Source organism: Chelonia mydas, chromosome 8, assembly GCF_015237465.2.
Source record: "Chelonia mydas isolate rCheMyd1 chromosome 8, rCheMyd1.pri.v2, whole genome shotgun sequence".
NCBI lineage: Eukaryota > Metazoa > Chordata > Testudines > Cheloniidae > Chelonia > Chelonia mydas.
Genome location: NC_057854.1, coordinates 59,787,800 through 59,859,888, shown reverse-complemented (window position 1 = coordinate 59,859,888; position 72,089 = coordinate 59,787,800). Strand labels below are relative to the sequence as shown.

At 43.5% G+C, this 72,089-nt stretch overlaps 1 protein-coding gene and 2 long non-coding RNA genes across 3 annotated transcripts; 1 reads left to right on the top strand and 2 right to left on the bottom strand.

The window, feature by feature from the left end:
• Nucleotides 1–40,887: 40,887 nt before the first annotated feature.
• On the bottom strand, nucleotides 40,888–65,051 carry LOC122461416. Its single transcript, XR_006283284.1, has 3 exons — nucleotides 64,930–65,051; nucleotides 55,569–55,572; nucleotides 40,888–40,898 (listed from the first exon to the last, which is right to left on the bottom strand). It is a non-coding gene; the product is annotated as an uncharacterized LOC122461416 (long non-coding RNA).
• Nucleotides 42,187–65,001, top strand: LOC122461415. Its single transcript, XR_006283283.1, has 4 exons — nucleotides 42,187–42,196; nucleotides 59,722–59,725; nucleotides 64,570–64,576; nucleotides 64,923–65,001. It is a non-coding gene; the product is annotated as an uncharacterized LOC122461415 (long non-coding RNA).
• RGS2 (regulator of G protein signaling 2) lies at nucleotides 56,350–60,948 on the bottom strand. Its single transcript, XM_007062989.4, has 5 exons — nucleotides 60,618–60,948; nucleotides 59,212–59,313; nucleotides 59,041–59,102; nucleotides 57,980–58,146; nucleotides 56,350–57,405 (listed from the first exon to the last, which is right to left on the bottom strand). Exons 1-5 carry the CDS (start codon nucleotides 60,722–60,724, stop codon nucleotides 57,211–57,213), a joined length of 633 nt encoding a protein of 210 aa, XP_007063051.2. The 5' UTR covers nucleotides 60,725–60,948; the 3' UTR covers nucleotides 56,350–57,210.
• Nucleotides 65,052–72,089: the final 7,038 nt, after the last annotated feature.

Sequence of the window (72,089 nt, the reverse complement as noted above, 5' to 3'; positions counted from 1 at the left end):
GCAGGGGCTGGAGCAGCATGCAGCTGTGCAGGGCACCAGAAAATTTGGTACCCCAAATTTCCTGGTGCCCTACGCAGCTGCATACTTTTCGTATGGGTAAGGATGGCCCTGGACAGAGCAGAAGATGTGGATTTGGAAGATTCTGTTTCTAATCCTGCCTTTAACAGTGACTCTCCTTGAATAAATTATTAACCTCTCTGTGCATCGGTTGCCTCATCATTAAAAAGGGGACAATCTGAATATATGTGTCTGAAAAGTGTTTTGAGCCTCTCCCATGGAAAATGCTGTGTAAATACATAGTTTGTTTTTCTCTATTTCCCCAAAGCTATTGCGTTTTTCATTCTCGTCATGAAAGAGCCCCACTTCCCTTTTTTTCTCCCCATGTTCCTTTTTCACTTGGCTCAGGAGCTGAAACTGTGATATGATTGTGAAATTATCTGTCTCCCACACTTTCAACATCTCATGAACATCATGAACAACAGCAATACATTCTAACCATGCCCCCTTATGTGTGGTAAGGAATACACTGGAAAGCAAACACACTGGATCACAAGGGTAGCTTGTTCTTTGCCTTTGTATGGTAGCTCTGTTTAGGGATGTAAATTCATCTTGTTTACTGTTTCCTTTCTTTGTTTTAAAGCTTAAACTTTTTTTTGATTAATTAAATAATGATCAGTCAGAAACAAACTTCCTCATTAGCCTGAGATGCATGAATAATCAGTTTAACAAACATTTTCCAGTGTGCATGAATAAATATCTCTTTCCGGATCCTTGTAAAGGTTTGCTCCAGCAATTTGATTCAGTTATTTTTGGTCCCTCTGTAATTGTTCCTTATCCTTCTGAAACCACGAGTGATGATTATATAAAGGAAATTCACCAGTGAGGATGGCTTTCCAGGGTGAGGACATAGCCTCCTATGCAGAAGTGATGCTGGTGACTTGGGGTGATCTGTGCTCTGAGTCAGCCCTGAACGTATGTCCCTGCATGATGGTGAGGGAACAGCACTATTCTGCAGGAGGTACTATCTTTTGATGCTAGACATAAAATGGAGGTCCACTTAATCCCTTTTGGTCAATGACATCCCATAGCCCTATTTATAAGGGTAGGGGATTTAATGTCCTGGCTAACCTCCATTCTGGTCATTCTCACTACCAAAATTCCTCTAATAATTTCAGTTGGAAAAGTTATTCCTCCTTTTCCTTAAGACACTGCAGTGTTTATTGCCAGCCAAGAGCTGATTTATGTTTGAGTGAAATTCTCCTTCTGGACAGAACTAATAATTAAAGAGGTTTAAGAGATACAGAGCATTAACTATTTCATTTTGACAAACCAAGCAGGTTCTTATATGTTCCACTATACTCAGAAGAATATGGGTCTACAAAAAAAATAAATGCAGCATTTTTAAGAGGAGGAGTTATTGGTGATACAATAGGTGGAAACACTACAATAGTAATGGAAACCTTGAGTGTGCATCAGCTGAGGTGTTAGGTTTTCTTTGTGATAATAAGTTAGCCTACAGAAGAAGTCTGAGGGTCACAACAGGAAGCATCTGCCTTGCTGGAAGTTAGACCAATATGCAGTGATTTCCATCTTATTTCAGCAACGATTCTGCAATGAAATCCCAGCTGCTCCCCCATTAGAGCATAAAACGATACTAAAAATGCCCCAGCTAGTCAATCTGAACATGGCTTTGGAAAATCTCAGTGTGGATAAAAAATATAGACGCATAGCTGCCTCTCACCATCAGAGGAATATTGTTATGTGCTTGCTCGTTGCACCAGGTATTGATTCAGGTGCTGACAGCATGCTCTGGGCTGTACAAACAAACAAACTACAGACTTTGCTTCAAATGCTTATGGTACAGTTGCTGGGTGAGCAAGTCCCAGGTTCTAAATTAGCCTTGTTCCCTCATTTCTACATCTGCTATGAACTCTGATACCTATATCAATAGCAGTTTTAAAATCTATGTTGCTTCATTTCAAATGAGCACAGTATGAATTCTGAAAGAAAACAATGATAAAAGCAGTACCAGTTGTTGGAGGTAATAAAGGTCTAGTTCTGTTTGTATGTATTGTTTGGTTGTGTGTCCGTTAGAGCCTGCACTCTCTCTGACCTTCCTGTGTACGTTCCTGTAGCCCTGGGATCGTACACGCAGTTCCATTTTGGGCAGCCACGGATTAGATAGGGAATCACCTTAATATCTGTACCTTAATAAATATGTTCCTTTCATCACCTGATCTGCTGTGTGTCAACAGTGCTGGTGATGAAATGGAGAGTTCCCATGATGCAAAAGTAGCTAGGCTTTCCTTTTTCCTTTCTTCTTCTCACTGCAGACTGCACACTGAACAAGTTGGCTGGAGAAAGGTGAGGCTTTTGACTTTGTGTGTGTGGAAGGTTATGAGCCGTTCAGCAACTACAAGGCAAGATTCAAGCAGGAACAGCTGGCAAAAATAATAAAGAGGGGCTGAAGAAACATGCCTTCTTTCTTGTAGGTGAAATGCCTATGCCCTGCTTTGGGTTGTCTAGCGGATGAGCCAGACATACTCTACATACTCGGGGACAGTCAACTGTCAAAAAGGAATCCTTTGTTGGAATAGTTCCGTGGGTGTTATTTCCTGGAAGACAATGTGGACTTTCTGCTGGAATCTGTGGCCTCACTAGGAAAGGGTGTTAGCAGCCTTCTTGAAACGCTTTCCCATGAAACTCATGACTTCCAGGCTGCTACAGGCATTATAGGTCAAGTGAGCTGGTAATCCCAGAAGCCAGGTGTAGATATCAATAGTTATTATAGTCCCCTGGTAAAAATGGTGCATAATAATTATCTCAACTTCCAGAAGACTAAAGAGCCCTTTTTTACAGGGGGCCTGATTTGGCCATCCTTATTCACAACTGAGTAAAAAACAATTATAGTTGTCAGAAGAAAATGGAGAAGGGACAGTGGATTTGGTTGATGAGGGAGAACCGGGGCAGTGTCTGAGGCTTAGGTGTACTTACCAGTCAACTATTGGTTGTAATGTTATATTAAATGCACAGACTGTGGGATGGAACTAGATGTGAGTTTATCCTTTAATCCTGTGGCATTAATGAGGACAGCAATGTGGATATACCACAAGATCATCCACTAAGAAGTGGTCAGCCCTTCACTTGGGGGCCTAACCCTTGACTTTGCAAAAGGAGAGGTGCCCCCACATGCATGTCCTTGTTATGGAGTGGCAGAGTTAGACAGATGTCTCCATCTAGTTCCAAAGGAGCAGTGAATGTAACCTTTATACTATACCTAGAGGCTTTCACAGAGGAGTTTAATAAAATATCAGTCAGGAACAAATGATAGCCAACAACTCGACAGTATTAGGAACTAAATGAGAGGGCATGTGGGGAGATATGCACAGCTCCCCCTCTGAGAAAAGGAGAAAGAAAGCTCCCCCTTCTTTCCCTTACTCAGGTAAATAGAGCTCCCCCACTGCTCCCTTACCCTTTAACCTGCACGGTCAGACATTCCTCATCCTGTTTCTACCTTAACTACTGCCTGCTAAAGCTGATGTCCTTCAAAGTGAGTGTCAGTAATGTAGATCAGATGTATAACAAAAAATTACACGAAGGCCTGCAACCCTCCATTGCCACAAAATCCCATGTGTAGGCCCTGATCAACCCCATCTGCCTATCTGGTGTTATTTTCTGGCATGGAGGACACCTAGCCTCCTAGTTTTGTGTAGAGACATTAGGAAATGGCAGGGCAGTTTTCCCTTCCCATGCTGCAACCCAAGAACCATTCGGAGCTTGTCTGACTACTGCATCCCACACAGACATGGGAAAGCAAGGCCTGGTCTACATGCAAATTTTGTACCAGCATAACTATTTCAGTTAGGGGAGTGATTTTTTACTGAAATAGCTACACAGGTATGACTTCTAGCATGGATGCTGCGATACCAGTATAAAAGTGTAAACACCAGTATAGCCAGTTACCTTCCCTGAATGGGAATAAACTATATTGGTATAAGCTCATTTAGAGCAATATAACTGCATCTACAGTAGGGTTTTGTATCGGTGTAACTATAGCTATAAAGCAGTACATCTTTTATGTATAGACAAGGCCCAAGTTATAATGGAATCTGTGGACCCTGCAGAGGACATGGTGGTAGCGACAGCCAGAGAGGTAACCTGAAGGAAAAATATTGGGTTTGATCACATGGTGGAAATTACATCAGATGGAAACTTAGAAGGGCCCCATACAGTCTGCACTTACGTTTGCACTGACCTCCAGCTAGAGAGAACCATATTGCATGCTGTGTTTCATTGTAACTTTCGCTACCATGACCTTGAAAAACAGAACTAGAAATATTGTACTTTCATGGTGAGCACCATGAATTTGAAAAGGGGGAAAAAGGAAAGTGCTTTCAGTTCTGTAACTGACATTTTATCAGTTGTAGGAATGAGGTCTTCTCAAGGGAGTTCAAATGGGCCTGGAGAGTCTGAATCTCTGGCCAGAAGATCTTACTCCAGCTCTTTATCAAAGCAATCCACATACCCTTCACAGTACTCTTAGCTCCTATGCATAGCTCTTAAGGCCAGAAGGGGCAACTAGATCATCTAGTGTGACCTCCTGCATAAAACAGGCTGCAGAATTTCACCCAGTTGCTCCAGTACTGAGCCCATTAACCAGTATTTTGGATAAAGCATATCTTCCAACAGGCGTACGGTCTTGATCTGAAGACATCAAGAGACACAGAAGCCCCCACTTCCCTTGTTCCAAGGTTAATCAACCTCATTCTTAAAAATTTGAGCCTTATTTCTAATTTGAATTTGTCTAATTTTTATATCTGGTCATCAGTTCTTACAGGGGGACTGATTCTGTCATACTTATTTAGGATTGAGTGGTACTTGTATATTGTACACTTGACACAAGGGGGCCCTCATTCTGACTGGGACCATAGGTATTACCCTAATGTAAATATTGTGATAGACCCAGGCCAGTTGGGTACAGCAGAGTAGCCCTATCACTGCTAAAGGATCCCCCCCCAGCCTAAGAGGGGGATCCATAGGACCTGGGAAACCAAATAATTAGGGGGACAACTAATGAACAACAGGGATGGGAGTGTGGTCAAAGGGTCAAACGAAGAGAACCGGATGGGGACACCGAGCAGAGAACCCCGGACAGCGCCCACCGCTCCTCAAAGGCGTCAAGGGAGTCAGTGGACGCCGCCCAGAGGAACTCTGCCCGGAGGCGTGAAAGGACAGAGGATCAGAAATAGGCCCCGCAGTCACAGGAGACTCCATCGGCCAACCTCCTCACCCTGGTTTTATAGATGGCCACTTTAGCCAGGCCCAGGAGGAGGCTGACCAGGAGGTCCCGCGACTTAGTGGGGCCACGGACAGGGAGTGCGTAGATAAGGAGGTGAGGAGAAAAGTGCAACCAAAACCTTAACAAAATATTCGTGAGGAGCCGGAATAGGGGCTGCAACCTGGCGCACTCCAGGTAGACGTGCACCAGGGTTTCCCTCAAGCCGCAAAAGGGGCAGGTGTCCGGCATTGGGGTGAACCGTGCCAAGTACACGCCCGTGCTCACGGCCCCGTGAAGGAGCCACCAACTGATATCCCCGGCGGGCCTCGGAACTAAGGTGGAATGGAGGCTGGCCCACTGGGGCTCCTCACCCTCTAGAGGTGGCAGGAGGTCCTGCCACTTTGTGTCAGGGTGGGACGCGAGGGTGAGGATGTGAAGGGTGTGGAGCACGAGCGTGTAGAGATGTTGTTTTGACGCGGTCTGGAACCGGACCGGCTGCAGCTCACGCAGCCGGCTCATGGTGAAGGGGCAGGGGGGTCGGTCGGGTCCACGGGGCAGGGGCCCGATGAAAAGGTCCGGAGGGCCTGGGGTGGAGGGTGGGCAGGGCGCGCGCTCTCGCAGGACCCGGTCAAGGTAAACCCGAGCAGCGGGCGGCAAAGCGGCCTTCACCTCCTGCCAGGACTAACCTCTGGTGCACCGAGGGGGACTCCGCCACCTGCACACGGAGCTGGGGGTTATGTAGCAGGGCGTCCGCGAGGAGATCTTCCCCCACAGTGGCCGCCACGGACCTGGTCACTGCAAACAGTTTCCAGGTCTGGAGGAGGTCCTGGTAGAAGACCGGCAGCCCAGAGAGGTCTCGCGGAAGACCCCTCGGATGGAGATAAAGGAGCTGCCGGTCATATCGGAGCCCTCGGAGGCGGCGCAGGAAGGCGTGCGCCAATATGCTCCACGCCGGACTACCTGCACCATAAAGGAGCCTTTGCAGGGCCTGGAGGTGGAAGACATGGACCTGAGTGCAGAGACACTTCAGGCCCTGCCCTCCCTCCTCCAGGGGTAGATGGAGAACCCCTGCAGTGCAGTCCTGACCAGAAGAACTCCGGAATCGACTTCCGGAGGTTGGCCAGGAAATCCAGGGCCGGAACCAGGGTGTTGAGCCGGTACCAGAGCATGGACAGGACTAGTTGATTAAGCACCAGTGCCCACCCTCGAAGGGACAGACACCAGAGTAGTCCTGTCCATTTCCGGAGCCGCTTTACCACCCTGCCCTCTAAACCGTGCCAGTTCTCCGGTGGAGACGGATGCGTGGCAGAAAGGTAAACACCGAGATAGAGCAGCGGACCTGTGCTCCACCAGATGGCTTGAAGCTCGGGTGGGAGGGAGCTCGCCTGCCGCCAGTCCCCTACCACCAAGCCAGAGCTCTTGACCCAGTTGACCCGAGCAGAGGAGGCTGCTGAGTACACAGCCTGGCAAGCCTCCACCCGCGCCAAGTCGCCCGGGTCCTGGATCACGAGGAGTACATCATCGGCGTATGTCAACAGGACCAGCTGCAGCTCCGGCTCCCGTAGCGCCAACCCTGTCAATCTCCTGCGGAGGAGACAGAGGAAGGGCTCGATCGCCAGAGCATACAGCTGGCCCGAGAGGGGGCACCCCTGCCGTACTCCTCGGCCGAAGCTGACCGGTTCGGTCAGGGTCCAGTTGAGCCTGACCAGACACTCGGCGGAGGCGTACAGCACCTGGAGAAAACCCACAAACTGGGGTCCAAAGCCAAACGCTCGCAGAGTGCTAAGGAGATACCCGTGATCCACCCTGTCGAACGCCTTCTCCTGATCCAGGGACAGGAGGGCGAACGACAAACCGTCCCTACATCCGAGTTCCAAGAGGTCCCGGACCAGATACAGATTGTCGAAGATGGTGCGGCCCGGGACGGTGTAGGTCTGGTCTGGGTGGATCACGTCCGCCAGCACGGACCCTAGTCGCAGCGAGATGGCTTTTGCTACAACCTTGTAGTCCGTGCTGAGGAGCCAGACGGGACGCCAATTTCGTAAATCGCGGAGGTCCCCCTTCTTTGGCAATAAGGCGAGCACGGCTCGCCTGCATGAAAGAGGGAGGACCCCGTTCTGCAAAGACTCGGCCCAGACGGTGACTAGGTCTGGGCCGAGGACGTCCCAGAACACGCGGTAGAACTCCACGGTCAGCCCGTCTATGCCCGGAGATTTATTGGTGGGCATGCGGTGGAGGGCTTCCGAGAACTCGGCCAGAGTGAGAGGCAGTTCTAGCCGGTCTCGGTCGCCCACGCTGACCATTGGGAGTTCGTCCCAGAGCACTCTGCAAGCATTAGGATAGGTCAGATCTGGGGAGAAAAGGCCTGCGTAGAAGACCCTGGTCCTCCCGCACATCTCCGCCGGGTCCGTGAGGGGGGTGCCGTCCTCTGCGAGGAGGCAGGTGACGTGCTTCTTGGCCCCCCCTCTTTTTCTCCAGGGCGTAGAAGAAGCGGGAGCCGCGATCCATCTCCCGAAGGAGGCGGATGCGGGATCAAACAAAAGCACCCCGGGCCTGATGTTCCTCGAGGGCCTGGAGCTCCTCCCGCTTCTCCCAGCATGCCCCTCAGAGGGATGGATCCTCGGGGCTGGCGGCCAGACGCCTCTTCAGCTCTAAGACCTCCCGTTCCAACTGCCCTATCGCCGCATCCCTCCGTCGGCTGGCGCCCCGGGTGTAGTCACGGCAGAAGAGCCGGGCGCGCACCTTCCCTAGGTCCCACCACCGCCGCGCTGAGGGAAAGGCATGCCGCTGCCCTCACCAGGCCAACCAGAACTCCCAGAAGGACGCCACGAAGCCCACGTCCTCCAAAAAGCTGTTATTAAAATGCCGATAGGCCGGCCCCCGCCTCTCTGCACAGAGAGAGACCGTCACGGAGGCCAGGTGATGATCGGAGAATGGGGCCGGCCGGATGCTGGAGGAGTGGGCCTGTGAAAGATAGAAACGCGATAAATAGATGCGGTCCAACCGGGAGTAGCGCGACCAACGGGCCTCCACCCGGACAAAAGTAAACGTCGAGACGTCGTCCGGGTGGTGGTCGCTTCAGACGTCCACCAGGGAGTGATGGTCGACTACCTCCCGGAGGACGTCCGCGGCGGCCGGGCACTGCTCGGTCCCTGAGCGGTCCCGCTCCTCAAGGGTCATATTAAAGTCCCCGCCCAGGACCAGGCACTCGTGAGGATCCAAAGTGCCGAGGAAGGTGGACGCCTGCTGAAAGAAACGCAGCCGCTCCGGGCCCGATGTCGGGGCATAGACATTGACAAGATTGACCACGAGCCCCTCCAAACGGACCCGGAGGTGCAGCAGGCGGCCCGGCACAGCCTCGGCAACCCCCAGCACCTCGGGCCGTAGGTTGAGGGAGAACAGGGTCGCCACTCCAGCCGTACGAACTGTGAGATGGCTAAAGTAGACCCTGTCCCCCCATTCCAGCCACCAGCTAGCTTTGGCGGCCGGATCCGTATGGGTCTCCTGCAGGAAAATCACAGAGTACCCCCCCTGCCGAAGGAAGGAGAGCACCTGGCACCTGCGGAGACCCATCCTACAGCCTCGGGTGTTTAAAGTGATGATGGTGAGAGGTGCCATGAGGAGGGTTGGGGGGGATACTCACCAGCAGGGACGCTCGTGGTTCCCAATGGGCAGCTCAACAATCCATGACCTACCCCGTAGGTAAGTAGGGAGTCACGGCAGCCTGCGGCCTGCTTCCCGGTCCTTTTATCCTCCCCCATAAGGGCCCTCGTGGCCCGGAGGATGAGACGGAAATCCCCCCATCGCTGCAGGGTGAGCTGCACCTTATTACGGGAGCCCCGGATGTCCTCAAGGAACTCCCGCAGCTCCTCTCGCAGCTGTCCTCCGGAGGAACTACTGACACAGCCCCGTGGCCCACCGAAACGGGCAGGCAAGGGGCAGACCCCCGACTTGGCGCCCGATGGGCTGGCGCCACGCAGCCCCCCTCAAACCCTGGCTCGATTGGGGGCGGCAGAGGGAAGGTAGCAGCCCCTAGTGAGTTGGGACTGGGAAATACAGAAGCCACTCCCGGGGGCTATCCTCTAGGAGCGAGGAGATGGCCCCAGGGGTGGCAATGATAGCACGGGAGGTGAGGGGGACAGGGGCGGGGTTGACATCAGGGGCAGGGCAGGGATCCAGAGTAGGGGCAAGGCAGGGGTTGGGTGCAGAGCCAGGGAGAGGGGCAAAGGCAGGATCCTGGGCCCCGGGAGCCAAGCCGTTGGAAAATGGCCCCTCTCGATCTGGCTCTGGGAGGTGGGGGTGGAGTAGGGGGCCCTCCATGATGCTGGGCTCTGGCACCACAGCTGGCATAGTAGTCACAGCACCGTCAGTGGGGTCCCCACCCGGGAAGGAGGTCAGTCGCCCCACGCCCTCGAGGGGCAACCCTTGGGGCTCGGGTCCCAGCCGCAGTGCACCAGCGGTCGCCTCGGTGGGCTCGGCGGCTAACAGCAGGGTGCCACCCACAGCCGGGCAGATGGAGGAGCCCTGGGAACCCTCGGAGGCGGGAGCAAAGGTAGTGGTTAGGGGAAGGGGACATGGGGAAGGCGGGGCCGGGGTGAGGTCGCTCAGATCGAGGCCCGCTAGCAGAGGGTTGTCCTCCACCTGGGTAACTGGGGTCAGACCCAGGGCCTCGATCTCCTCGTAAATGGAGGGGAGCTCCCTTTCCGCCACCCCGGAGGTCTCCCCGCTAGTGCCCGAAGTGACACTCGCCCCGAGGCTCACGGGGGTTCCGGATGGTAACGGGGCAGGTGGGGCTACATCGGGGTCCCTGGAGGAAAGGGACTCCAAGGGAGGGACGGTACTGCCCTCCCGTGCTGCCACGTTTTCCCCAGCCGGCACCAGGGGATGGTATGCGTCCGCGGGCAAGGCAGAGGGCTCAGCATCGGCACCCCCCCTTCCGGTCTTCCAGGGGGCTTCCGCATAGGTGGAAAGGAGCGGAGCTCGAGCCTTCCGTTTGCCCCGCTTCCCCTGGACTAGGGCCCAGCCCTCCATGGCATCATCGGGGGGCCGGCTAACAGGGGTCGGGTCAGGGGGCAAGGACGATGGCTCAGGGACCGTGGGAGGCAGCGGTGGGGCGGAATAAGGGAGGGAAGATTCCCTCTGGGGCGGGCCTTCTCCCACGCTTGGCGGTATCCCTGCTGCACCCTCCTCTAGGGGCCCCGCCGAATTGTAGGCAGCAGAGGCGGGGCTCTCCCGCTCATCTGGGCGTGCTGGGGGGAGTGTGGAAGGGGGCTCAGGGCAGGGGTTGGGGTGCAAGGTGCAGGAGGGGCTCAGGGCAGAGGGGTGGGGTGCAGGAGGGGTTTGGCAGGGAGTTTGGGGTGCAGGCTCCAGTGTGGCACCACTTACCTGGAGCGGCTCCGGGGTGGCAGTGGCACGCACCGGGGCCAGAGCAGGCTCCCTGCCTGCCCTGGCCCCGTGCCGTGCCAGTCCCGGAAGCAGCCAGCACCATGTCCCTGTGGCCCCTGGAGGATGGGGAGCAGAGGGCTCCATGTGCTGCCGTCACCTGTGGGTACCTCCCCCAAAGATCCCATTGGCTGCATTTCCCTAGCCAATGGGAGCTGCAGGGGGCGGTGCCTGTAGGTGGGGGCAGCACACCGAGCCCTCCCCCAGGGGCTGCAGAGACGTGGTGCCTGCCGCTTCTGGGAGTGGCACAGGGCCTGCGGCACCATGGGGGTGGCAATCCTGTGGGCTGGATCCAGCCCGCAGGCCGTAGTTTGCCCACCCCTGCCTTAGTGTGGTAGACTCAGGCCCTGAATTGGCAAGGTTCAAATGAGCAGAAAATAGATTATTTTAGATCTGCTTCTTAAATAAACCTGGAAAGTTAGTGGTGATTTCTATGCTAAAGGTCTCTTCTGGATGTTGGGCTAATTATTATGCAGCAAGTTTACCAGTGATTATAATAAGTATTGATATCTACACCTGGCTTCTGGGATTATCAGTTCACTTGACCTATAATGTGTTTAGCAGCCTTTCAGTTATGATTTTGGAAATGGAGGGCTCTGTTATTTTAAGAATTATCAACTAAAAGTAAATGTATTTCTTAAATCTGGGGTTGTTCTCTTCTCCTCTCTTTCTCTTTTCTTCTTCTTCTTCTCCTCCTTCTCTTCTCTTTCTCGCTGATATAAATATCATGAATTGAAATATACCACTCCTCCCCCTTTGCTCACATAACACACCATTTGATAATAATAAAACATTAAGAAAAAGTCTCAGTCAAAAAGCCTTACAGTTGTCAAACCTTGCATTATTAGCATTAAATCCAAATCGAGCCTGTGATCCATAGCACCGTAGAAGTATCATATTGCACACATCGCTACGCGAACAAAATTTTGTTTATTTTCCTCTCCTTGTGACGGGGACCTCTTAAGATCAGATAAAACAAGTTTCTTTCAGTCATTGGAGTCACAGTGGTGCAAAGAAGAGGGGAATCAGGCCCATTATCTGCAAATAGCTTTGTAAATATAGATTGGATTATTAATGCTTGGGTCTGGCTACACTGCAATCAGCGCAAGACCCAAGGGGACTACAGGAATGGCTATATGTCTCCTTTGCGCTCACCAGGGCTTAAAGTTGAACATGGCTTAAAATATTTCTGTAATTGTAAAAATCCAGAGGAGACTGATTGCCAGCTCTAGGTGAGCAAACGGATATGCATACCTTTGGCCAGATCTTCAGCTGGTGTTAATCTCCATATGGCTGGTGTACCTTGGTGATTCATTGCAATGGAGCTATGCTGATTTACACCAGCGAATGATCTGACTCCAAAAGATTCAGAAAGGATTGAAGAGCCTCAGTTCATGTGTTAGCTAAGCTATGTAACCATCTGATCTTGGTTTTGGTTACCTTCGTACTCCCCACCCGCCTTTTGTTCGTCACACTCATTTATTTGTGTCGTGCCCTTGTTTAGAATAGATTGCAAGCCCTATAGTGTGGCAATGTGCAGTACAGGAAGAGGCAGCTTAACGTTAGTGAGTACTGTGCCTATGATGATGGGGCCCTGATCCTAGTTTAGTGTAAGAGGTGCTGCTATAATGCAAAACATTAATAGGTATGATCATAAGAATGCTAATAATATCATTTGCTAGCAGAGTTTTAAGAAGCTAGATAAATAAATGTACACTTGATCATCAGCTTTTTTATTCTTTTGATTTCTTTTCAAGGCAGAGTATTTAAAGACCAGTTGATCATGTCCCTCAGGGGACAGGGTGGGGGGAGGGAAGAAGAGGCAGAGCTAGAGCAGGGCCTTGGGGGGAAGGGGTGGAGTGGGGGTGGGGCCTCAGGGCAGAGCGGGAGGTGGTGCGCCCCCAGGGAAAATAAAAGGCAGCATCTATGTGTGTGAGTTCTTGTGTCTTCTTTAATTCTCTGTAGTGCAAACTCTAAGAAATTCTGTTACACAGATATACATTACTTTTGAAAATCTGGCTTGACTTCACATGGGTTCTCACCTCTTATTTTTTGGTTTGTTTCAAGTTCAAATGGATCCAAAGCCCAAAGGCAGTCACATGTGCTGAGTTTCTCCTTGTTTGGCATTGAAAGTTATAGCCACATGAAACTAGAGTCTTGTATGTTTTTCACCTGGAACTCTAAGCCTGCCAGGTTTGCTCGAATGTGTCTGCAAACCTTTCAAAAAACCTAGTCCAAATTTTGGGTTTGAAAGTGAGATTTTAATAAAGTTTTGGCCATCAGAACTTTAAAGGGCCAGATTCTTAGTTGGTGTAAATTGGTGCAGCTCCATTGACTTCTGTATCTTGTGCCTTGTGTTTTAGTGTTTAAACCAATCTCTAACTATTAGAGATCAGGATGAGACTTATGTGGGGGGGGGGGGGGGCCTAGATTATCCCTCATATGTCTACTGTAGGGTTCTTACAACTTCCTCTGAAGCCACTGTCAGAGACAGGATGCTTGATCTACCTTGGATCTGATTAATTATGGCAATTCCTATTGTCCCTATTACTTTATTAGGTTACACCCATTTACAACAATTGTGGATATAGCTCTAAATAGTCAAAGCAAAACACAAAGAGAAAGGGCCAAAATCTCTACTGGTGTCAAATGACTGAGCACAATTAACTTCAATGTAGTTTCACCCATTTACTCTAGCAGAGTTTTGTCCTATGACTTTAGTTGGAAAGATAAACGCAAATGCAAATGTACATGCGCACCCAGAACATAAAGTAAATCAAGTTAGATAAGGAGAGGAGAAGTAAATATAATCTTGTAGGATAGGATACCAACTGACTTTGAGATTTGTGAGGTCATTTTCCATTATTTGCTCTGCTAAAAGGATGAGTTGGGTGTTTCTCATTTCTTTATGAAAATGTTTGGGAATGTATAATTAGTCATTATACATTCATGCCAAGGCACTCAGCTCTGGATAATGAATGATTAATGTATCGTGTAAGCAATGTGATCATTCTGTGTGACATGCCAGCAGCTCTAGCTGAAGCTCAGTGATGAATGTAAAAGGAGTAAGGTTTTTATTATATGTACAGTAAAATGATCTGCTGTGGAAAAAGGATGTTTACATAACGATAAAGAGAACAGGTGAGAGAGTGACTCAAAACAGAATCTGGCATCCTAGTTACCAAAGGAAATCTCTTGGCTTTTTATAGAATCTAGAAATCCTTATTTCACGTCTTTAAAAGAGGTAAATATGGAGTAATGGTAATAGGCCCCATTTCAGGAAGCTGCTTTGCCTGGATAGATATCTGAGAGGCTCTATTCAAGCATACACATCTGACTAAGCAGGTCAGCCTTTAGGATCAGGGATGCTGATGGAGCTCATTATTTTGATAGTTATGGTTGTAGGCTTGCTTCTGTTCCCACTGAAAGCAATGGCAAAACTCTCATTAGTCTACAGTAGGACCAGGAACTGGCCATGTTTTCTGACAATACTGGTATAGTTATGACATAAAAACTGTAATCTTACCAAGTCTTCTTTCCCCCTTTGGTAATTTCTTTTATAGCCTGAATTTGACATAACTGGTCCCACACTGGTTTTGAAACGTTACTCTTTTAACTAGAATTAATCTGGGGACACATGACATGCTGCCATCAGAATTTCTCAGAGATACTATACACCTGTATTTCAATTATAATGACAAAATTGGTACAATATCTATCAATGGAGGGCCAGATCTGCTACCCTTACTGACTTTCAGTAATATCTTGCTCTGCGAGTAGTCACACTGAAATCAATGTGGGTGAAATCCTCACCCCACTGAAGACATTGGGAGTTCTACCAATAACTTCAGTAGGGCCAGAATTTCATTCAGTGAGACATTGGAGTAAGAAAACTACTTTACATGAACAAAGTGGCAGAATCTGGTCCAGAATAAACACCAATTAATTAAAATTTTTACTGACCTACTCAATATTTTTCTTTTAAAAGATTCAAAATGGGAGGAGTTTATTGAAGGATGTTTAATGAAAAATAAAACTCCAAATGGCATACAAAGTAATCAATACATATTTTATCCTTTATAATCAAAACCTTTACAATTTATCCAAATGGACCTTGCTTTTCAGAGTACAGTGAACCTCATTAATCCACACTCCCCATGACCCATGCAAAAGACTAATAGATGTTCTGTCCCATTTCTCAACAAAGACTTCATAGCAAAATTATGCAAGGAAGGGCTTATATTACTGAAGTTCATAACTTTTGAAAAAAAAAGTCTGAAGATGGAAAGAACTCTGCAAAGTGACTGAAAAATGGCATTTGAGGTTCTATTTTTGTTACCGGTCAATGATTTCCAGATCAAATATGCTCAGTTTAAAACCAAAAAAAGATGTGAACTGCTTTTTAGAGAGATAGATTAGATGATGATGATAGAAGGCCAGCAAAATACCTGGACTCTGAGAGTTCTTTCCATCTTCTGCATAATCATCAACAATAAGGGTTATGAAGGCCCAATTCTGGCTTCAGCAAAAGCTGCATGCCCCCCCGAGACCCTCCCAATGTGTAGCCCACAGGTCAAGCTTTCCTCTTATATTCACTGTCTTGCCTTCATTATATTTAGCTGCTTTCATTATATTCAGCTGTTGTAATACAAGAAACCTACAGGCCTATATCCTGTCAGACATTAGCTGAAGCATAAGTAAGCCCTAAACCTTGGCATAGATAAATGGCCTAATGGTTACCTTGAGGGGGAGTATGTAAGTGTATTTTAGGGAACAATGCTGTTGATGCACAAGATAGGATAGAATCTACAACTACCTCTCTGACAGCTGTGTTCTCTCTACCAAACCAACAAAAGTAAAAGCAGCAAAGCCTTTTGTCACTGAAGTAAGAAGGTATGACTGGATACACAGCTAACAACTTTATTGTGTGGGAAGATGCCACTTTAACACGGCTGCTACTCTGAAACTTACAAGTCTGTATCCGCAAAAAGAAAAAAAGGACTTGTGGCATCTTAGAGACTAACAAATTTATTTGAGCATAAGCTTCCTTGAGCTACAGCTCACCTCATCAGATGCACTTTTCAGAGTGCGAAGCACACTTTAAAAGCATAGTATGAATTGTACAGCATTACCAAAACCAAACTATTAAACACATAAAGCATATTTATGATGCTTTATTCTTGATTTTATGGATACCTTGTTCACTTGCTAAGTGTCATTCTTTCACAATGGGTATTTTAGTCATTTGTGTAAGTTAGTGATTCTATTATATAGAAATTATAAAGGACATCATATTGCTATGATAAAGCACTAATTCATAATCCTATTAATTTACTACTGAGTTTTTGGTACTATTATTTTCAGCACATTATGGGCCTGGAAGAATGGATATAAAACTAAACTCCTCCAAATCTAAGGTATTTTTTAAAAATAAAATTTACCTATAGTTTAAAGCCACTTGAAGCCTATGTTAGCAAAATATAACTCCTGCCTGAACTCTGAAATCTCTGTTTGCAGTGAAAGTTTATTTTTATTTATTACAGAGCACTGACAAAAATAATTTATGTATTTCATGATATAGAAAATGCTAGAGGGCTTGTTATTTTTAGCCATGTAACCTTTAAGCATATCAGTGTGTATATATATAAATTATATTATATATATACCAGTAAATTAGTCTTTAACAGGTAAATGGCTTAATGGAACAAGAGAGATGACTTTCAGATGTGGATAACCTCTTTCCAATTGCTTTTTTCCCCTACCTTTGGACTTTTCAACTGGGATGGCTACAAGCCAGCTCTGGGGGCTATTGATAAAAATGAGTTAAGAATAGATTAAAACATTTCCCTGGTGATATATAATGTTTCTCTGTTGATAGTGTTACTTTTCCATCGTCCCTCTAAACCATCCAGACAGAATTTCTTAACCCAGTCAAAAAATTACTCATGCTCTTTTTTTATTATTATTATTTCATTTTATGTGTCTTGTGGCAGGTTTATTTATAGACAGTTTTTTTAGGGTCTGACGCTGGACTGGAAAGTGTAAGATTTTCTTATAAGGCTATGACTGTTACCTGAGATTTTAGCAACCAGCTAGCTAACTGGGATGCTCAATTTCCATTAATTTTAGGCAGCTTTAAAAATCTCAACCAGAGCCTGTCTAGATTAATTGCTGTGCAGTTTCAGACCAGATGTATTATTCATACAGTTTCTTTTTTTCTCATTTTGCCCCCCGCCCCCGCCTTCTTTATTCATCATAAATATTGATTTGATATAACCCAAAAGGTTTGGGATTTCCTGGAAAAATTAAACAACCTTTGACCTCTATGAGAAGAATTGTGTTGGGAGCTCATGGTCAAGAGGGCATGAATTTAGAAGTAATCTGCCATAAAGGGTAAAGCAATTGAGGCAATCATCCAAGTTATCATAGGAACCGTGTAATAACCATGGAAAAGAGAGGCATTTAAAGGTGCAAAATGACTCTCTCCCTATGAATATTATAAGGATTCCTCATTGCTACTATAATCCAAACAACAATAGTAATGCCTAGAGACCCTAATCAAGATTGGGATCTCATTGTGCTAGGCACTGTCCAAACACATAGTAAGAGACAGTCTCGGTCCTGAAGAGTCTGAAATTTGAATAGACAAGGCAGTTAAAAAATGTGTGAGAAAGGAAGGATTATTACTGCCATTTTACAGATAGGGAAATGGAGGATTAAGTGACTTGCCCAAGGTCACATGGGAAGTTTAAAGGGAGAGCTGGGACCTGAACCCAGATTTCCTGAGTCCTAGCTCACTTAAAATTTAGGTTGACATAGCTACAGAGCTCAGGATTGTGAAAAATCCCCACCCCGCCTACCATAGCTATGCCATCTTAAGCCCCAGCGTAGACATAGATAGGTCAATGGAAGAATGCTTTTGTCAAGCTGGCTACCATCACCTGGGGAGGTGGGGTTTCTACACCAATGGAAAAACCCCTTCTGGATCTAAACTACAGGGTTACAGCAGCATTGCCGTGGCACTATAGCTGTGCCGCTCTAACACCTGTAGCGTAGACCGGGCCTTACTGGTTTAACCACAAGAGCATCCTTCTTTTCTAATGTGTTACAATGAATATAGAGTGATAAAGTGACAGAATAAAAACTCAAATTCTATGAGTGACAACAGTGCAACTTTTTCTAACCCATACAATGGAAGAAAGGGAGGGAGTGCGAAAGGCATGAGTCAGGACTTCTGGATCCAGCTGTAAGCTCTGCCACTGCCTCCCTGTGTGACTTGCAGTCACGCACCCTGTCTGGACCTCAGTTTTTGCAACAGTACAATGAATATAGCTGTCTCCCAAGGGTATTATGGGCATTACTTAACTAATGTCTGTGAAAAAATTAGAGATCCTGAGATGTAAGGTCTATATCAATATGAAATATTTAAAATGTTCAGTGTCTCTCCCCTGTCGCTTGTCCAACCTATTTAACTCCCAATTCTTGTGTAGGATAACATCAGACTTAATTTGAAGGCTCATAAAAGTGTGAAATATGAGGGTGTCTCTCAATGAATGCCATTACCTTTGTGGAAACAACTGATGCCATGTCAGTGTACTGGCTGAATGTCAAAGGAAGCTGTTGTTTAAACATTCTAGCACTAGAAAATGAGGTTTGGTAAGAAATAAAATGAACTCTATAAGATTAAGTGCAGGATGAATATAGAAACCAGATAATGCTGGTAACACTTGTAAAGGCCAGGTAATAAATCACTGAAGATAACAAATATACAGTAATAGATATACAGGCGAAAATAGAAAATAGCTCCATATTACTGAGGGACTATACAGTGATTTACATCTAGCTTTGGCCTGTAAGGCCAAATGCCTTACAGAAGTCTGAGTGTATTACGTCAAGACTATTACCTTTATCAACCAAACTTGCAATCTGATAAAAAAAATATCAAGTTAGTCTGACACAATCTATTTTCCATAAACCCATGTTGATTGTCATTAATTATATTACTCTCCTTTAATTCTTTATCAATCAAGTCCCTTATCAGCTGTTCCATTATCTTGACCGCAATCAATGTCAAACTGACAGATCTTTAATTACTTTTTAAATATTGGCACAACATTAGTTTTCTTCCAGTCTTCTGGAACTTCCCTGGAGTTCCAAGACTTATGGAAATCACCATTAATAATCCAGTGAGTGCCTCTGCCAGCTCATTAAAAACTTTTGGATGCAAGTTATCTGAACCTGCTGATTTAAAAATGTCTAACTTTAGTAGCTGCTGTTTAACCCCCACAAGATACTAGTGAAGTGGAAAGAGTGTTATATGATATGACTACATCATCTGATTTTTCCCAAATACAGAACAGAAATATTAATTGGACAGTTCTGCATTTTCTGCATTATTATTGATGATTCTATCCTTTCCATCTAGTAATGGACCAGTGCCATCATTAGGATTCTTTTAATACTTATCATTAGGATTCTTTATACTTAAACTCTCTCTTACTGTCATTAACACAGCTGGACATAGATTTTGCCTTGTGTCCCTTTGCTTCCCTTATCATTTTTCTACAATTCCTCACTTCTGACTTATGTTCATTACTACTGATTTCTCCTTTCTTCCATTCATTATATATACATTTTATAGCTGCCTTCACTTTGTCTCTAAAGCAGATTTTTTTTAACCAGTATGACCTTCTCTCTCAATTCTAGGATTGTGGCTTTTTGGGCATTTAATAAAATGTTGTTAGACAATTCCCAATTATTATTCACATTTTTCTGATAAAATTCTTCGTCCCTGCTGATCTGACTCTTTTCAGTTTTGTGAAACTGGCCATTTTAAAGCACCAAGTATACATTACCAATTTTGGCTCCAGTCTTTCTCACATCCTTTTATGTCTTTAGATACCAATTAGGCTATATCTTCACTGTCAAATGAAGGTATATTTATTAGCGCAAGATAGCTAACTTGATGTGGGTGTCTTGCTGTAGAATCCTAATGTAGACAAAGCACAGGTAGTTTTTACTTCCAGCTAGTTGAAGTCAACACTATACCTATATCCACCGCCTGGGGTTTACCTCAGCTAGCTTACATGGAGATAAAAACTACCTGTCCCTTGTCTCCAGTAGGATTCTACAATGAGATAGCTAATTCGAGTTAGCTATCTGATTGTAATAAACAGATCTTATTTTGGCAGTGAAGACACAGCCTTAGTGCATCCCACTGGACTTGTATTATGATTTGTTAATGCTAGGTCTTTGTGAATCACTTCTTGCATTTATAATCTAAAATATTTCCTTTTGTGTGTTATCACTTTAAGTGTTTGCATTACAATTTTGCCAGGTCCTGTAGTAATGTATTATTATCATCATTGTATATTTTATTATTGTATTAATTATTTATATTACCATAGTGCATACAAGCCACAGTTATGGATCAGGACCCCATTGTGCTAGGGGCTGTACAAACACAAAACAAAAAGACTGTCCCTGTGCTGGTAAGCTCTTAGATCTAGATATGGATCTCAGAAAAATAGGGAAAGAAACTCTTTCTTGGTAGCTGGGGAGAGTGCCATTGCAGGGGAAGTGTTCTAATCTCTCTCTTTTCTCCCATACTCAAGGTTCATTTTCACTGAGGTGAGAAGGAGAAGTTAGTTCCCACTTTTGGTTGTGCTGCTGAATGGCTAGGAGATAATTTTCTGCACAGCTAGCTTGAAACGACAGCAGCATCAGCATCACATCTGTTCATACTTGTTTGGATTGTCTTCTGCTGATTGACTGTAATGGGAAGAATTTGGCCCAAATAAATTATTTTAATCAAAGTTTATAACATGGGGACTATATTTCAGAATGAATGCAGCCAGAATTGTGGAACGAACCCAAAATTATAGGATCGGCACTTATTCCCGCCCTTCCCGCCTCCACGATTTTCTGCTCTCCCATATTAAGGGACTTTTTTTGTGTGAACTTTGCTGTGGGTGTTTCATTTAGACATTAACAATCTTACTCATGTAAATTGTCCTAGAAGCAGCTCTATTCCCCGTATCAGACTGGGCAGAGAGAATGTGCAGTGACATCACAAAAAAGGGGAACTTTAGCCTCCGCTTAAAAAAAAAAATTAAAAAAAAACTTGACACGTAGCTGCACTCTTAGAAGTGATTGTTCACCAAGTACACAACTGCTTTAGGAGGACTAATTCTATGCAAAATTTCCAATTGAAATGATTTTGGGGTAGTGCTGTTTAAAGGTGATTAGAATTCTTGTTACATTGGAGAATTGTTCAGATTCACTAGAGGTGGGTGGGGCATACATATATTATGGCAATAGACCCAATAGAAAACCATAAAACAAAAGGGAAAATGAACTCATTTCTCTTTCCTTATCTCAGACAGCTGAACAGAAGGGAATTTTGTTCAAATTTCAAAAATACACTGACCTTCTATCAGAGACCAAGCTTTCCGCCAAAACTTTCAGCCAAAATGCGAATGGCTTGGAAAGTTCAGAGCAGGTGAAAGGAGGGTTACAGTGGAAACTCTTTTGCAGCTTTTGAATGTGGCTCTACTCTGAAAAGCGATTATGTAAAAATAACACCTTCTTACCAAACAGATCAGCTTCCTGTATGTATAAACTGAGTCTCAGCTTTGTCACTGTTTAACCTACTGAGCGCAGGCTGGTACAATCACTATAGACAACAGAAGTTTTAGAGGTCTTTTTAAACTTAGTCCTTCAGAGCCAAGATAGATAAAAGAATGAAGAAGTCTAATCCTCTTGGCCCATGAAAAGAATTGATCTGTTGGGAAGGGATGCCCATTTCCCACAGATCCAAGAGGGAGACCCAGATGGAGGTTGTGGTGGGGTGTACGCCCCTCACTAGCCTTGCAAGAGCTGAATTGAGCCAAGTAGGCCCAAGAATCAGACCATTTGGCTGTAATCTGGGAGAATTAAACCTGAGAGGAAAGCCCTAATTAGGGGAAGCTCACCTGTGTGTGACTAAGTGGGGCTTATATAAAGAGAGGAAACTGAAAGCAGAGGGGTGTGCAGGGAGGTGGTTTGCAGTCACTCCTCAGGAGAAGGGGGGCTATGTTTGAGGGCTATAGAGATAAGCAGCCCATAGTCAGTAGCCCACCCTCCCACGGGACCCTGGCCTGGTGGAGAGTCCATGACTCAGTGCCAGCTCCCCACAGCTGCCTGTGCAGCTCTCCCCGATCCAGCTCTGGCCAGACGCTGCTCTCAGCTGGCGCACCCCTCCCCCCACCCAAATGCAGGAGGAGGGTCTCCAGCAGTTCCCCACAGCTGCCCATGAGGCTCTTATTGTGGACAGCCTGCGGCTATGAGGTTTCCCCCTTCCCCCCCTCCCCAGATGGAGCTGGATTGGGGAGAGCCATGTGGGGAGCCTGGGTCCACTTGCCCTGGGACCCAGGCAGGGGGCTGCTTTTGGCCCCCACCCACCCTAAGCAGGGGTGGGCTCCCTGGCCCCGATCCGGCTTGGCCAAGGGCAGAGCCTCCGAGGGGTGAGGAGGAGCGGGGAAGGCTCTGGCGCCCCTGCTCACAGTTGCACCCCTGGGAGGAAGGAGTTGAGAGACTGGCAAATCCACAGGAGTCGGGAGGGTAAGGAAGAGGCTCGGGGGAAGGCAGCAAGGATCAGGAGGGAACCACATATTGGCTGCTGCTTGGAGGGTCTCTGAGCTGGAACCCAGACTAGAGAGCAGTCCTGTTCCCCTACCAGCCGCTGAAGGATGGCACCTGAGGCAGTGAAGATGAGGACTGCCTGAGGCTGCTCACGAGCAGGGACTTTGATATACATTCCCGGAAGGCGAAACCACACAGTGACTTGGCCGGAGGGCCAAATCATGAAGCACAGGCTGCAGTTCGTGGACTGAGAGAGGGGCAGCAGAGGGAGAAAGAGATCATGGAGCACAACTGCAGGAAGGGGCGTCAGCTGTGCACAGCTAATCCTCAGAATCGCCAGGAGGAGGCGCCATCCTGTGGTGAGTAGAGCCCTCTGTCACAGAAGTAATACAACTCTACTGCAATGGCTCTGGTCCAAAAATTTAGGCTCAGAGCAGGAGGCATCGCTGTAAAGACTGAATCTTCCCTGCTCTACCTTTTCTGCATTTGAGTGGCTTCAACCCCAAAGGAGTCCCAGTGGAGGGGCCGTTGCACAGGGCCAGTGAAAGGATCAGTGCTATGGAGTGTGCTGGTAGATCCTCTTTCTCTGTGGAAATTCATAGGTCCATTTGCAGTGAGTGCTCTCCATGCACGGAACTTGGGTGGATGGTTCAGGCCACTGTTCCCATTTGCTTTTTCCAATTAATCCTTTCATGCCTGTCATGCCATAACCTCCCCAAAAGGGGATACTCAAGCCGCAGTCCAGAAAAGTATCTGAGTAGCGCCACTGAAGTCAATAGGATTACTCACAGGCATGAAGATACAAACATGATGCAGCATTTTGCAGGATCAGGGACTTACAGCAAGATGAGGATCAGTGAGGAATGTCTGTCTTTTCAGAAATCTGTATAAATGTTGATACATTTACAGTTGAGCCTCTCAGAAGACTTCAGCCTAGTACACAAATCCCTGAGGCTGAAGAGGCAGGTGTGAACAACCAAAATTCTGCACAGCATTGGCCTAAAAGGGAAAGATAGTAACATCAGTGCTTGAGGGGAGTATAGCAGAAAACATAAACAGGAGCAGAACATTGTGTTCTCATTTTAACAAACTGGTTCAAACTAATTATAACACATGAAAGATCTCCCAGCACAAATAATGTTATCAGATCAGAAGCTCTAGTTGATAATAAATAATTTGTAGCTTGGAGCAAGGCTGTCTCTGTCCAATATGACCTTAGGTCAGGAAGGAACTTCACATTGTCTGATATGCCTGCCTTTAGTAAGCCACAATTGTACCCAATACTGTGGAGACATGTGATATAGGCTGAAAAACTGGCAGTGACCTGGAGAAGGTGTAGACTATTAGAAAATATGTATGTGCCCAGAACAACGGCAGACGCCAGTAAAATATTTACAAAACACACTAAAAGTGTGTGGATGGTTGCTCAGCAGCCAAAAAGGCCATAGTTTGGGACAAGATGTTATTGACTGCAACTGGTTCACTATTGGATTAATCTTGCAAGAGGTAACTGAGGCAAACGTCTGGAAACCAACATCTTAGGTAACAATACAGCTCGATAATGGAAACTGTCTCCAAAGCTACTGGCATTTATGTTCTCAAAGAAAATTCATTCAGTGCCTGACAAATACCCATTTGAGAATAACAATCTGCATAAGAATCCAAATACAGCCAATGAGCTTTGATTTCCCTTTTCCATAATGAATCTGAGTGGAAAAACAAGTGTAAGCAAGAGCAGTCCAATGTATAGTTATTCATAAGCATCGCTTTGATGGCATTGTATGATGTCAAGCACCTATGTGTGACCAACCTATAACCAACAGTTATGGCTGAGTCCAAAAACAGTAGCTTACAATCTTTCTAAGCTTCTCCCCTGCTTCTTCCAAACATTTGTAAACCATAATATGTAGGAAGCTGTGGCAGTCTCAGTGGGGGCTATAGTGCATAGTCAATAATATCAGCAAGAGAATGGTTATTTGCAGGAAGTACAGTCTCCATAAAAAGAGGCATAAAAATCATAATTATTAATTGGGGCCCAATCCTAGGCCGACTGAAGTTAATGGCAAAAATCCTATTGACTTCAGTGGGAGTCATATCAGTATAAAAGTGACAGTTGCCAAAGATTACAAAGTCAAGACCTAAAGAAGAGCTCTGTAAATGCTCAACAGTTTGTCTCTCTCACCAACAGAAGTTGGGTCAATAAAATATGACCTCACCCACCTTGTCTTGCTAGTATCCAAACTTGACTGTATTGTTTACAAATGCATTCAGAACAGCATGCTTAAAAGTAACAGGGTGTCTCAGAGCCAGAGACAAAATATTTGATCACACCTCTGTTTGTGTACCAAGGAAAAAAAGGGAGTATGGTATAACTGGAATACAATATTATAAACTAAACTCACAGGTCATAGATAAAGTAACTTCTGACTTTGAATGATGCTACGCTAGCCAGCTCCAGCTGAAGACTTATCTATTAGTGGGCAGTGCAGAATGAACTGAAATTTATACTGAAATAAATAACAAGAGACATGATACTGATTGTTCTGTAGTGGGATGTGGGAGGGAAGTGAGGTGTATGGAGGAGAGAGTTTGCAGGTCAGTGCTGCACCGTTCAGGGACCTCAGCTACATAATTTAACTGTGGTGTGCTACATGGACCATTGTGTGTGCACATTCATGAATATATGATCTATTTTTTTTAATATCTATCTATCTACACAAACGACATTAAAACAAAATTATGAAGATTACAAAGACAAGCACTCAGAAGTTAGGAAATGCCAGAATGAACATTGCTTGTGAAACCCTTGCAGGTATGCATTATACAGTCTTTAATTACATGACCACATGTATTTCTCCCCTCCCCCCACAGGAAACTTGCCTCATTCAGTGCTCAGGATGAACCTGAATGAGGCAAGAATCTTGTGGGGGGAAAAATTGTGGTGATGTGATTAAAGACTGTACCGTAATGCATCTGCACAAGGGAGCTGAATTAACATTGCACAGGCAACCTTAATTCTAGAAAATTCTTAATTTTCTGTCTTTTGATAACTTGATTTTGCAACCGTCATAATAATGTTCTTTTAACATAGTTTGTTGTGTATAATTTCCTAGGATTTTTTTAAAAAGCCATAAAAAACCCCAGAAAGTGGATCATGTGACATCATATTGCCATCCATATGGGTCATTAGCAGGGTTGGGACCTTTAGTTGCACTGCACAGACCTCTGTCTCTTGAGTTAATGGAGTAAGTGATAGCAGTAGTAAGTTGTCATCCTCTGTGTAGACCAGCAATAGAGGGAGATGGACACTCTGCCAGTATCACAGATATTTGCTGACAGCAGAGGGATGGTGAAACTCAGGAATGTTGGTTTTTAACATGAGCAAAACAGTCTCTTTCCCTCTAGCCTCATTTTTGGAAATGGCTACATTGTTTTGCCTGGGGTGCGGGGATCAACTTTCTGGCAGGGAAAGTTTCAGCCCAAAATGTTAGTTTGGCAAAGTTATAAGAAAATGGGTTTATAATGGGAAGTTTCAATCAATCTTAAGAGTTAGTGCTACAAGCCTCACCTATAATTTACATTATTTGTATACATACACCCTCCTAGGGTGACCAGGTGTCCAGTTTTTGACCGGAACACCTGGTCGAAAAGGGACCTCTGCCACACATGAGAATTTATATACAAGTGAGAGCTTGTTACATTTTTACAGTAACAAAGTAATACAAAGAAACAAGTATCCTTGAAACTCTGCTCCATCAATAATGATGAAATGAAATAAATAATTCTGCAGTTCTGAGAACACTCAGTTTCAAAAACCAGCCATGCACACTAAGGACAATTTAGAGATTGTGCCATATTAAAAATTCTGACCCCACATCTGTTCCCCTTCCTCCCTCTTCCCCAACACTTTACAGATCCAGAGTTTACCAAGAATTCTAGGGTGGTTTGGATTCAGGGATATGGCTTGGGGCCCATCTTTACTACAAATTATTAAAATAATTAATATGCCAATCACTGTTTCCTTTTTCCCAACTTCTTTTAAGTATCTAACTAAGCTATTTTTAAACTTCACTTTAAAAAAAGGAGAGGCCCTGATGGGACTGGGTTACTGGGTGGACAAGGATAGTTGAGCCATACTCAACCAGAATAAAGGAGCTGAGTTTTTGAAGAATATTAGTATCTAATTTCTAAAACTTTCTCTCCAGTTTTTCTTACCTCTACAAGTATTCTCAGGCTTGGCAAGAAGCACAGGGTCAACCATGACCAACTAAAAGATTTAAGAGTTTAAATGCCATTTATGCTAGTGTTTAAACAAGTTTTAATACACTTTCAAGTGTGACCTATTTTCCTAGTCTAGATGTGGCCTCAGTCTGTTAGTGGTACACCTGAGTCTCTGAGGATCAGTCAGAATAGGTGACATGAGATCTGCATGGAACTGGAATATTTCAGTGCCTTTCTTTCTGCACTACTTCACTGTTCTACAATACATCTTATAAACATAACCTGCAGTTACCTTTTGTACCTTCTCATTCTTCCCCAAACAAACATTCTCCAGGCTTTGGATTTTGCTGTAAACTCAGATGCTCAGGCAAATCTAACCCAACAGATTCAATAAGAGTTTTCCACTATGAAAGGAGTCACAACCAGCGGTACTGCAATCTCTGACTTCTACATTTGGGCCACATACCGAATACTGTGCTAAGCCAAAGTTAAACATGCTTTGCACAGATAAAGGGGATAGAATCCACCTCCCAAACCTCGAGCACCACCAGAGACACACTAGCTGTGACTGCAGCCTCAGGACCAAAGTAATGGAAGCAGCCCCTCTGCAGTGCTTCAAGTGGTGTGAAGAAAAGTGGGGGGAATCTACTATGACCCCTATATCTGCCTGTCTTCTACCTAGCAATTAATTCTGCTCTCAACCCCAAATCAATTCTGTACCCCCACCAACACATCATCTCCGCTCCTCATGTAGCTCCTGGGTTCCTTCACCTCCATTCCCAGGCCAGACTGGTGGCTGTAGCAGGGCCCCCTTTACCTATTCCAAGGCCGGGTGTTAAGGGGAGAGGGAGGAGCATTGCTTGGCGGTGGAGGGAGTGGAGTCACTCTGGGCTGCTCCTGCTCCTTCCTTCTTTCTTGTGAGAACAGTGTTGGCTCCTGAGAGGAGAGAGAGAGAGCTCCGCCTCTTCCTGTATCAGGTCTGATTGGCTTCTCTTTCCCAAAAGGTGGGTAAGTGGGGAGCAGCTGCCAATTAGAAGGGGTTTTCCCACAGGAGATTCTAAATATGTGCTCCCCTCAGTAATCTTACTTGCTGCTTAGAAATTTTCTCTACCAGGTCTGTGATGCATTGCAACCTGGAGCACTTTAAGCACTGCCCTTTATTTTCCTTTAGTGGGAGAAGGGAGGAAGTTGGTTCAGTAAATCAGAGTTGTCTTCCCACCCTCCTGAATTAATGCATGGAATAGAGTCTCCTTGTATGGCCTCTCCATGGCTAGGAACACCCATCCCTGTGCAATGGAACTTTGCCAGTTCTGCCCCTTAACACTTACCACACCCCTCCTGCAAGATTTGGTCGAAGAGAAGGCCCTGCTCCCACAATGGGTTCCGTGCAGGCAGGTCCCTGGGTGTTCACAGTCAATAGGGCTCCATGCAGGTGCAAGGGTTTGCTCATAACAGGATCTCTTCCTATATAAGAGAGATGTTCTGCGTTTAGTCTCTATACGTCAAGAAACAGACCATAAAAAGTAACTATAAAGGTGATTACTTTACAGCACTTTTTTAGGCTGTGTTTGTAGCACATAAATCATGTTAGCATTTATTTGAAAATAATTGAGTCCTCAAAATGTTTAAGGAAAATATGACAACAGTTTAAAACGTTTTGTTTGAAATGATGTTAATAGCTCTCCTCATAGGTTTTGCTTATAAATAACCTTGCCTTCAAGCGCCTTATGTTAAGTGGTGGGGATTTTTCATTTATGGTTATCCAATTGCTTAAAACATGTGGCTGTTGAAAGGCTTTTCTCACCTCCTGTGTTTTAAAGGGACACAGTCAGGTTTAAACTGCAAAGCTTAAAAACAAACAAACAAAACAACCCCCTGTGCTCTTGAGGTTCAATTGCAGAGATTTTTAGGTTGTGTTGGGTTTTTTCTGCTTGTATTTTACATTACACATCTTCAACATTTACTCCAACTGAAGATCAGAAGTAAAACGTTTTCAACAGCATATTAGAGTTCTGCAATATATTTGGGCTTTGATTTGCAAAAGTATACTAGAAACCCAACAATTTAGGGCTGCGGCCTCTCAAATGTATCTGTGTAGACAGGCCCCTGCATCCATATGGATCCAAGTGCAGGATCTGGGATTTTGACTTCATAAACTATTTTGGAGCATGACACTGTAGTCCCTTTTTGCTTGGGGTCAGATGCCCCTTATGCTGGGTAGTAGCTAATCCCCAAAATATCAATCAGTTAATGGAGAAATGGAATAAGTTGCTACCAAAGATGTGTGGTACCTCACTCTACAAATAGCTTTAGTGATGTCAATGGGGCCCACTTTGCTACCAAAGAAGTGTAAAAGCATCAGTATCCAGCCCTTTGTGACAAGAGAGAAGCTTAGGGCCATATTGTGCCACTGTAGCTCCTATAGGTCCAGATAAAATCCTTACTTATGCTGAGTAGTGCTTTACGTTATGAGTGATCTTAACTTCAGTGGGACTATTTGTGGAATAAGGTGCAGTAACTCCTCACTTAAAGTTATCCCGGTTTACGTTGTTTAGTTGTTACATTGCTGATCAATTAGAGAACATGCTCGTTTAAAGTTGAGCAATGCTCCCTTATAATGTTGTTTGACGCCTCCTGCTTTGTCCACTGCTTGCAGAAAGAGCAGCCTGTTGCAGCGAGCTGGTGAGGGCTTGGAACCAGGGTGGGCCGGCAGCCCCCCTATCAGCTCCCCTAAGTTCCCTGTGCGGCAGCCGCCCAGCAGGCTATCAATTGCCGGGCAGTTCAGCTGTCCCTCCCCCCTCTGCCTTGTGCTGCTCCTGCCCTCTGCCTTGGAGCTGCTCCTGGTAGCCTCCTGCTTGCTATGCAAAGGGGGTGGGTGCTAATGTCAGGGTGTCCCCCTCCCCCCACTCCTGCCCCCTGCTCCACAGAGCATGATTGGGGGACACACACGACAGGGCTCAGGAAGAAGGGAGCTTGCTGGCAGCAGCTGCTGTCTCAATTTGCTAATCTACTTAAAAAGGCAGTGTACTTAGAGTGCAGTCAGCGTACTTAAAGGGGCAATGTGCATCTCTCTCTCTCACACACACACATGGTGTTTGTTTCTGTCTCTCTCTGCCATGCTGTCTCCCCTCCCTCCATTTGTGTTGCCTTGTGGAATATGAGGCTTCATTAATAACAATGGGTTAACACTTGAGGGCTCAGCCCAGTGCTAGTTCATCATTTAGCAGCAAGGCATTCCGTGGGAAATATCCATCCCTCTTCCACCCTCTGACTTCACCACCTCACCCAAGCTTCACAATCATCATTACTGTGTACAGTATTAAATTGTTTGTTTAAAACTTATACTGTGTATATGTGTGTATACATATATTTAAAATATAGTCTTATGGGGAAGGTGGATTCACTTAACATCGTTTCGCTTAAAGTAGCATTTTTCAGGAACATAACTACAACGTTAAGCAAGGAGTTACTGTGCTACCCAATATGAGTAAGGATGCTGGAATACTCTGGCCCTTAATTATTTGATAGCATAACAATTGGAAACGTCTTTACCTCCCATGCACCGAAAACCTGACTGACATGCACTTGAATCCTTGCCTAAAATAATTAACTAACTGTGTATATTAAGCTACTGAGAGTACTCGCCTGTTTAGAAGTATTGGAGAGTGTGACAATTATCATCTTGACTGGATTATTTATTAAAATGAATATCATTTAGACTTCTCCACCTCATTTGAATTACAAATTTTTGGATTTTGGCTCAGGCTCTACTTGATGTAGTTGTCATATTGCAGTCTGATCCTGTGATTGTTTAGGCACATGAGTCAAGTTACTGCTGATTCTTCTTGCTAAAATCCTCAATTTCCCTGCTGTTTCCATTTGTTGCACTGGACAGTCCATATGATTTTATCGTACTGAGCTCACTGACATCACAAATTTTATGACCCAAATGCTAATCATAGAATCATAGAATATCAGGGTTGGAAGGGACCTCAGGAGGTCATCTAGTCCAACCCCCTGCTCAAAGCAGGACCGATCCCCAATTAAATCATCCCAGCCAGGGCTTTGTCAAGCCTGACCTTAAAAACTTCTAAGGAAGGAGATTCCACCACCTCCCTAGGTAACCCATTCCAGTGCTTCACCACCCTCCTAGTGAAAAAGTTTTTCCTAATATCCAACCTAAATCTCCCCTACTGCAACTTGAGACCATTACTCCTTGTTCTGTCATCTGCTACCACTGAGAACAGTCTAGAGCCATCCTCTTTGGAACCCCCTTTCAGGTAGTTGAAAGCAGCTATCAAATCCCCCCTCATTATTCTCTTCCGCAGACTAAACATCGCCAGTTCCCTCAGCCTCTCCTCATAAGTCATGTGTTTCAGTCCCCTAATCATTTTTGTTGCCCTCCGCTGGACTCTTTCCAATTTTTCCACATCCTTCTTGTAGTGTGGGACCCAAAACTGGACACAGTACTCCAGATGAGGCCTCACCAATGCCGAATAGATCACGTCCCTCGATCTGCTGGCTATGCCCCTACTTGTACATCCCAAAATGCCATTGGCCTTCTTGGCAACAAGGGCACACTGTTGACTCATATCCAGCTTCTCGTCCACTGTAACCCCTAGGTCCTTTTCTGCAGAACTGCTGCCAAGCCATTCGGTCCCTAGTCTGTAGCGGTGCATTGGATTCTTCCGTCCTAAGTGCAGGACTCTGCACTTGTCCTTGTTGAACCTCATCAGATTTCTTTTGGCCCAATCCTCCAATTTGTCTAGGTCCCTCTGTATCCTATCCCTACCCTCCAGCGTATCTACCTCTCCACCCAGTTTAGTGTCATCTGCAAACTTGCTGAGGGTGCAATCCATACCATCCTCCAGATCATTTATGAAGATACTGAACAAAACTGGCCCCAGGACCGACCCTTGGGGCACTCCACTTGATACCGGCTGCCAGCTAGACATGGAGTCATTGATCACTACCCGTTGAGCCCGACAATCTAGCCAGCTTTCTATCCACCTTATAGTCCATTCATCCAGCCCATACTTCTTTAACTTGCTGGCAAGAATACTGTGGGAGACCGTGTCAAAAGCTTTGCTAAAGTCAAGGAACAACACGTCCACTGCTTTCCCTTCATCCACAGAGCCAGTTATCTCGTCATAGAAGGCAATTAGATTAGTCAGGCATGACTTGCCCTTGGTGAATCCATGCTGACTGTTCCTGATCACTTTCCTCTCCTCTAAGTGCTTCAGAATTGATTCCCTGAGGACCTGCTCCATGATTTTTCCAGGGACTGAGGTGAGGCTGACTGGCTTGTAGTTCCCAGGATCCTCCTCCTTCCCTTTTTTAAAGATGGGCACTACATTAGCCTTTTTCCAGTCATCTGGGACTTCCCCCGATCACCATGAGTTTTCAAAGATAATGGCCAATGGCTCTGCAATCATAGCCGCCAACTCCTTTAGCACTCTCGGATGCAACACATCCAGCCCCATGGACTTGTGCATGTCCAGCTTTTCTAAATAGTCCCGAACCACTTCTTTGGAGAAAGAGGGCTGGTCACCTCCTCCCCATGCTGTGCTGCCCAGTGCAGTAGTCTGGGAGCTAACCTTATTCGTGAAGACAGAGGCAAAAAAAGCATTGAGTACATTAGCTTTTTCCACATCCTCTGTCACTAGGTTGCCTCCCTCATCCAGTAAGGGGCCCACACTTTCTTTGACTTTCTTCTTGTTGCTAACATACCTGAAGAAACCCTTCTTGTTACTCTTAACATCTCTTGCTAGCTGCAACTCCAGGTGTGATTTGGCCTTCCTGATTTCACTCCTGCATGCCCGAGAAATATTTTTATACTCATCCCTGGTCATTTGTCCACTAATGCAGTAGTGAGAAGCTCAAATGTTCAAAAATATGAGTCAACCCTCCAAAAAAACATGAGATTGCCTTAAAATTATGAAATCTAAAAAATAATAAATTGGGGATTCTTTTTATTTACGGTCTGTTTTTTGAGCCTTCATATATTCATGTTTATAAGCTTTTCCCTAAAACCATGAGAACTGGAGACTTACTTTATTAAAAAATCAAAGCAGAAATTTTCATATAATCCCATGACTCCAGGAGTTGGAGCCTTTACGAAAAAGGCCAGAACCCATCGGGGATGACAATGAATGCAATGAATCAGATAAACAGAGTAACATGGGTTGCGTGACCAGTAGTGGAAGCATATGAGTTCAATATTCTCTGTGATGCTGCAGCAATTTGGCAGTTTTGAAATGGCCTCTTTGACCTAATGAGTGCACGTCTAGATTTACATTTACCTTTCAAATATTATATTCTAGCCCATCTGTGTTACTTTCAAAGGTGCCTGTAACCATGGCATATCCTTGTCTACGCTTTGCTGCACAAGTGCTGCCCCCTATACCAATAGCTGGCCACCAACCGCTGAGTCAGGGCTGTTCCAGAGTGTTGTCAAGGAAAGGCATGTGGTTATTTTAATTGAGATGCTCATCTATTGGAGTTTGATAGAGATTTCCCTGGGGTGTGCCAACAAAATTGCAATCCTTATTTCTGGGTCTTCATATGTTATTCCAGGACTCTAAAATCTGCCTCTCGGCAGGAGTAGGACAAAAAGATAACAGTGCTTCACTAAAGAGCCTATCGGCCTTTCCATGATGAACCTTTTATTTTGGCAGTTTTAGTATTGTGGCCAGTTTAAATTATATTAGCCTTCAACACACAGTACATATTTCAAATGTGGATCTCTCCTCAGCCTCTGAAATTGCATCCATAAATGGTATTTGCATGTATAAGCTGGGTAGACAGTTGCTATTTTAAGAAGCCATGGATGAAATCTGAACTTAAATGTCCAGAAGCAAATCTGAACAATAATAATTAATAATAAAGTTTTAAATCAGTTAAAGCTGCTGCTATGCTCTAACAAACATATGCATTGCAGCATTAGGTGTATCTAAAAGAAGGTGAGATCACATTTTCTACATCAGTAGTGCTAATCGTAATTGTTCAAAACTGATGAGTCAAGCCCCAGAAAACCATGAGATTTTTTTTTTAAATGCCACTTTTGGGGTTCCTTTTATTTGCCTTCTACTCTTTGTACCTTGGCTTTAGGATTCACCTGTTCAAGCTTTGCTTTGCAAACCTGATGGCTAGAAACTTAAAAATGAAATCTGAGAGTCTCCCATAAACACAGGACTCTGTGTTGAGGCTTTAAGAAAAACACCAAATATTGCAAGAGTTAGCAACATTGTTTAAATCCCGCAATCCCTTTTTAATGCAGGTAGAGCCCTTGTGAAATGCCCTCTCCTCTAACACAGTTTATGGGCAGCACAGTGCCCCCAAAACTTGTTTACTTTCACTTTCCATTTCTCCCACGCCTCTCCTGTCAAACTTCACCCACCTAGGGATGGGATTGGATGAGAAATCCATTACAATATTCTACCAAATGCCCACCAGATTACTGTGGCATAGCTATTTCATCTCCCTGCTGCGTTTCAGGATATCACTACGCAAATAACTGTCTATTTCCTAATCACCCGCTCATGATGTCACAATGACATCAGTAGCAGTGGTGCTGGCTTTGCTGAATGAATCAAGTGGGAGGGGCAGGGCAATCAGTTACAGCAATGACTGATATGGGAAATACTAAAAGGACTTGACAAGATGGGGTGGGGGAGGAGGGCACTGTGTGTGTACATTTTAAAAAAAGTTTGATGGAGTATGACAATTGTTTTATATGACTTTTAAATCTACAGAATAAGGCAAAATGCAGCAATGAAGCTTTTCAGACTATCATAATTTTTAAAAATGAAACAATTTGAGCACATCTGATCTTTATTCTTGAACTATGTATTTCACTGGGCTTTGCACAGTTTGTCAATCAAATGGTTAAGGGTGCATATCTCACTGTGTACACATGGAATAACATGGAATCCATGTGAATTATTCCTGCAGGCTAGGTATGTGTCGGAACAAAGAAAGAGACAATGGATTGTTGCAACTGATGTTCCAGCTTGTATTTGTGCTTGCTTAGAGATGGAGAGAAGTAATGAAGAGCAGCTTGGGAGCTGGTGTCAGTGGGCTAGTTGGTGTTTGTATTGTGATAGCAGTCAAAGACTCCAGTTAGGATCAGGGCCCCATTGTTTTAGGTGTTGTTCAAACCTGCAGGCATACATGATATAGCCTATGAAGAGTTTACTTGTAGATTTTACATTGAGGGACCACTGTAATCAAGTCTGAACTTCTGCAGAACACAGGGTGAGGTGTGGTCTGTGTGAAATCATGCCAGTGAGGGCATGCCCTGCTGTTCCTGGAAGTACCTTAACATCCAGTATTCCGGCAATATGTGAGTTCGATGGCCACCCTACCAAACAATCCTGACAAGCAAGCTGCACCTCACACTCCAAAGGAAGATTGGGGAAAAAAAACCCAAAACCCCAGTCTGATTGGAGAGAAAATTCCTTCCAGACTGCACAGATGATCGGTTAACCCTCAGTATGTGAGACCAGCCAGCCAAGCACCAACACTTCTCAGTACAACCTGAGAGCACCAGTCTACCCTGTCCAGCCATGGCTACACTATTTAGTTCATCAAAGAAAAAGTTAAGTCTCTCACTACAGGGTGTGTTTTCCAGACTTCGAATCATTCTTGAATCTCTTCATATCATTCTTGCAGCTCAGTTTAGTTACTGCTGGTTTTATCTCTACTTAAACTGCCTCCCACTGTGCTATCTATGCCGCACTCATTGGGATAACTTTAGTTTCCTTGAACACACGAGTAACCATAATGTTAAGAAAATGCAAGTGCATGCTTTGATGCTTCAGAGCACCAATGTCTGTTACACAAAACGTGTTGTCAACCTCAGGACTATATGATAATGGTAGTGCATATCATCTATGTGTCTTATCTTTCTGATCTTTCCCATTAGCTTTCACATCGGGTGAATTACATCTTCCTTCTTTCTTTCTTTCTTCTCTGCTGCCATTTCACCTCCCCCTTTTTTCCTCTTTGCACTTGGACAATTGTAGTTAATAATTTGCCTGTAAATTCCACAAAACCATAAAAAAAGATTTTGTGCTTATATGTTAGTGTCTGTTAGGCTCTAACAACTATCTTGGTGACTTTTTAAATAGCTAAGATCTTTAACTTTCACAAACACCTGCCATTTGTGCATAGTAGATAAAAGGGCATTATTTGTGCATTGCAATTATATTGATTTATCAGCAGTGTCAAGATGAGAGAGAGAGAAGGACAGGAGTTTCAACTAGTTCAGATAAATGTAAAGCTTTATATCCCTAATTACAGCCCCACTGCGTGCTGTGGAAAGCTTGTCAGCTTTGCTGCAACCTGCTATTGGTTTCTATAGCTGCAGAACAATAGGTTGAAGATCCTGATTACTTGGGTCTTGTGCTCCTCCCCTCTCTTGTTGTGGGGCGGAACAGTTATGCAAGAAGGGTCTGAAAGGCTTCAAGCTGCAGGCATGGCAGGAAGCACGGCCAATATGACATGCTCCCACTCAGGGGCGTGCACAGGGGGGGTGTGCGCAGGGGAATGCCCCCCCCCCATAATTGTCAGACGCATGGAACTTTTCTGGCCCCCCAGGACCGTGGAAGCAGGGAACATTGAGCTCCTCCTGGGGGCAGGGTGGGGAGATGGGGCAGTGAGCTTCTGTGCCTCCCCCCCGCCCCGAAAAGGGGTCAAGTTTAAATTCCCTGCTTCCACCCTTGTGCCCTTTTTCTGCAGTCTCCCAGCAAGTACCTTTATATTCACCACATGGTTGGGGCTAGTCCCTACTGTATAGGTAATGGGAGACAGACAGCTGCTGTTTGGGAATGCTGCCTTGGGTGACCTGGCAGAAATAACACCAGAGAAGAGAGTGGAAATCATTCATGCTACATAAAATGCATGAACTTCTGTTCCTGCACCTTTTGTCTCTCGATAAGGTGGGGTAGTGTCAGGTGCAGCAAGAGCTCCATTGGTAACTATCACATAGGTGAGCTGTGCTTCCACTGGGAAAGGGGAGGTGAGAGAGAAAGATCAAGGGGGATGACTGTCCACGGGGATGCCCTGGGAGGCAGGTTCTAAGGCTGGATGTAGTTTGCAGACTGTATTCCCTGACCTTTCATGGGCATTTGGATTTCTCTCTCTCTCTCTCTCTCTCTCTCTCTCTCTCTCTCTCTCTCATAGAAAATGAGCACTGACTCTGAGTTCACCCTTCGGGTATGTCGACTCTGCAGCTGGGAGTGAGCGTTCCAGCCTGGGTAGACAGATTTGTGTTAGCGGGGCTCACGCTAGAGCACTAAAAATAGCTATATGGATGTTGAGGCACCAGTGGAGGCTCAGGCTAACCCCCCCAAGGTCAAGCCCACCCTGCCTTTTGGGTTTGTGCTCAGGTGGCTAGCCCGAGCATCTGCTAGTGCTGTGATGTCCACACAGCTATTTTTAGCATGCTAGCACTCAGCACTGGCCTAACTCTGCTCCCACACTGAAATCAGAAAAACGTGCACATATTCCAAATAAGAATGTCCTCAGGGGGTGCTATTGCAGAACAACTTATTCCTCTATAGCTGCTTCACTCAGTTCTCCCATGTAGACAAGCACAAATGTTTAACAGGAACATGGAATTAATTAAAACCTCTTTTTTTTTTTTTCTTCAGTAAACTGAAGCCTTAGGCCATGTCTACACTAGCAAGCTTCCAGTGGCCCAGCTGTAAGATCGCTTATGTAGCCGCATTATGCTGATGGGAGAGCGTCTCCTGCTGACAAATGTCTTATGTCTGGTTTCTTTTACATAACTGCCAACCTTTATGCAAACCATCCAGTTTAAAGAAATCTAAGAAAACCTGTGGGATCAGGATCAGAACTGTCATCAGGATTGATAGAGCTAATTTCCTGTTGAATTTGAGAAGCAAGGAAGGTTTTTGCAGAGTCATCATTATCGTAATAAAAGTTCTTTAATTAATCTAAGGTTAGCCACAAGATATTTTATTTATACTGTGCCATCAAAGTCCATGGCACTTTACAGAGAAATGCATTTGACAGATCCCTAATCCGAGGAAATCATTTGAAGGAGAGCTGAAAAGGAAAAAAGAAAGTTTCTGCCATGTATCATCTAAAAAGAGGATCTGAAAGTTATTAGACGCTGGGGACCTGTGCACCCCCTTCCCACTGCATTAGCCCCACATAGGCCAGTGTGGAAGGCTGTGAATAGGAGTGGCCTGGGGTAGAGGAGCAGTCTGTGCTTATACTGATCCCCAGTATCCCTGGAACTTGCCCCTTCATCGCTCCACTCGCTCCCCACTCTGTGCATGGACTTCCCCATTCCTGCATCTTCTTGTGAATAGAGCAGATTTCACCCTACCTGAACATCCACCTAATACTGACTTCTGATGGGGTGATTGTGCAGCGCGGAAGATAAACTGATGAAGTAGTAATTTATGAGGGAGAGTTGCCTCCTCTCAGAAGGCTACTATTAGAGCTTCCACCCTCTAATGCTGTACATAAGAATCCAAAAAAGAAAATGGGAGGATCTAATGATTGATTTGGTTGCACCAGAGTTATCACTAGAGCTGGTCAGGAATTTTAGGTCAACGTTTCTTTGTCAGAACATGCAGTTTCTACAAAATCAAGTTTTTAAGAAAATGGAAATTCTAATTTTCCACCAGTTCTAATGATTAGTGTTGGATGGTGCAAGGTGAAAAGGTTAGTAATAACCTGGAGGCATAATGGTTACAGAGCAAAAGAGGCGCTAATGAAGAGGCTGCCTCTGAAATCATGGTCCATGGGAAGCTGAGATAGTGCTATGGCCACAGTAGCCACAGTGTATGCTGTCCTATACATTCTTGGACTCTGCTTGTGACCATCTGATCATGGTAAACAGCCAGGCTCCCCTGAAACAAACAAGCAGACAGCCCCAATGCCCGCCCCCTGCAGGCTACCAGCCAATCAGGCACTCGCTCAGGCTCTCACACTGCCCTCCCAGCAAGTGTGCCCTTGTTGCCAAGAAGGCCAATGGCATTTTGGGATGTATAAGTAGGGGCATAGCGAGCAGATCGAGGGACGTGATCGTTCCCCTCTATTCGACATTGGTGAGGCCTCATCTGGAGTACTGTGTCCAGTTTTGGGCCCCACACTACAAGAAGGACGTGGATAAATTGGAGAGAGTCCAGCGAAGGGCAACAAAAATGATTAGGGGTCTGGAACACATGACTTATGAGGAGAGGCTGAGGGAACTGGGATTGTTTAGTCTGCAGAAGAGACGAATGAGGGGGGATTTGATAGCTGCTTTCAACTACCTGAGAGGTGGTTCCAGAGAGGATGGTTCTAGACTATTCTCAGTGGTAGAAGAGGACAGGACAAGGAGTAATGGTCTCAAGTTGCAGTGGGGGAAGTTTAGGTTGGATATTAGGAAAAACTTTTTCACTAGGAGGGTGGTGAAACACTGGAATGCGTTACCTAGGGAGGTGGTAGAATCTCCTTCCTTAGAAGTTTTTAAGATCAGGCTTGACAAAGCCCTGGCTGGGATGATTTGATTGGGGATTGGTCCTGCTTTGAGCAGGGGGTTGGAGTAGATGACCTCCTGAGGTCCCTTCCAACCCTGATATTCTATGATTCTATGGGAGAGACTGGGACCTCCTGTCCCTCAAAAATTTTCAGCCATAGGAACACTCACAACCGTTCCCATTAGGGTGACCAGATATCCCAATTTTATAGGGACAGTCCCGATATTTGGGGCTTTTTCTTATATAGACTCCTATTACCCCCCACCTCCTGTCCTGACTTTTCACACTTGCTATCTGGTCACCCTAGTTCCCACATAGGGGAAGATGCCCTCGTCCCCTGTCTCCAACTGCAGAGTCCAACTGTGATAGCAGCAGAACTCTGGGTTATCAAATTTAGAATTTTTGAAGGCAGTGTCAGGGGTACCGAAAGGAGGAATATCCACAAGTATGTATTCCAAGCAGTCTGAAAGGGAAATTAACTTAATTCAGGGATGATTGATTGATAGTAATGCACATCATGTTGTGGCTTATTTCAGCTGTTAACCAGCAATAAGCCTGGAGCAGTAACAATTTAGCTTGTTAAAATAAGCAAAAATAAGGCTAAACGTTGGGAAGTGGGAAATTCAAGGGGAGTTCCAGCACTTTTGAGGATCTGGCCCATAATTCTAGAAGTCGGGATCACTGTGCTACCAAAGGTGGCACTGAACCATGCACAGCTGTTTCCCTAACAGCTGGACCCTTCATGGATGCTTGGACTGGGAGCATAAGATTCCCCAGAAAGTAAAACTCCCAGACTAGTAACAAAATTCATATGCATTCATATGCATACGGCCACTACAACAGGATTAATGAAAGAAAAGCCAGGCCAGTATTATAGAGCTGGCAACACCTGCTGTAGTAGTGGATGACAATTCAACAAAACAGAGAAATTAAATCTCAAAGCTGTTTCAAATGTAAAACCTGTTCTCATGAGTATCTCAGAGTTACTGATGCATGAACTCTAATGAGTAAAAAGAAAAGGAGTACTTGTGGCACCTTAGAGACTAACCAATTTATCTAAGCAGAAGCTTTCGTGAGCTACAGCTCACTTCATCGGATGCATTCAGTGGAAAATACAGTGGGGAGATTTATATACATACAGAACATGAAAAAATGGGTGTTTATGATACACACTGTAAGGAGAGTGATCACTTAAGATGAGCTATTACCAGCAGGAGAGTGGGGGGGGGGGGAATAAAACCCTTTGTAGTGATAGGTTTCAGAGTAACAGCCGTGTTAGTCTGTATTTGCAAAAAGAAAAGGAGTACTTGTGGCACCTTAGAGACTAACCAATTTATTTGAGCATAAGCTTTCCTGAGCTTTTCTTTGTGTAGTGATAATCAAGGTGGGCCATTTCCAGCAGTTAACAAGAACGTCTGAAGAACAGTGGGGGGGGGGGGGGGATAAACAAGGGGAAATAGTTTTACTTTGTGTAATGACTCAACCACTCCCACGTTCTTGTTAACTGCTGGAAATGGCCCACCTTGATTATCACTACAAAGGGTTTTCTCCCCCCCCCCGCCCCCCACTCTCCTGCTGGTAATAGCTCATCTTAAGTGATCACTCTCCTTACAGTAAAAAGAAAAGGAGTACTTGTGGCACCGTAGAGACTAACCAATTAGTACTCCTTTTCTTTTTGCGAATACAGACTAACACGGCTGTTACTCTGAAACCTCTCCTTACAGTGTGCATGATAAACACCGATTTTTTCATGTTCTGTGTGTATATAAATCTCCTCACTGTATTTTCCACTGAATGCATCCGATGAAGTGAGCTGTAGCTCACGAAAGCTTATGCTCAAATAAATTGGTTAGTCTCTAAGGTGCCACAAGTACTCCTTTTCTTTTTGCGAATACAGACTAACACGGCTGCTCCTCTGAAACCTGTCTAATGAGTAAACGTTTTACTTCAGAGACTGAGTTTCTTGGAGCAGGGAACTCCTATTTTTGTGTGTGTCATCCAACATACTTTTGGCACAGCTGTATGGCCTTGTCTGTACTTGAGATTCAGCCTCTGATGATCTGCCACTAGAGTAGCTGAAAACCCCCAGTGGAGACATGGAAAATGTGATTTTTCACTTGTTGAGCATATTTATTCCTGCCTGAGTTTAGCTTGACCAGTGCAAATTATGGCTTTTTTGGGACTTTAAGTTGTAAAGCTGTGCCAACTGCCGGAAAACCGTGGTTGAATAAGGACTAATTCAAAGTATATAAATAATAAATAACAGTTAAGTGGGTTGGTGCAGATAAACATCCAACTCTCTGAACTTGTGATATTTCTACAGATCCAACAGACTCAGATATGTAATTCTGGTGAGATTTTGATACTTTTTCTTCATCCCAGTTGGAATAATAACTAATACATCTCATAAAGCCAGCTTTCCACTCCCAGATTAAACCAGAAGGTGTGTGAGAATTAAAATACATACACCTGTCCGAAGCAACAAACCAGAGACCTAAGTAAATATTTTTTTGAACCTCAACAAAGGTTTGGGTTGGGCTTGAGCTTTGGGTAAAAGTTCAGATCAGTTCTTTCTTTAAACTGAATCAGTTTGTTTTCCCCTAGTCAAAATATAACTTTGGTAACTGCCTGATAACAGAGCTTAGATCTGCCTCGGTTACTATTAGGGTTCACTTATATTCTCCACAAGTCATTTGTCTATTCCAGGGCAGAGCATGTTATAAATGACGGTCAGGAGGAAGATGAATGTCCTATAACAATTGCTCAGTAAGATAAGATAGGTGATGTGCTAAGTTAAAACTAAACTTCTATATTATATACACTAAATGTCTGAACATGCTGGACTGGCCCCAGTTCTCTTCAGAAAATTTTACCGTTTGGTGGTGTTCAAAAGTGATAGATAACAACAATTTTTTTTTTTTATATTGTAACTTGATTGCAGGCAGTGGATTTGCAGCAGGGATGTATTTAGCCTGATACGTTACTTAGAAATATGGTTATGGATTTTTATTTTATTTATTATAAGTAGCATTCTCCATGTTTTTGCTAGGTTTTGTACCTCTCAACTGACAGGTAGCTTTTAACATAGGCCTTTTCTGCTCTCGTGATTTCAGCCACTGGTGAACAGACTCTGGTTGTAGCTGCAGCTGTCCAAACCGCTAGGTAGATGGGGGTAAAACTTAGAAAGCTATAATGTGCACTTTGGTACAATTTAACTTTCTCTGAAAGTGGGGGAAACGACGCTGTGCAAATCCTGGCACATAGCAGCTTTGCCTGTCAAGACTACACCAAGGCCTTGTCTATGTTAGGCTTCTGCTGGCATAGCTTTAGTGGTCAGGGGTGTGAAGAGGTACGACTGACATAGATGTGCTGGTAGAAGCCCTAATACAGAACTGCATTTTTGCCAGTATACCTTAATTTATTTAGGTGTGGTGGAATAAGCCATACCTGTAAAAGCACAGCTTTGGCAGTATAAGCTGCATCTATGCTGGGAGTGCTTTGCCTGTATAGTCCCCATTATATGGTATTCCTAAAGTAGAATGATCTAAGGGATCACACTGGTGCAGTTATGTTGGTGGTTGAAATTAGGGCAAATTACCAGTGTAGATACAGCCTTATTTTAGGATCACATTCTAACCTCAGATCTACGTGTGAACATGTAGAGCTCCCATTAAGGTATGTGGGAGTGCTGCGCTTCAGTAAACCGTCACTGTGAGCTGTAATGCCAAACCACTAACTGTGTTAAACCAGCTAGCTATTTTTTGTTCTTTAATTACTAGTTTCATCTCACTGCAGAATTCCTTCCCTGTTTGTGCACCTTAATGATCACACTTTCTGTGGGCGTATCTAGCACTTGCAAATATAGTGTTGCTCCTGCAGGCCTTGAACATTTCAAACAAAGTATCCTGATGGCTGAGTAAACAATTTCTTATTATGTAACCTTTCTGGATTGATTGATTAGGAAGGAGTGGTCACACTTTGCTGGTGTGACTCTTAGAGATGATATCATTCATTACAAACACACTTATGATATGCTAGAGAGGAAAGGTGAAGCAGAGTTTTAGGAAGCAGGAGACTAAAGAAGAAAGTATGACTGATGCCAAAGTTTTTGATCCTTCAGGTCGGTTAGTTCAGCCTTCCTTACATATCTGACCATGTCTACACCAGAAAGTGAGCTGTTTGAAAACTGTTTCAAAACATGGTCCAAACTGAACCTGTTCCAGCTGCTGTTAGGAAGAGGGCAAAACTATATTCAGAACCATTTTCAAAAAAGCATGATCCACAAACTTGTGAAGATGGCTTTGAACAAGGTTTGGTGCTTCTCAAGCAGTGACCAAAGTTCACAGCTGGTTTAAATAGGAGCCACCTTTCAATCCTTTAGTGAAACCATTTCCAAACACAGCTCTCTTTTCATAGTGTAGCCACCCACAAGAAGTTACCATACAATCAAGCCTTGTGAAGCAAGTATCCAAGTTATGTTGCAGCCCAACTTGTTACAGAAGAAATCCCCAGCAGCTAAAATAGTTTTTGTGAGTCCACCTGCTGCCAAGGTTTTTTACTCTGTCAAGAGTTTGATTTACAGGAAGCAGAGTAGAGATCAAAAAATCTTGGTCTTAAATAGCACTTTGGGATTATTATAGAAATGCAAGTCACCATAATTATAATAACTTTTCATCATGATTTTTGCCTCTTTTTATGGTATCTTTGAATCCTATTTTTCTAACTCAAGGTGCTCCAGAATGCAAGGCTGGTTATAAAGGCAGCTGATCAAAAGGTACTGTAAGCCGTTGTGTTACCTCTGCTCCCATAAGGAGCAGAGGAAATTTAAAGTGTGTGAAGTGCACATTTCCGGTCCGTACACTGTAATACTGTGTGTTATCAGCCACAGCCTGATAAAAGTGGATTTTGAAGGATGCATCCAAACAGCTGTTGTCCAGCTGGTGATGTTTCTCAAGACCTTTCATGCTGAGACCTATTAGGAAGAGACTTCATGTTAATGGCTTATTAAGATTTAAAAACATTCAGATAGGTCTGTTTTGGGGGAAAGGCTATTAACATAACCCTGTCTTCATGTCTGCAGTTATGTGACCTACACAAGCAAGTGACTTATTCTAGAAAACAGTCCCCGGGCCAGGATCAGTCCCACAGGCACAAACTGCACTTTCTGAGTCAGTGGGGGCAGTTGCACTGGTGGAAAGGGATTCATCTTAAGGGAATGCATGTAGAGTGAGTGGATTCTGCTGTGGAGGAAGACGGGTTTAAAGCTGGCTGTCACTTATTGGTGTCCTCCTGGCAGAAGTTCCCCAGGAAACATGGCTTCTGCTGATTCAGCACATTTCCTAGCCAGGCTGCACTCGCCCTGTCTTGGGCTTGTGCGCCTCAGTTTTTAAGTAGTCTGGACAGTTCTGGACTCACCGGTCACGTGGGGGTTGCAGGTGGATTGCATCCCTGTTCTAGGATTGCTTTGTGCTGGTACAGTCAAGAGCAGGCCCTGAACAAGTTTCGCTTCAGGGATCTTTCCTTTCTTCTGCTAATCTGCTATCAAACAATTTGCTGCACCCAGTGCTTCATCAGAGACACTTAATCCACCCTACTCTTGTGCACACAGCCCAAAAGCTTTGTGCCAACTATTCATCCCACGTTGCCCTGGGCAACAGTCATATCCTTGTTCACCTTGTTTTTATCTGCACTTGGATTCCCTCCCAACTCCTCCTCCTGACACTGCTAGCAACTGGCCAAACCCTCATCTTATCTAAATGACATTCTAAGGCTCTTGTCACTTCTGCACAATCTAGAGAACATATTTCCTCTGAGGAGTCTGTGAGAGCCTTCAGCTGTTATTGCAAGTTGTGTTACTACTTGGTTTACGATCTGAGTCATGATTAGTCATTTCCTATTGGCTAATGGAAAAAATCTTGGTTCACAGATCTTTTTTTTTCCGCAGCTTATATTTAATTATAATTTTTTAATGTTGCTTTATGTGGTAATAGGACATGAGTCTTTCATTTCTAGGTTGCCGGTTGAAACCCTACGTCATCTCTGATTAATATGATTCCAATACATAATTGTTATACATCTAGTCTGTTCCCTTTACCTATGCATGATTGTTCCCCATATACTTTGACTAGTCTAGTTTTAACTGTCCTAGGTAATGGGGCTTCCCCTACTTTTCCTGGGAAGCTATTTCCCAGTCTAACAAATTTCATTCACAGAAAGAGATTTTCCTGTTCAGCATCTTTTTTTTCTTTTTTGTCCAGTTTATACCATTGCCCCTAGCTATAGGCATCTCCATCCCTAATATATGGCCTCTTCAAATACTTTTACAATTATTACTACTAAATAATTACATTATAAGCTCTTTGGGCAGAGACCTTCTTTTTGTTCTGTTCTTGTACAGCACCTAGCCCAACATGGTCTTGGTCCATGCAATACAAATAATAATAATAATAATAATAATGATCCCACCCTTCATTGTCTGTTACCTAAGCTGCACAAATTTTAGATTCCCAGATGGTGTAAATTGGTATGGCGATATTCAATTTTGCTATGCCAGTGTATACCAGGTGATGATCTGAATTTAGTTAAGAACATAAGAACGGCCATACTGGGTCAGGCCAGAGGTCCATCTAGCCTCGTATCCTGTCTTCCAACAGTGGCCAATGCCAGGTGCCCAAGAGAATGAACAGACCACGTAATCATCAAGATCCCCTGTCACCCATTCCCAGCTTTTGGCTCATAGCCATTGATGGACCTATCCTCCATGAATTTATCTAGTTCTTTTTTGAACCCTGTTATAGTCTTGGCCTTCAAAATATCCACTGGCAAAGAGTTCCACAGGTTGACTATGTGTTGTGTGAAAAAATACTTCCTTTTGTTTGTTTTAAACCTGCTGCCTATTAAATTTCATTTGCTGGCCCCAAGATTTTGTGTTATGAGAAGGAGTAAATAATACTTCCTTATTTACTTTCTCCGCACCAGTCATGATTTTATAGACCTCTATCATATCCCCCCTTAGTAGTCTCTTTTCCAGGCTGAAAAGTCCCAGTCTTACTAATCATTCCTCATATGGCAGCCGTTCCATACCCCTAATAATTTTTGTTACCCTTTTCTGAACCTTTTCCAATTCCAGTATATCCTTTTTGAGATGGGGTGACCACATCTGCACATAGTATTCAAGATGTGGGCATACCATGGAGTTACATAGAGGCATTATGATATTTTCTGTCTTATTATCTATCCCTTTCTTAGTGATTCCCAACATTCAGTTCACTTTTCTGAATGCCGCTGCACATTGAGTGTATGTTTTCAGAGAACTATCCACAATGACTCCAAGATCTTTCTTGAGTGGTAACAGCTAATTTAGACCTCATCATTGTATATGTGTAGTTGGGATTATGTTTTCCAGTGTGCATTTCTTTGCATTTTTCAACACTGAATTTCATCTGCCATTTTGTTGCCCAGTCACCAGGTTTTGAGAGATCCTTTTGTAGCTCTTCACAGTCTGCCTGGGACTTAACTATCTTTAGTAGTTTTGTATCATCTTCAAGTTCTTTGAATCTTTCCTGAAAGGTCATTCTCTCCGGTCCTTTAACATTTCTGCCTTTTCTCCTCTGAAGTTTCTTCAGTTTGTTAGTCTCCTTTTGTAGTATTAAGGCACCCAGAACTGTTGACAGCCAAACTGTTTTTCTCTCTGGTGGCTATTCATTGCCTATGTGCAAAGGAGCACGGTGTCAACCCTATTCCTAATATGCAGATGCTGATATCATATTTACAAATCATCATCACAATCCGCCACCTTGTTGGCAAGCTCAGCAGAAGCACCACCAGCACTGGTCCCTCAAGTGATGTTGAAACTGCGGAAATACTGCTGCAGTGGGCACTTTAAATACTTAAGAGAATGTGGGGAAGTTTTCACTACCACTATCCATGTTGCACCTGTTCTATAGATAAATACAGAGGCTCACTATCCAGGGCTGTGAACCCAGCACAAACAATAAATGCCTAAAAAACAATAGGTACTTTTTCTTGTTTCCTCATTTTAAATTTTAAGTATTGCATGGTATGAAAGCTCTTAACACACAAGTTTCCAGAAAAATCCTAAAGTACAGGACAGAAAATATCTTGTGTAGTTCATAGATCTGCTGTATTTGGTCAGGAACATGATGTAAAATAATATTTATGTTTTTTACTTATCAGATATTTTTTGTTCTGCAATATCAAGTGTTCTTCCTATTTTTGCTCTCTGGACTAGGCCCAGGACAAGAGGATTGTGCAATTGGTGTTTGCCTGCAAATTTGCCTGATCTTTTTAAAAAAAATAAATAAATAGTATTTGGTGTTTACTTGAGCTAAAAATCAAGGGTATGGACATTTGCCAGACAGAAATGTACTGTATCAGGTACCTGGGTCAGGGAAAGTGCTCACTGGCAAAAGTGAAGGATCTGTATTTTCATAAACAATTTGACAACTTTCTTATTCTTAACATGTTATTCCTTTTCCCTGAGCCATGACTGTCTGAAATGAATTTGTTGCTTGACTGGGTCTTCTATTTTAAAGGTTTTGAAAGGACAGTTCTCTTCTAAACAATTTACAGAGCTGGGAACAGAACCCAGGGCTTCTGTTTAAGGGCCTGATCCAAAGCCCACTGAAGTCAATGGGAGTCTTTTCATTGACTTTGTGGGCTTTGGATCAGATCCCAAATTTGCTGTGCTACCTTGAGCAAGTCACTTAACCTGTCAGTGCCTTAGTTTCCCCATCTGTTTCATGGGGCTAGTAATACCTCACAGAGAGACAGTGACAGTTAATCTATTAATGTAGGAGAAGCACTTTGTGATTGTTGGTTGGAGGGCCCTATAGAAGTGCAAAGTATTATTATACAGCTAAAATGCTGTTTGTCAACTAAGTTATTAGTGTATTGAGTTTTTGACAAAAGTATCTGTTACCCTAAACTTTTTTCTCCCTTGGGATGTGGGTTCAGTTCTCATCTCAAGTTACTAGAGACACTGAGGTGGGTGATCAGAGGCCTTGTTTAACTCCCTACTGAAAATTCATCATGCACAAAGCCAGAACAACATGTCAGGTTTTTGACTAGGAGGAATCCAGGACTAAAAAAGGAGGGAATGCTGCAAGTTAGGTATATTAGCAGAGGCATCTGGGGAAGGTTGTTTAGCAGTGGCTGGTGCTGTGTTTGATTCTAATCATTGCCATTAGCCTATTACTTTCATGAACACCTAAAATTCACATAGGAATGGAAACTACACCAAAGGAAAAAGCAACCTTTCTGAGATGTTCAGTTAATCTGATTAACCAACTTTTGGACTCAGGACATGAATACCACAAACTTCACAGATCTCCAACAGAGTTCGTCAATTTTACAACTTGTCAGAGCTGCCCAAATACAAGACAATACTACACAGACACAACACATTTGGGTGGCGCTACAATAATATAATAGAAGACATATGAGAATATGGAGAAGATGGAAGGAGGTGATGGAAGGGCGGGAAAAGGGAAGGTATGGTTAGGTAGAATGGAGGTCTGTTGTTCCTCTCTACATTTTTTTTGATCCAAGCATATCTAGAAAAAGGGTTCAAGTAACTTCAAATTCATATAACTAATCTCTACAGCATGACAGTATTCTTTTTTTAGCTGCTAACTCAAACAGGTCTGAATACCACTGATCTGTGGTGGGCATTAGCTCATCATGAACTTGGTGGTCATTGTAGCCCTCAAGAACAAAAGTCTTTTTGTGTGTGGATTTAAACCCAGCTTAGCAGATAAATATCCTAGGATATAATTTTTAGCAGAGTTTTTTGGCTTCTGAAGTAAATCATTTATTTTAACTCTTGTGTCCACCTCTTTCCACTGCTGCCTGACTGTTGGACAGTCCCATAATATATGCATCCTGCTCCTTTCTTCTTTAATAGAGTGCCATCAAATGTCAGAGGACAAGGCTAGCCCTGTGGCATCCAGAACATTTTGAATAAAATCTTTGTTACATCAAGCATAGCCTGAGATTCACAGTGGAAGTTTTAACATTATGTAATATGCTCTGCCATTGGGGATTTTTATGGGCTGTGATAAATCCCCTTCCCATACTTTCACAAAGAACTCCAGATTAACAGAGTTCCCTGCCATTAACAAAGTATACATAGTTGACATGGGCATGGGGAGTTTGAATTATTTCTAAAAGTTCACAGTAGTTCTGGAAATCTTAGGCTGTGTAGGCCAAATAATATGTTAGCAAGTGTCTTAGCTGTAAATACTTCCACTCTGCTGAAGGGTCAGATCATAGCACTGCTTTAGTGTTAGAAAACGGACAAAGTCCTCAGCATTGACCAATTGGGAAACCTATATGATATCCCTGCTCAGCCAATTCTTCCAAATTATAGGTTTGTTCCCAATCTGCAAGTCTGAGTTCCCCACATAAGCATTTTTGCATGACGGTGAGGACAACATTGGTACCTTTTAGCTGGGATAGCCTAGCCCTCGACCTTTGCAGAGCCCCATTGCAGGCAATTTAGTTTTCTCTACGGGACAAAAAGAGGAGCTGAAGAAACTTGCAAGGGGATACAATAGTGGTTCAGTCCACCTATGTGGAACCAGACTGACACCTGGGACATGATGAAAGCATGAGAGCCAATGGGTGATTTGATCATGTAAAGTAAATCATCCATTGTGAGCTCTGTAAAGCTGGTGCTATCCTTACTATCTTCATTTGAACTTCAAGTTCACATGTGTTATTTTTCTCAACTTTCCACCATGACCCACTTAAATTCCATTCTTTATCCAATACTTACACCTCTAAGGTCAAGAATACATTGCAACAGGGTCAACTACATGCTACCACAGTTGTTGCATTTGAAGATGGTAATGTCCTTTCCTAAATCCAATGACTTGTAAAAGCAAAATTACTGCTGATGGGGGATGGAATCAAGTGCAACTGAAGAAAAGACGAGTCCTGAATCAATAAGCCACATAGGCTACAGCCCAGGACAACATGAGCAGCAACATCTAAGATCTGTGCCAAAGCCCCTTGAAGTGAATGGGAGTTGTTGACTTCAACAGGACTGGACTAGGCCCTTAGTAAATAAAAAAGATATGCAAATGCTTGGTCAGAAAACTTTTGATTATATTCAGTCATGAGTTACCCTAGGACCCAATGGATACTTCCTGCATGCCTTGGGCCTGATCCAAATCACACTGGAGTCAAAGGGAGCCTCTCCAATGGATGAGGCCTGTGTCTGACACAATCTGTGCATGTAGTTTTGTCAGTTTGCACCACGCCTGCATGGTGTGGGAGCACAAGCTTCTTAATTCCTGCTTTTAGGTGCAGAGGGCCAAGTTGCGACACTCCTCATGTCAGCCCAGTGCCACTGAAAGGGTTAATCCTTGCCTGCCTCAGAGCTATTTTAAAGCAAGCATGCGGTACAGTTCCTTGCCTCCCTCTTTAGCCCCCCTTTCTTGCATGTCCTTTCTTTTCATTATTTTGATTTTCCTTTGACGTCTGTGGATGTCTAAGAAACACACCAGCTAAATAAACACCCAGCTCCACTCGTAAGTGCATTTTCCATATAGGTCAGTTGACTTTCCAAGCCCTATAAATATTAGATTAACTTTGGGTCCTCTGAAAGCCTGAAGTTAGGATCAGATCCAAGAATCCACATAACTTTGGTCTGTTTTAAATCTGTAGTGCAGAAATGCAGCAAAATATTCAGTTAAAATACGAAGCCAGAGAGCTAGCTTGGAAAGATAAGCTAATTGACAGAAGTATTTATCTTGAACAGGAATACTTTTAAGGGACCATCATATAATTGTTGCCCATGTGTACTTTGTAGCTTATGGAAACTCTGATCTTAATTATTATATTCAGGAAAAATTGTCTACCAGTTCAAAGGAGCCTCATTTTAAAGTCATAACTAGAGAAAGAGCGTAGCGCTATCTGCCCTCAGGTTTGGATTCTGGTCAACCATCATCTCCCATTTTAGGGAGCTCAGGGATAGTGTTGAAGAGTGAATCTACAAAACTGCATGAACGTCACTTTTTATTACATGTTTCTAAAAAATATTGGCCACAAATTTTTCCACAGAGCCTCCTAAAAATTTCCAGTTTCTCCAAGGTCAAGAATAGAGGGGCCCATTCTGTTGGCATGGTAATCTCTAGAATTAGGTCACTACACATTTGTTCATGCGTGCACGCCGTTCATGTGCACCCATGAGGAGCCAAGAAGTAACGTGCTGGAGGAGACTCAGAGGAAACCCTTGTTAACTTTCTGCCACCAAAATGAAGATAAGGTTGGGATGGGTTTCTCTGATGGAATTTGCTCCCCCTCTGGTACTGTCACTCTTGCCAGAAATGGCTTATCCTGAAGGTTATAAAAATACTTCTGAAGGGTGATTTATTTATTTATGTATTTATTTATTTTACATTACACTCAAGGGATAGGTTTTTTTTTTTTTAAATGTCCGAATGGAGGATGTCTGTAGATTCCCGCACCTCTAGAAGCTCTTTTATAAAGCCATCATTGCCCCATAATTTCAAATGGCATGAGTGAAACAATGTGCTTGTTAATATACTCAATATATTTTTCAACAGCTAAGTATAAATATATTTAGGAAAAACACTTGATGTAAGTTTATTTGCCAAGTGGCGTGGCCTCCTTCTTTGGTTGTGGTTGGGAATAAGTATTGCTGTTTAACTGTGTAATGTCCCCTCCAGAGTTCTGACCAGGACTTACACGAACCACAGGAGGAATTGTCCCCTGACAGTCTTTCCCGGGTTTTACATGGAGTTCAGGGCATGCTGGGTGTTTAGTTGAGTGCTTTGTGGATGGTGTGTTCATACTGTGCAGCAAACTATTCTAATTTAAACTACTATTGTTGTCTAGCTCCATACTTAAACCTGTCCCTGCTGTTGTAATCAGGGTAAGGTTTCATAAGACAAGGAGCAGTGACTAAGCGGGGTCTCCCTGTGGGGATAGAGACTCCATTAATGCCTGGGGTGTGGAGCAGAGACTACTATTTGTCTTCTCTCGCACAAGTTAGAGTTCTGAAAATGTGTAATTCTTTTTTGAATTTGAATTCTTTTTTGCCTCCTTTTTAGCCAATTTAAATTTCCAGAAATTGTTCCAGGGGTCACAATGGAGTCACAACCTTTTCAATTCACATCTGTGGTGCATACAGAATGGACATATGAGTGTTAATTGAGATTTTCAAAGTCAGGCACAGGATCTACCCACATAAATGGAAGATGTTTGGCTAAATCCCTCTGTTTTTAAAATCACAGCCACCATTAATGGATACCTGCCCACATTGGAAACACGACTCTCTACCTGGAATCAAACCCTTTTAGTTATCTCAGGGATATTTAGAGCTGTGACTATACTCTTCTGCAGGACACCGGATACACCTCAAGACCATAGACTTTCCATCACCAAGATGTATAAACACTCTCTTGTCAATAGCAAGCAGAACTCTGAACCACGCTGTCAGGAAGCATGGCCGGTAGCAGAGCCAGTCTTTGGACAACTTAACACGTACAGCTTGCCTCCAGTAGACTGCCTGATTGGCTACACGGTCTGGTTGGTTGGAAAGGGCAGCAGCTCTTAAGTCCAGCAGCAGCAGTAGGTCCATGACTATTTCAGGCATTTGTTCATAGTTGTGATAGCTCCTGTGTATACTCATTCCTAGTCCTGTCTAGTCTGACTCACCTTGCTCCAGGTAACCTGGTTCTCACCCTTGGCTCTAATTCCTGGCCTCTAACACTTTGTTCTGGCATCTTGTCTCTGGTTCTGGTTTTGATGCTGACCTCTGACTCTTAGCTCTTGACTCTGTGACCCTTGGCTCTGGCATCTGCTCTCTGCTTCCTGACTCCTGTCCCAACCACTAGGCTCGAGCACCCACAAGCTGGTTACTGATACAGGTTGACTGGTGCTCCAATGTCAGGGCAAGCTCTAGTGTTGCCAACGCCAAACATTTAAAAAAATCATGAGGTTGGCTTAAAATTAATGAGAATCTTTAAAAATAACAAATTTGGGGGCTTTTTATTTACCTTCTGGTTTTTTAATGTTTAGGGTCTGTTATGAGTGACATTTTCAAGCTCTCCACAGCTGTAAAATAAAAGCTGAGATTCTCACCAAGTCAGTTGTCTCCAGGACTTGGACCTTTTAAAAAATAAGAGTGATCAAATATTGTCAGGATTTCATCACAAGCCTCACAACTCTGCTATAAGGATAGTAACAGGTCTCCTCTCCCTCATTTAAGATAGTTAAGACCTGGATCCCCAGCATCACTTTATTCCTGCAGTCATTGGTTATGCTTCTAGCACAAAATGAGTGCTCAATGTGATGCAGGCCCGCTAGAAGGCACCTAAACAAAGCAATAATGGAAAGGTTGCAATAGCTCAAGAGCGCTCCAGCTTTAAGACCACCTCTCCCAGGTCTGGCTTTAAGACCACCTCTCCCAGTCTAGAAGGTCTCATTCCCTGCAGAATTCCTCCTACTGCCATTTTCAGCCCTTAACAGCCAGTCAATTCTGCAACACCAGGAATTCAGTAAGTAAATCTGCTTGCGGAGCAGAACACTGCATTATCTCCACTAAGCTGCACCCTATGATTTTGCTTGTGGTGATGAGTTTTTAAGTAGAATTCAAAGTGAATAGTTTGGGACCTGGTTATCTGTCTCGTTGTGCTAGTCTAGGCAGTAAACTATCTGTAAACGGCGGAGAGAACGGCATTCTCTGTCAAGGGCCTTCTACTCCAGAGCTTGCTCACACTTGATCTGCCCCACCTGGAGCGACTAACCACAGTCACAGATGCTCCAAGGCCCATTTTTTTTTCCTCCTAGGCATTTGGAGAAGAGGTTGTGTGCAGTGGGAGTCTTTCTTTGCTAGCTGGATCATTGCTTGGGGAAGGAGGGAGAGTTAACTATTCAGCTACTTGTGAAAGGAATGAGCAGAGCAGTTATCTGTTGTCCTTGGATACGGATATAAAAGTACCAATTGTAATTATTATTATTGTAAGGTTGCCCAGAGTGCAGAACAAGTGTCTCCCAACACCGTAACTTTTTAGGCATCAAAAGAATAAATACAATTATTTCTCAAGGGATATGGCGATGTTAGTAGAAACCTCCCAGAAAGCCCTTTAGGTATTGCCATACTTTACTAGTGTCCACATTGCTCTTTGTCCAGTGGGGATGTTCTGGGAACTGTGGAATAGGTACTGTTGGATTCTCACAGCAGACTGGTACAGCAGCAGTTGGAGTGTGTGTGTGTGTGTGGGGGTGGGTACACCAGGGTGGATTTAATTTAAATCAAATTGATTTAAATCATGATTTAAATCAAATTAATTTAAATCATGATTTAAATCACTAGTCAGGAAGACTCTATTTAATCATGGATTTCTACATAAAAGTACATTCTTGTTGGTTGTTACCAACCTGAAGATCCTGCATGTTCAGACATGTTCCTTTCATCATCTTCAATGCAGCTTCCTCCTGAGAAGGAACATTTCTCATGATGTTGTTTCATTCGGGCAACTAGGCCTTGCATTTCTTTGTTGCACTGTTTGCATTTTGCACGCATGCCTGTCTTACCCACAGGTAGAGGAACGTCATTAAAATATTCCCAAACTGGGTCTCTTTTATGGCCAGCTAGCATTACAGGTTTTCCCTTTTAGTGAGAGAATGGTATGGTAGATCTCAAATCAATGAAGGCTACACTCAGAAAGACCTCAAGACTTCTGGAATATGCTGCTTGAACAGTTTCAGTTTTGGTTCTACTGCCTGTCCCTCCCTTCTCACATTTATCTCCAGACTTCTTCTCTTTGTTCAGACCCATTCCACCCCCCAACAATCTTCTATTCACTGAACTTTTTGAAACTTTGCACTTGTAGAGAGAGGTAAAGGATTGACCCTGTGTACACACATTTGCAGAGGGACAATAGGGTTGAGGTCTGTTATTTCTCACCTCTATATATTTTTGCTGTTAACAAGCTTGTTATCTTAAACATGACATGAATATATTGTCTCATACTATAGAATTAGACTTTATAATCCCTATTCCATGATGAGATATCTTTGAGCTACAATGTATCTTAATTAAAGCTATCTTTAGATAAAATGCTTTTTGAGAAAGAAACCTAACAAAAAAAATCCAATTCTTTTAAATTTATTTTTTTAAATAATTGATTTTTAGCCACCCTGGGGTACACTCAAATGTTGTAAGAACAGTGTTAGCAATGCTTAGCTGGGGTGCTTGTCTAGTGAAGAAAGACCCTTATCAGAGGCGTAATGTAAGGCTTTGTCTGCACTGGAATTTCAATTTCATTGGCAAAACTTTTCTTGTTCAGGGATGTTAACAAAAACCACACACACCCCTCCCCCCGAATGACAGAAGTTTTACCCACAAAAGGCGCCGGTGTGAACAGTGCTTTGTCGGCAGGAGAGCTCTCCTGCCGACAAAGCTGCTGCTGTTTGTTGACTACTCTGTCAATACTAGGAAAAATTAGTACCCACCTGACAACAATCATACAGCTGTATTGCTGCTAGCAACAATGTAAACACTGGCCTAGCCAAGGCTGACAGTGTTTTTACCTCTGTCACTTAAGCCTGCTCTGACCAGGTTTTCATGATCTGGGGCTCAGATCCCTTAGGCCTCGTCTGAAGTAGCAGACTTGCAGCTGTGCTGTTGCTATTATGCGGGTACTAATTTTTGAAGTGCAGACTCATCAGACCTGATGGAGGAATAATGCTACTGCCTATTTCTCCTCCAGCCCCAATAAGTAAAGGTGTGTGATCCATTTAAAAAATGGAAACGGACTGATTGCTCTTTTCTAATTGGTAAATCCACCTGTGAGATCTGCGGCCATGTCCAGTGATATATGTGCCTGATTTGTGGGGCATATTGCCCACCAGTGTTTAAGCTAGGGCTGGTAGGAGGAGGATCACTTTCTCTTTTGTGTGCTTTATTTTTCCACTGATTTTTAAGCTTTCCTTGGTCTTGCAAACTTTGGGAGGCTTTTCTTTGCACTAATCAAGCTTGCATGCCTGTCTGCCTTTTTTTGTTTTAGGGACACTGCCAGTTCTTATCCTAACAGCTTTATCAAGTGCTAGAAATTAAGATCCCACTTGTTACAGAAAGGTTGCTGTAGAATAGCACCCATTCCCAATATGCTCTCCCCTGCCTATCTGTCCATTGCTAGGTAGTGTCTTGTGTAGCTAGATTTTTTTAAAATACATGGAGTATAGGCAAGACAAGTTGTTAGGAAGCAAAAAAATATATACTCAGAGAAATCTGGTATCAAAATAATTTATTTAAAAAAAAAAATTCAAAGACAACTTCCCTGAAGTTTTGCTGTCCTCAAGACAGGATTTGTGGCATTCCTGGCATAAATGGGAGTGTTCAACACTGCCTTAGTCTACATAACATAGTATTATACAGCTCCTGTTTGCTATGGGCCAGATTCTGCCCTTCCTTTCACTGCATGAAACCCCACTGACAGAATTTGGCCCTGTATAGCGTAGTTAGCTACTCTACACCTCTTTGAAGCAGAAGATGCTATGTATCCCTCTTTATCTCTTTGCACTATACAGTGACAGTGTTTGGTGTCACATGGAAGACTGATGCATCTATTTGCGGCTGTGAAGGAACCAGTATTAAGAAGTGAGTGAGTGATAACACACAGCCAGTTGTTTAGGAAAAAAATAAGCAATCAATTATTCAAAGCTGTCCAAATTCCCAGAAATGTTTGATTACACCGTGTTGCCTCACAGCTTGTTTACTTTTAAAAGAGTCAGATCTGATCTGACCTACAGTATCAACGCTTTCAGTGTGACATAAGGAGTCTGACAATACACCATGCTATGATAATGCATGGCAATACCTTCTCTCTGCACTGTTCACTGATGGAAAATGTATCATCCCTGGACACTGGCCAGCAGCTTTCCTGGCTCCATCTTCTAGGCTTCTAACGTCACTATTTACCACTCAACTCTAAACCACCTTAGGCTATATTTCTGTCCATTTTTTCCCCACTACATCTGGGCAAACCTTCTGTACATTCAGGATTTCAGTCTTTCAGGTTATGGAGCTGCTAGGACACATGGCCTTCTTCCTTAGCAGGTGAAACAGAATTCTCCACTTCCCTTCCGAGTTCATGTCTCTTGAGGCTCCCTGGAAATCTGTGACTGTTTACACAGTTCCTGATAGAATTCGGACTCCAAAAATCGTGGGTACGCGTTATTCTCCATTAAGCTGTAGACTCTCTTCTGTGCAGCACTGAAGCAAGTCTGTGTAGCTTCTTGGATATTCTGGGCAATCATGTTCTTGGTTTGAAAGTCTATGTTTATCTGAAATAGAATGCAGGAATGTGTTACTGAGAGTGTTCACCTCAAGCAAATACCATACACAAGTTAGATAAAAGTGAGATTTCATTAACACTAAGGCCCTGATACTGCAGCCTTGAGGCAGACAAAGCTCCCAATGAAGCTACTGAAGGCCTCCTCCCTAGAGATCAGATCCCTAGTTTTGTAATAAGGAACATTTTCTGTAATGTATTGCACTATAGGGCAACTGAAAAGATTCAAATGATGACAATCATATGTCAATGATGATGCTCTTTAAATACACTGTAGACTTTAATGACTTTTGCTGATGTACCCAGGCTGAGGATCTGACCCAGAATCTCTGTGAAAACACTCCTGGCCCAATTTTCCAACATGGGAAACTGGGATGAATACATTATGGTATCAAGGTAATATTTGGACGTTAATAATTAGCATTCAGGGACATAAATGCATTTGGGAAACAAAATTTCAAAACATGGGCCCACAGTGGACATGGGGATGAGAGAGAGCCTTGAAGTGGTGCTTAAATTGAGTGCTCAGTACTAGCAGTGATGGGTTTTTTAAAACCACTTTTTACCTCTTTGGGAGCTTCTTTTTCAATGAAGTCATTGTAGATCTTTTTAGCCTTGGATCTCCGCTTCTGTGGTGACTTGATTTTCTTGAAGTCTTCACAGGCCAGCCAGAAATCGATGTTCTCCTCGCAGAACTCTGATTTCAAAAAAGTTCGAAAAGCTGCAAGACCATCTGGGGAGCAAGAAAAGGGAGAAATGTATGAGCTGAAAATATTCCACAAATCTTGCATTTTCCCCTACCAAAAATATATCTGCTTTCTTTCAGAGCTGTCAGAACACTTTAAATAATTGCCTGTGTATATAAAGTATATATTTAGGCTCCTACAGTTTGCCAGACTCTCTTTTTAAATAACTGAAGCTATTTTTGAAGAAAAAGTGCCAAAAATGAAAACCATGTAAAATCAGCACACTTCCTTTAACATACTGCTAGGTTTAAAACAAACAAACAAAACCTCCGCCAACAACCATAAAACAAAACTCCTCATTATACAGTTTCTCTCCAGATCTGAGTTCTAGTATGTTAATCTTTAGACTGGAGTAAATATTTACGACAGAGCTATAAATCTCTGGAAGACATTTGCAATGGAAAGAATGACTCAAAGTTGATTATCAAACGCTGATTTTGGGGGGGGAAGGGAGGGGTTGTTCAGCAATTAAGTGGTTTTCTTTGCAGAGCAGCTGTAAAACCTATAGAACCTATAGCGGATTCAACTCTCATAGACTCTATTGCAGGATCAAGTCCACAGTGGCTTAATGTGTATATATCTAATTGCACTGGAACCAGGATTTGTCTTGAAGTGGATTCCTAAGTGCACAAAAATCTTTGATAAAGAACATACTTTTTATGAAGTGGGGCTTTGGGTTGTTTAAAAAATAGAAGTGTCTGAGACCAATATCAAGCTGCATGCATGAGGTTGTTCAAAAGGCAATTTATAATCCTGATGTACATGGAAAACCATTGCTTATTCTTTTCTGAGGTAGCCTTTCCTATTACAAAAACCTACAGCGAGACCATAACACGTTTATATTTTTACATTGATTTGTTACTCTTTTCAGACTAACTTACATTTATTAGCTAGAAGTTCATCAAAAGCTTCTGACCACAGCTGGGCTTCTTCAGGAGAAGGTCTATATAAAAGGACGGAGAACATTAGTTAGATTGCACGGCATATATTTCTGTTTCTTGCATGTTAAATATTTCAGATTCGTTTGAGTGAAATTTGAATATTTAAGTTACCTGAAGTAAGTGTGTTGCTTTCCTTTTTTGTTGGACTTTGTTTTTGTAAAAGTGGAAGAGTTTTGCAGGAAGTAGCTCAATCTTGTTTTCCAATCCTTAACGCTAGAAGAGAGAGAGGAAGAGGGGGGAAATACATTAAAATGAGCTAACTGAAACTATCCTTCCAGCTTTGCACGTTTTGATCAGAGATGGGACTGATCCTCCAGTATATAAAGAAAATGCAGAATTTACCTTGAAGTTGCTGGTAGTTTTGCCTGCTTAATAACTGTGGGAGCAAGCTCAAAATTTTTTTCTATTTCAAAAAAATAGGACCCAATCCTTCTATTTCAGTCAAAAGCAGTTTTTCCACTGACTGGAGCAAGAGAGCCCACAGTGACTGGAAAGTGACTAATTGTAACTAAGGCATCTGTGAATTTCATAACAAGAGGTGTGCTTCTATATGTGAGGAACACAGCACACTGACCTCTGTTCTTCCCCAGTACTATTGTCTGTACTCAGTAGGAGTTTTAGCTGAGTGAAAACTATTGGATGGGGGCCTCCTGGTGCTCAGATATTTAGAAGACCCTCTTCAATTGTGCATCAATATGGATTTGGAGATTTAATCTCTTCCTGCTTGATTTTTGGAAGAGCCAAAAGCTGGATCTCCCCAATCTAAAAGAATATATTTTCAAGTGGGGAAGATACTCCAGTTTAGGGCCACATGGTGCAATCTGTGGAACAGGTGAGATTAAACTCTGCAGCGGTGGCACAAAATCATCTCCACTAGCCTCTATATGAAACTGGGAACTGCAGAATAATTTTGTCCCTTACATTTAAAATATCATGTCTTATCCAGATAGTGCAAATAGGATATTTATTATAAACATAATAATGGAAGATTTTCAAGTGTTTTTGTTTTGCTTTGGCAAGGCGCAAACCCTGTAAAAAAGTTTAAATGACAGAGCCATTTGAAGACACCAATCCAATGTAAAATTGCACGGTGAACAAAGAATGGGAGAAAAATGTGCTTACATTTTCACCGCTCAAACGTGAACTGAAGTGAATCATTTCTGCACAAGATCTACATTTTTTCTGAGCTACCACTGAGTTATATTTCTCATCAAATGATCAGTTCAGCAAATACAGGATTTTTTGCACATCAGGGTTTTTGCAGTGGAGATATTTCTCCATTTTTAAAAACTCCTGATGATATCAAATACATAAATTAACCCACTCTTGCACTGCTCACATATTGCACCCAAAGTGATTTTTAAAAAAAATCAACTCTGTCAAATAGCTTAACGAATAGTATAAATGGTTTCTCTTTTTTCCTACTGAGATGCAACCTCCCTAGTTTGAATCATTGTTCTGAAAGCAAAGGGTAGCTCTTTATATAAACGAAACCTGCTATAAATATATACACTCACATAGTTCTCTTCATCTTTCCTTTCTTCTCCTCGTTTTGGCAGCTGCTGGGAGTTCTCTCCATTTGTCCACAGTCGTGCTGAAGAGCAAAGAAGATTGCACTTTGCATACTTCTTTTGTTTTATCCCAGGGCTGATTTGCCAGCCACTGCAGTAGCCTTTTCTTCACTCAGAAGTTGAACTTGAAGAGCCAGAAAGACAGCCTCTCTTTATAGAAGGCAGCAGGCGAATGGGTTGCGTTTCGGTTACACCTCCTGAGCACGCTGATTTGCTTGTAGGGAACACGCCAAAGCACACTCCCCTGGCACGTCCTTAAAAGGCTCTTACACTGAGTACAGTGCTGACGCAGTGTTCCCTTTTGCTTTATGCAGTCTTCTCTTGCAAAAAACCGGTCTGGCTCCTGCAACCGCCTGACTGCAGATTCCAGAAAGTTGGAGAGCTTTTTTTTTTTTTTTTTGACTGCTGTGTGTGTATGCACAAAGCTTGAGTGCCCTGCACATTTGAAGGCAGAAGTGTAGGATCAATGACTTGGCTTATTATCCGACAAGGAGAGAAAGATAATAGGTAGTAATAGGAAAAGGAGTACTTGTGGCACCTTACAGACTAACCAATTTATTTGAGCATAAGCTTTCGTGAGCTACAGCTCACTTCATCGGATGCATACTGTGGAAACTGCAGATGACATTATATACACAGAGACCATGAAACAATACCTCCTCCCACCCCACTCTCCTGCTGGTAATAGCTTATCTAAAGTGATCATCAAGTTGGGCCATTTCCAGCACAAATCCAGGTTTTCTCACCCTCCGCCCCCCCCACCCCCCACTCACTCTCCTGCTGGTAATAGCCCATCCAAAGTGACCACTCTCTTCACAATGTGTATGATAATCAAGGTGGGCCATTTCCAGCACAAATCCAGGTTCTCTCACCCCCTCACCCCCCTCCAAAAACCACACACACAAACTCACGCTCCTGCTGGTAATAGCCTGTCCAAAGTGACCACTCTCCTTAAGGCCCACCTTGATTATCATACACATTGTGAAGAGAGTGGTCACTTTGGATGGGCTATTACCAGCAGGAGAGTGAGTTTGTGTGTGGGGGGGAGGCGGAGGGTGAGAAAACCTGGATTTGTGCTGGAAATGGCCCAACTTGATGATCACTTTAGATAAGCTATTACCAGCAGGAGAGTGGGGTGGGAGGAGGTACTGTTTCATGGTCTCTGTGTATATAATGTCATCTGCAGTTTCCACAGTATGCATCCGATGAAGTGAGCTGTAGCTCACGAAAGCTCATGCTCAAATAAATTGGTTAGTCTCTAAGGTGCCACAAGTACTCCTTTTCTTTTTGCGAATACAGACTAACACGGCTGTTACTCTGAAACCTGTCATTAGGTAGTAATAGTGCAAGGTCGGTCTAGCTGCTGTGCTTATAAAGTTACCCCTTTGGCCCCACCCAAGCCCCCCAAAGGAAAACATACCTTGAAAAGGGCTAAGCACATTAATACATTTCTATTACTGGATTAATATGTTAACAACAATAGCGCTAACAAAATAAGATTTGCTACTGCACTTTCAGCAATCTGAAAGTAGTCTGGAATTGTCTCGCTAGTGTTCTACAATTCACTTTTAAAATGCCAGCTAAGCTAAGCAATGCCTCATATTTCTCATCAGTTTACCCTTGTGTCTGGTGAGGAGAAGATGTACCCGAATCATTGCTGAACCATCTGCATTCCTAACACTGTCCCTTTGGGACTAAAAGGTTACAGTTCCTGTGATGCAAAAAGTTTTGCACTTGGAAATGTTTGTACAACCTCTGCTTGTTCTTGTTCTAATAGATGCCTGAAAGTCTTTTAGGGGATCACAATGACTTGGCATAGGAAGGGATTAATTCTCTCCAGTACCTGGTTAGGGTTAGGCGACAGGTTTATGTTCAGTTCTATACATTAGAAATTCTTTTTTATAACAACCCATATGCTAAACCTGTTTTTGTTTTCCAAGAAGCCAGTTCTTTTGAGAGTGCACAGCCCATTAGAAAGAATAGAGGAGGATTCTAAGGCCAGATTCAGATTCCCTTACAAAAGAAAGAAATGGAAAGTTTGAGCGTACAGTACTCTCAGTGATAACTTGAACCAATTTTTCCCCCTCATAATCATTATGAACATATAGATGTAAGCCATGCCTGCACCATGTGGCACTCTGTCCCCCACTAGTGGTGGCAAGGCCAGCTAAAGCTTGATGAGCCTGCTGCAGCCTTGGCTCGCAGACCTGGGTCTTTTAGCTCATGCATTAGAGTGCCAGGCTCAGGTATTAAGATCCAGAGATCTCAGCTGCCACTCAGAGTAGGACTGAGTGCCAAACCTAGCAGGCATGCCTTCCATATGCTTTCATAACTCTGCCATTTGCCAATCAATTGTGCAAATTACTGCTGGTGCATGCAGCTGTAATAGTTTATCCCTATGCCTCAACCTTTAGCTACAATTTGAGCATGCATGTGCTACCTCCCACAATATCTTAACCAGCAGAGGGTGTCCTGGTGTAAACCAGTACTTTTACTCCGTCTTCCAACACAGAATACAGCTCAGATTGTAACGTTCCTGACCTATGATTATTGCAGCATGCCTCCTACCACCTTCGGTATCGTTTATTTCATCAGCCACTTTAATACACAGATGGAGAATATAGTTCAGCATGCAAACAAGTAACTCACCTTACGTAAAAGCTTCATATTACAGCAAGAACGTACAAGGAAACATTTTGTATAGCTTCCATCTTAAAAACAAAATAGCAGTATTTTTATTGTAATACATACCATTAGCACAATACAATTTTAGATTAAACTCATGTTAGTTCATCTATAATACAGTCTATATACTGTATTTCTATTTTAATCTATACAGTTAAGGCAGAGTTTTAGAGTGATTTTTAAAATATCTCTAATTCTGTTTCCAGTTTGCATCACTCCTGCATCACTATTTATCCCCCCATCCCCACTGCTTAGAGATTAAACAGGTGATAAGACTCTTGCTTACCAGGCACTTCCATTTTTATAGTCAATTGGAAAAAAAAAAGCAATAAAGCAGTTTACAATAAAAACAAGACAAAATGCATGATTCATGCTAAGACTTTCCATCTACCAAACTAGAGCCAACTGTACTGTTTGGCAGATGCCTGGGAATTATCCCAGCTGTTCCCTGCAAGCCTTTTCCATGGTTGTCAAGAGAGTATTTTCATGGGTTGAGCAAATATCAGAAGGTTCCTGGTTTGATTTGGATAAGACCCAAATTGTAGATGCTTCACCAAAGCTTATCTTAATTAATTAAGATGTTGGTGTTCAGTGAGAGAGAAGAAACCTCTCACATGGACTACTTTGACCCTTGGAATAGATTCTAACTGGGGTAAGGCCTAGGGCAGTTTCAAATCAAACTGGTTTGCCCATCCCTAATCCCCAGTGGGCTGTGTTGTCACCTTTAAGAGTTTCACATATGCTGATGATGCACTAGTACTTCAGAATTTTGCAAGCTTCTCAGCCACTGTTGGCAGGCTACCATCAGCGTCATTTGCAGGATTCACAGGGATACTGACCTTTGATTCTAATGTGAGGATGAAAATGTTTGGAGTCCAATCAGCAGCACAGCTCTGTAAATCAAACAAGCTGTGTCTATGCTGCACTTTGGCAATCTCCCATTGTCTCAGCCTCACTCCTTGGAATACTCAGGTAAACAAGGCACTGACATTGCTACCCACCATGTCATCTAATCCTGCTCAGAGCAGCTTTGGACAATAATGGTAAAAATGTCAGCAGCCTGGTGTACCTTGTTTGCATTAGTGTGCCCCCATTGCTATAACTGTCATGGCTCCACCTGTGGTAATGCAGTAACGAGAGATTCCCATAAAAATTTAGTGTAGATAAGGCCCAAATCAGATTATGAGCTGCAGGATACAAAAGCCATTCAGAGCAGCTTGGTAAAGTTTAGGAAACTTACTGCAAGAAAAATAAAATGGGGATAACTGAAAAAGCATTCGTATTAAATAAAACTATTAAAGAGTTTAGAAGAAAAATGGAATTTTTTTTTACGTATTCCAGCACCAGCCACATGCCTTTCCACAGCTTTGATTTATGTGCATTCTGAAATTGGAGTAGGAGTTCTGAGGAATTCTAGGTTCAGTTATATTTACACTTATTTTGGGGGACTCAACTTTTGATCTAACTGATCACCATGAAAGAAATCAGTTTGACTCAGATCAGTCTCTGCTGGGCATTGTTCCTCAGAGAAACATCTCGTACAGTTCAGCACAAGGCAAGCTACAGTTCAAACACGCTCTCAAAGAACCTGCGGAACCACCTGATCAACATCTTCTACAGCAAATAGGGAAAGATTAAGAATGAGCTCTCAAAACTGGATACTCTCATAAAAAAACAACCTTCCACACAAACTTCCTCGTGGCTGGACTTTACAAAAACTAGACAAGCCATTTACAACACACACTTTGCTTTTCTACAAAAGAAAAAGGAAACTAAACTATCTAAACTACTACATGCCACAAGGGGCCACAGCAATGGTTTCCTTAACCCACCCAGCAATATTATTAATCTATCCACCTATACTCTTAGCGCAGCAGAAGAATCTGTCCTATCTCGGGGCCTCTCCTTCTGCCCCTCCACTCCCATGAACATGATACAGTTCTGTGGTGACCTAGAATCCTATTTTCGACGTCTCCGACTCAAGGAATATTTCCAACACACTTCTGAACTACATACTAATCCACAGAGACCTTCCTACCAACACTACAAAAAGAAGGATTCTGGGTGGACTCCTCCTGAAGGTCGAAACAACAGACTGGACTTCTACATAGAATGCTTCCGCCGACGTGCACGGGCTGAAATTGTGGAAAAGCAGCATCACTTGCCCCATAACCTCAGCCATGCAGAACACAATGCCATCCACAGCCTGACATCATAATCAACCTGACATCATAATCAACTCTGACATCATAGTCAAAAAGGCTGAAAAAGGAGGTGCTGTCGTCATCATGAATAGGTCGGAATATGAACAAGAGGCTGCTAGGCAACTCTCCAACACCACATTCTACAAGCCATTACCCTCTGATCCCACTGAGGGTTTCCAAAAGAAACTACACCATTTGCTCAAGAAACTCCCTGAAAAAGCACAAGAACAAATCCGCACAGACACACCCCTAGAACCCCGACCTGGGGTACTCTATCTGCTACCCAAGATCCATAAACCTGGAAATCCTGGATGCCCCGTCATCTCAGGCATTGGCACCCTGACAGCAGGATTGTCTGGCTATGTAGACTCCCTCCTCAGGCCCTACACTACCAGCACTTCCAGCTATCTTCGAGACACCACTGACTTCCTGAGGAAACTACAGTCCATCGGTGCTCTTCCTGAAAACACCATCCTGGCCACTATGGATGTAGAAGCCCTCTACACCAACATTCCACAAAAAGATGGACTACAAGCCGTCAGGAACAGTATCCCCGATAATGTCACGGCAAACCTGGTTGCTGAACTTTGTGACTTTGTCCTCACCCATAACTATTTCACATTTGGGGACAATGTATACCTTCAAACCAGCGGCACTGCTATGGGTACCCGCATGGCCCCACAGTATGCCAACATTTTTATGGCTGACTTGGAACAACGCTTCCTCAGCTCTCGTCCCCTAATGCCCCTACTCTACTTGCGCTATATTGATGACATCTTCATCATCTGGACCCATGGAAAAGATACCCTTGAGGAATTCCACCATGATTTCAACAATTTCCATCCCACCATCAACCTCATCCTGGACCAGTCCACACAAGAGATCCACTTCCTGGACACTACGGCGCTAATAAGCGATGGTCACATAAACACCACCTATACTGGAAACCTACTGACCGCTATTCCTACCTATATGCCTCCAGCTTTCACCCAGATCACACCACACAATCCATTGTCTACAGCCAAGCTCTACGCTACAACTGCATTTGCTCCAACCCCTCAGACAGAGACACACACCTACAAGATCTCTGTCAAGCATTCTTACAACTACAATACCCACCTGCTGAAGTGAAGAAACAGATTGACAGAGCCAGAAGAGTACCCAGAACTCACCTACTACAGGACAGGCCCAACAAAGAAAATAACAGAACGCCACTAGCCATCACCTTCAGCCCCCAACTAAAACCTCTCCAACGCATCATCAAGGATCTACAACCTATCCTGAAGGACGACCCATCACTCTCACAGATCTTGGGAGACAGGCTAATCCTTGCTTACAGACAGCCCCCCAACCTGAAGCAAATACTCACCAGCAACCACATACTACACAAAAGAACCACTAACAGAGGAACCTATCCTTGCAACAAAGCCCGTTGCCAACTGTGTCCACATATCTATTCAGGGGACACCATCATAGGGCCTAATCACATCAGCCACACTATCAGAGGCTCGTTCACCTGCACATCTACCAATGTGATATATGCCATCATGTGCCAGCAATGCCCCTCTGCCATGTACATTGGTCAAACTGGACAGTCTCTATGTAAAAGAATAAATGGACACAAATCAGATGTCAAGAATTATAACATTCATAAACCAGTCGGAGAACACTTCAATCTCTCTGGTCACTCGATTACAGACCTAAAAGTCGCAATATTACAACAAAAAGACTTCAAAAACAGACTCCAACGAGAGACTGCTGAATTGGAATTAATTTGCAAACTGGATACAGTTAACTTAGGCTTGAATGGAGACTGGGAGTGGATGTGTCATTACACAAAGTAAAACTATTTCCCCATGTTTATTCCCCCCCACACACTGTTCCTCAGACGTTCTTGTCAACTGCTGGAAATGGCCCACCTTGATTATCACTACAAAAGGTTTTCTTTCCCCCCCTCCCCCCCGGTATTAGCTCATCTTAAGTGATCGCTCTCCTTACGGTGTGTATGATAACACCCATTGTTTCATGTTCTCTGTGTATATAAATCTCCCTACTGTATTTTCCACTGAATGCATCTGATGAAGTGAGCTGTAGCTCACGAAAGCTTATGCTCAAATAAATTTTGTTAGTCTCTAAGGTGCCACAAGTACTCCTTTTCTAGAAGCTAAAATGAGTTCTATATCCAAATGCTGTGGAGATATATACATAGAGAGAGAAAAAGTACTGGTTTACTCCAGGACACCCTCTGTTGGTTAAGATATTGCTAGCAAACTCTTTTATTGTAACATGTAAAACATCCTAAATCTGGCTTCTCAAGTAAGAGGTTCAGAGAGAGAATAATATTTATCTCTGTGCTCAGTGAACAGACTATTTTAGCGGCACCAACTCTTGTTGTTAGAAACTATTCCCTTTCCCTGATTTCTAGCGTTCTTAGGCTTGGTTGGCAAAATAGCACAGTAGTCTTACATTTCTGTGGAATCTGAATGCATCTCCAAAGATGAAACACAGATCAGTTAAAAAGGTGAAAATGTGTTGGCATCTTAACCTTGGCCTACTCCTTCTCTTACCAGATATTACTCTAATCTGAAAACCACCAGATAATTAATTGTTTATTTATTGGTAAAGAAGCCCTGCACTGGAGCTGAATACCACCTGCATTGATGTAACAGAGTGTGGAAACTTGCTGTGGTTTTCAAGTCTGCACAATTAGTCACTGTTTTTCTGGTAAATCTCTCCAAAATGTCAGCACGTTATGGGCCACAGTCTGTGCTCGGTTACACGGGAATAACTCCTCTTGACTTCTGTGGGAATTGGATTTTGGCGACTCTAGGAGTTTCATTTCTGTAATTGAGAAAAGTCATTTGTCCCTTAGTCCCAAAGTCACTTAGTTCTAATTCATCACTGGCACAACACCTTTCAAATCCACAAAGAAGTGGCGGTTTAGGCCAACAACAAATTTAACTCCAAATCTTTTTCTCCACGTTTCTCTAGACTTCAGTGTATTTATATGAATTTTAGCTCATTATTAAGGGAGTCAAGAAAAAAGGCAGGTGATAAAACGTCTTAGGCCTGGTCTACACTGGTGGTGGTGGTGGGGGGGAGGATCGATCTAAGTTACGCAACTTCAGCTACGTGAATAACATAGCTGAAGTTGACGTACTTAGACCTACTCACCGCGCTGTCTTCACTGCGGGGAGTCGACTGCTGCCACTCCCCCGTCAACTCTGCCTGCGCCTCTCGCGGCACTGGAGTACAGGAGTTGACGGGAGAGCGCTCGGGGGTCGATTTATCATGTCTAGACTAGACGTGATAAATCGACCCCACGCTGGATCGATCGCTGCCTGCCGATCTGACAGGTCGTATAGACATACCCTTAGTCTTGAACCTGCACCACTGAAGTCAGTCGGGGTTTGGCCATTGACTTAAACAAGACCTGGATCAGGCCCTTAATGAGTTTACTTTTCATCCATGGAGATCAAAATTTTTGCTATTGTCACTTTTAGTGGCAGGTTCTGCCCTCTTTTCACCAATGGAATTCCCAGGCTAGACCCACTGAAGAGTGCAGTATATGCAATACAGATCTATGCGACAAATTAGAGAGGAGAATTTTTCCTTTGGCTATGAAGCATGTGGAAATGACTGGTAATCTTATTCCAGTCCCTAGGGGATGTTTGTTCCCATTACAAAACTCCTCCACAATTGACAGTCTGTTGAAGAGAAATCCAGGAAGTAATGAAGGTGTTACAGGTTAGGACTGAAGCTTATTGGCAGATTTGTGTGAGGAAAATGACACTGTTCTCACCACAACCTATGTGTGGGTTTAGTCAGAGCTAAAAATCTCTTTTCACAACACTAAATCCACACAATTCTATTCCTTTAAATATAGGGTGACCAGAGGGCAAGTGAGAAAAATCGGAACAGGGGTGGGGGGGTAATAGGTGCCTACATAAGAAAAAGCCCCCAACATTGGGACTGTCCCTATAAAATCGGGACATCTGGTCACCCTATTTAAAGAGAGCAATGTCTGTGTTTGGGAGTGGAAATTATTATAGAAGCAAAATAGTTATGGATGAGTAGATATAAATCTAGTTCGTAATCAGGGAAGACTCCCTCCTACTCTGCAAACTAATGCACTGGTAAATAGCTGCATGTGGGCATCAATTCCTCTTACTATGCTCTAAGCATCTTTCCCCTTCTGCTAGCTAAATCCTGCCTCTTTCTTTTCCTTACCCTTCTGTCACTGGATGACTGAAGATTCCCCCTCTTCCCATCTTCATGCTTCCGCCTTTGAATTGTTCGTGTTTTATCCATTCAGTTTCTATTGTAAGAGCCTCAGGAAAGAAACCTCTCTAAACTGACTTTTAAAAAAAGTAAAATTCTAATAATTTATCTGTCTATGCCTCTAAAGATTAAATAAATATTAGCCCCAGAATTAGAAGGCTAGTGTGATGTGCCAAAGAGTATGGGACAAAGGGGAAAAGCTAGTTCTGGCAGGCTTGGCTTTATGTACTTTAATTTAATCCCAGTGCATTTCTCTGTTTTATGGTTTATTTGGAATTTGGTTGTGTTCTGCTTTTAGAAAGTAACATAAGAACGGCCAGACTTGGTGAGACCAAAGGTCCATCTAGCCCAGTATACTGTCTTCCGACAGTGGCCAATACCAAGTGCCCAAGAGAGAATGAACAGAGCGGGTAATCATCAAGTGATCCATCCCCTATCACCCATTCCCAGCTTCTGGCAAACAGAGGCTAGGGACACCATCCCTGCCTATCCTGGTTAATAGCCCTTGATAGACCCATCCTCCATGAATTTATCTAGTTCTTTTTTTAACCCTGTTATAGTCTTGGCCTTCACAACATCCTCTGGCAAAGAGTTCCACAGGTTGACTGTGCGTTGTGTGAAAAAATGCTTCCTTTTGTTTGTTTTAAACCTGCTGCTATTAATTTCATTTGGTGACCCCCAATTCTTGTATTATGAGAAGGAGTAAATAATACTTCCATATTTACTTTCTCCACAGCAGTCATGATTTTATAGACCTTTATCATATCCCCCCTCTTAGTCGTCTCTTTTTCAAGCTGAAAAGTCCCAATCTTATTCATCTCTCCTCATATGGAAGCTGTTACATACCCCTAATCATTTTTGTTGCCCTTTCCTGAACCTTTTCCAATTCCAATATATCTTTTTTGAGAAGAGATGACTATATCTGCATGCAGTATTCAAAATGTGGGCATACAATGGATTTATACAGAGGCAATATGATATTTTCTGTATTATTATCTATCCCTTTCTTAATGATTCCCAATATTCTGTTAGGTTTTTTGTCTGCTGCTGCACACTGAGTGGATATTTTCAGAGAACTATCCACAATGACTCCAAGATCTTTCTTGAGTGGTAACAGCTAATCTCGACCCCATCATTTTATATGTATAGTTGGGATTATGTTTTCCAGTGTGCATTACTTAGCATTTATCAACATTGAATTTCATCTGCCATTTTGTTGCCCAGTTACCCAGTTTTGTGAGATTTCTTGGTACCTCTTCGCAGTTTGCTTTGGACTTAACTATCTTGAGTAGTTTTGCATCATCTGAAAATGTTCCCGACTCACTGTTTACCCCTTTTTCCAGATCATTTATGAATATGTCCCAGTACAGACCCCAGGGGGACACCGCAATTTACCTCTCTCCATTCTGAAAAATGATCGTTTATTCCTTCCCTTTGGGTCCTATTTTTTAACCAGTTACCAATCCATGAGATGTAAATGGGATTTTTATGTTGAGGGAGAAATTATGAGTGGTATAGCCTGGGATAAAGTGAGTCTCCCGACTTAAAAGGGTATGAAGCTCAAAATTCAAGGAAGGAGGGAGAGCTGAAGGCTTCTGAGAGACCAAGTTTCAGAGTAACAGCCGTGTTAGTCTGTATTCATAAAAAGAAAAGGAGTACTTGTGGCACCTTAGAGACTAACCAGTTTATTTGAGCATGAGCTTTCGTGAGCTGAAGTGAGCTGTAGCTCACGAAAGCTCATGCTCAAATAAACTGGTTAGTCTCTAAGGTGCCACAAGTACTCCTTTTCTTTTTGAGAGACCAAGGACTCTGTAGAGGGGGCCAATAGTCTGTCTAGTTATCTTGTGGTGTTCTGCATTCCCCACTGGAGATCTGAAATCCTTTGCAGAGCAGACACTGTATAATCTGACCAGCAGTGGTGCAGTAGATTCTGCAGGTCTGGATTGGCAGCAGCACAAACTTGATGCTACAGGACAGGACTGGACTGGACCAGAAGTGATGGAATGGACTTGACTCTGCAGGACCAGAGGCAGTGAAGCAGGACCTAGTGTAGCAGAGATTGCTGGATTGAAGTGGACAATCAGGGAGAGTAACCCACTAGCATCCACCCCTACACCCAGCTGGGCTCATAATTGAGCTTTAGGTGGGTGCGGATTGAGATTTTGGCCCTCTACCACTGGGGCAAACTAACACACTGTGGGGATGAATTATACTGTTTGGGCTATATTATTCTTATTTTATGTAAATG

Coding starts and splice junctions, on each gene's coding strand:
- RGS2 (XM_007062989.4), bottom strand. CDS start 60,724: ATGCAAAGTGCAATCTTCTTTGCTCTTCAGCACGACTGTGGACAAATG. Junction 59,314..60,617: donor GGAAAGATGAAGAGAACTAT/GTGAGTGTATAT, acceptor TCTCTCTTCTAG/CGTTAAGGATTGGAAAACAA. Junction 58,147..59,040: donor TGAACTTCTAGCTAATAAAT/GTAAGTTAGTCT, acceptor CTTGCTCCCCAG/ATGGTCTTGCAGCTTTTCGA.